Source organism: Varroa destructor, unplaced genomic scaffold (genome assembly GCF_002443255.2).
Source record: "Varroa destructor unplaced genomic scaffold, Vdes_3.0 BEIS01000005.1, whole genome shotgun sequence".
In the NCBI taxonomy this organism is placed as follows: domain Eukaryota; kingdom Metazoa; phylum Arthropoda; class Arachnida; order Mesostigmata; family Varroidae; genus Varroa; species Varroa destructor.
Genome location: NW_019211458.1, coordinates 3,720,129 through 3,781,632, shown reverse-complemented (window position 1 = coordinate 3,781,632; position 61,504 = coordinate 3,720,129). Strand labels below are relative to the sequence as shown.

The 61,504-nt window shown below is 37.0% G+C and overlaps 3 protein-coding genes and 1 long non-coding RNA gene across 21 annotated transcripts in view; 3 read left to right on the top strand and 1 right to left on the bottom strand.

Moving 5' to 3' along the window:
• Positions 1–1,144: 1,144 nt before the first annotated feature.
• On the bottom strand, positions 1,145–31,690 carry LOC111251501 (uncharacterized). 8 transcript variants are annotated; one of them, XR_015329264.1, is made up of 7 exons: positions 31,424–31,681; positions 30,457–30,681; positions 28,512–28,717; positions 26,047–28,307; positions 15,285–15,474; positions 7,601–7,822; positions 1,145–3,609 (listed from the first exon to the last, which is right to left on the bottom strand). It is a non-coding gene; the product is annotated as an uncharacterized LOC111251501 (long non-coding RNA). The 8 variants fall into 8 exon arrangements; XR_015329263.1 differs by lacking the exon at positions 1,145–3,609 and having other exon boundaries at positions 6,865–7,822; positions 31,424–31,680; XR_015329266.1 differs by lacking the exons at positions 1,145–3,609; positions 7,601–7,822 and adding an exon at positions 15,640–17,491 and having other exon boundaries at positions 12,510–15,474; positions 31,424–31,690.
• Positions 6,011–25,242, top strand: LOC111251500 (uncharacterized). Of its 3 annotated transcripts, none has more exons than XM_086991322.1 (6): positions 6,021–6,758; positions 10,442–10,558; positions 12,654–12,803; positions 15,851–16,002; positions 21,865–22,016; positions 22,648–23,981. In XM_086991322.1, the coding sequence occupies exons 1-6, from the start codon at positions 6,228–6,230 to the stop codon at positions 22,659–22,661; spliced, it is 1,116 nt and encodes a 371-aa protein (XP_086847448.1). In that variant the 5' UTR covers positions 6,021–6,227; the 3' UTR covers positions 22,662–23,981. The 3 variants fall into 3 exon arrangements, with proteins under 3 accessions (XP_022663869.1, XP_086847448.1, XP_022663870.1); XM_022808135.2 differs by lacking the exon at positions 22,648–23,981 and adding an exon at positions 24,693–25,242 and having other exon boundaries at positions 6,025–6,758; XM_022808134.2 differs by lacking the exons at positions 21,865–22,016; positions 22,648–23,981 and adding an exon at positions 17,136–20,130 and having other exon boundaries at positions 6,011–6,758.
• babo (TGF-beta receptor type-1 babo) lies at positions 30,714–54,274 on the top strand. 7 transcript variants are annotated; one of them, XM_086991314.1, is made up of 10 exons: positions 31,688–33,110; positions 35,920–35,970; positions 36,729–36,852; positions 40,247–40,497; positions 43,528–43,649; positions 44,279–44,447; positions 46,200–46,450; positions 46,597–46,841; positions 48,124–48,376; positions 48,516–54,274. In XM_086991314.1, the coding sequence occupies exons 1-10, from the start codon at positions 32,219–32,221 to the stop codon at positions 48,663–48,665; spliced, it is 2,508 nt and encodes an 835-aa protein (XP_086847440.1). In that variant the 5' UTR covers positions 31,688–32,218; the 3' UTR covers positions 48,666–54,274. The 7 variants fall into 7 exon arrangements, with proteins under 7 accessions (XP_022661951.1, XP_086847443.1, XP_086847440.1 ...); XM_086991315.1 differs by lacking the exon at positions 40,247–40,497 and adding an exon at positions 38,356–38,516 and having other exon boundaries at positions 31,689–33,110; XM_086991316.1 differs by lacking the exon at positions 40,247–40,497 and adding an exon at positions 38,356–38,495 and having other exon boundaries at positions 31,690–33,110.
• Positions 54,275–56,617: 2,343 nt separating this feature from the next.
• Positions 56,618–61,504, top strand: part of Polr1B (RNA polymerase I subunit Rpl135) — a 15,261-nt gene continuing 10,374 nt past the window's right edge. Inside the window, exons 1-3 of one of the 3 annotated variants that reach the window (XM_022807259.2) lie at positions 56,618–56,775; positions 58,670–58,923; positions 59,080–59,168. In XM_022807259.2, the coding sequence (XP_022662994.1) occupies positions 58,692–58,923; positions 59,080–59,168 (321 nt within the window). In that variant the 5' untranslated portion in view covers positions 56,618–56,775; positions 58,670–58,691. Of the gene's footprint in view, positions 56,776–57,642; positions 57,696–57,776; positions 57,907–58,669; positions 58,924–59,079; positions 59,169–61,504 lie in introns of those variants that run through there. The other 2 variants (XM_086991311.1, XM_086991312.1) reach the window with 2 other exon arrangements.

Here is a 61,504-nt window from a genome sequence, read left to right as displayed (position 1 = left end):
AAACCGGAGTGCAGGGTTCAAGAAAAGAAGAGGGTAAAACTTCAAGCAATAAAAGACCGTTATCCTTGAGTGATTTTGGAGTGTCTATGTCGGAGGGCTTTTGTAGCATTCAACAACGTTTCGTTAAAAACCATAAGCTTAAAAAAATAAAGAAGGAGAGCCATAACCACGAGAAGGATCCCAATGGTATTAGTGCTGACGCACTTGAGGATGCTCCGAAAGATGCTAGAATCGCCAAGTATTGGGGCCAACGTTATCGATTATTTCGTAAATTTGATGATGGCATCCAAATGGATTACGAGGGATGGTTTAGCGTTACGCCAGAGAAGATTGCGGAACACATAGCAAACAGATTGTGTCCTCGTGGCAGGAGGAAAAGTATGCTGACCATGGATGGATTTTGTGGCGTTGGAGGTAACACAATTCAGTTAGCCGTGCGCTCACCAATTGTACTTGCTGTTGATATTGACGTAAATAGGATCGCAATGGCTAAAAATAACGCAAAAGTGTATGGGGTCGATCGAAAGGTTGAGTTTGTTGTTGCAAATATGGAACACTTCGTACCGCGAGTAGCACCCGATGCAATTTTCATGAGTCCGCCTTGGGGAGGTCCGGAATATAAAAACAAGGGCACATTTAAACTTGACGATATGTGTGTTAAATTTAGAGAAATCTTTCGCGTTTATCAGGCTTTGTCACCAAATCTGGCATTTATAGTGCCCCGGAACACAAATCTAGAACAATTATGCGAATTAGGCAGAGTTGAAGTGGAGCAGAATTTGCTAAATAAAAAAATCAAAACAATAACGGCATATTATGGAAACCTTATTTGCAAATAAAGCTATCCATTAAAAAATAAATGAAGCACAAAGCAGAAGCTGATCCTTAAAGTCTCCGCGGTTTCTTGAGATTTGGTCCGCTCTTGCAAAAGCTTTCCCTAAACTTAACTAGGTTTACTCATGGTTTTGCTTTCGCCAATTTAGCGCTGTGAAGACAGACGCCAGTCTAATATTCCTGAGTTCTTTATTCATTTCTAACCAATAGTATAATATTGGATGTATTAAATAAAGGCTAACACGAATATTATTTTTTTACTAATTTGAAGCCACCATTGTTCGAACTAGAGAAGTGTCGAAGTGATGTATAAATCGGGATAGAAAAGGTACGATAGTGCAAATACGTAGATAATTACGCAGGGAAGTTGTGGGCTAAAGCGAAAGCTACTTTGGTGACCAGACAAAACCAAAAGGTCCGCCTGAATTATTTTACATAAGTTTTATGTGAATTAGAGTTTATTCATAGTAACTTTTCAAGGACCAGTTCTTTATTAATTGTGGTTATGTAATGTTATTTGAAGAGTGTTCCTCGTTGCTTTTTATGTACAAAATGTTAACGAACAGTTTCAACCTTGTATGCAGGAACAATTGTGATAGCACTTTAATGCTTGAATTTAAATCAGTTTAGTTGCGCTACCTATGGAACCCTATTGTACTATTGTGACAAATTGAAATGACGAATTTATGATGATGTGTTCCTCTCGTAGCCGTTCGTAACGGCACCATAGTTGGTAATATCAATAGCCCGGAGTAAACGTGCGTCTCAAGAGCGGTCAAGTGAGCCATATACAGGAAGTCCCGTTTTGGTGGTGAGTGGTCCTTCCGTCCCCGGGAGCCACCGACTTCCAAATGATTAAAAATGACTTTCCTTGCATTTTCCCTTATTTCTCAGCCCTGTGTTTAAGCTGCCGGATTACCAAAGCTGTTTGGGATTCTAAGGTATCTCCGGCGCAGTGGTTTTCAACGTAGATGCCCTCGGGCCATACGTAAAAGACAAACGAAGCTGTTTTGGACATCGCGATTTTATTGTATTGTTGTCGATAGGATGGAGGTAAGCATTTTAATAGTTATTAATTAGATATAGCAAATAGCTGTGCTGCATGTCCACTTTAATCACACAAAGATGTTTACTTGTCTATTAGAGAGGTTTCGAGCTTTATGATTTTACTTCATTGAAATATTTGCAAATAAAGGCAAATGCTTAACAACAGTACCACAGGAAGAAGTCGAAACATTCATTTTATTTGTATAATGGATAGCTATTATGAGCATTTCCCGTAATAGATTTAATTACCTTATTTACGACGGAACTATAATCATGTCACCGCAAATTATTACAGATTAGATTAATTCAATCCATTAGGTCGTTATATAAATTCTGGATGTAGTGTGCATTTTGTCATCTTGCCGTGTCAGTCCTTTACTAATTGTTCAGATATAATGTACCGATGTGTAAGTGTCCCACTATGATCTACAAATCTGTCGCTATTCTTTTATATGGATAACGCAGTTTCAACGTCGCAATGTCCAAAAAATTTGCTTTAAAAGAAATTTTTATTGGTCAGGTGACTTCCTATTGTGTTAAAAAAGGACACGTCCATATTTAAAGTTTTCAGACTTTTCATTGAAAAAAAATTGAACAGGTTATTCTCTTAATTGCTCTATTAAAACCAAAGTTGATACACTCAGACTTCATTTTCTTATTAACGTTAAAGATTTTATATTGAAGTATAGTGACTAGAACCTTTTGTTCATCCATAATAGCTGTTAATTTCTACTGGTGAGACCTTTTCTCAACTCAACTGAAACCTTAAACACTCTAAATTCTTACTCTGGTCGAAAGAATGAATTAACATAAAGCACAACCGTACTGATGGGACGTCTCTTTCGTAAATTACCTGAGAAATCCTGTCGATAGCGGCTCCTAATTTTTCAGGAAGTAACTCAGTACTTCCTATATGTTATTTTTGTAAAATTCAATCCAGAAGAGGGGTTGTAATTTTTTTGCTTACACTTTTATTTAGCATAATTATAACATTTATTATAATCATCTTCTAGTGTAATCTTGCGTGAAAGTCTGTCACAAGATTGTTAAAAATAATATCAGGTTTATATGCATCAATTCTGTCTATTTTTACTTAGTTTGGATAAATAAACAGATCAAATAAAAGTAGAAAAGATATGTGCGGGCGCTTGCTGACGTTGTTAAGACTTTCACCTTACTTTAAAAAACTAAATATTTGACCTAACAAGCTGATTTACTTATTGAACTTGGCTGATTGCCCAAAATAATACTGCAACTCGTTTTATAGTATTTACTAATATAAATATGTTTGCAGTATATGTTCCATCTGTAATCTAGCTTGCGGGATTCTTTTGTTTTGCAAGCCAGATGAGACTTCTTCTGGTTACTTCTGCTGACAACTATTTTTGTTTCTGAGTATCATTGTCTGTCGCTGCTAACTTAATGCTAGCCAAATATTAATTAACGAATGAATGAACGAGGTATGGATCAACAAATACACCAGGCGGTTTCGGGTAGAAATGGGAGGACGGAATATCCATTTTAGGAGTACAGGTCCAACTCCGTCTATCATTGTTAAATCTCGAGTGCTTAACTGTTCCCAGACAGCTTGAATACTGTAAATACCGTACCGGCAGTTGGCGTCATCCTCAAATTGAACAATTTGACTGCAGTCTTCACCGATATTTTTGGCGGGTTTTTAGTTACGATAGTAGCTGTTTCTTCTTGTTACGTTTTCTTTGATACGTGCTGTGAAAGAGTTCAATTATGTTGTTAACGTTAATATGAGGCACAGGAAAGAACTTTTAATTTTTAGGTTTTTTTTCTGCTCAAACGAAACGAATCAGTACTTGCAAACCTGTCTCTTCTCCTGAGCTTCATGGCTTTGGTCTTTGCCCCACTTATTCGGAGGCTGACTTCTCGGGCATGCTTCTACGACGTCACTGGTGCTTACTATAAGCATCTGCTTCAGCTGGAGTATCGTAGATGTAAATCAACTTCACGAAGCAATGTAGTTCTTTGAGTTATGAAAGTAAATTGCTGGTAGGGAACGAGAACAGCCGCGGATTGCATTGGATGTTTGAAGATGGCAGCAGACGGCCAGATCTTTTGATGGTCTCTGGTTATAGGCCCCTTTTTTCTTGTAGCTTTGCGTAACCATGCGGCCACAATCTGGGCCACAATGCCAACGTGATTAAATTAAAATGGAGATCACCTTTTTAAAAAGTTTTGATTATTTGTGTGCTCCCCGGTTTCTACTCTCGCTTCCACCTATACGATATCCTTCAGCAGCTTTTCAGTTTCTTGGCGCTACCCTTTACGCTTATCACAACAGGACTGACCATGATTGCTGTGCTCGCCGCCGCTCCTTGTATATGATAATCAAGGTTTGACCTCTTCTAGAATATTTAAATAAATGTCTCTCTTTTTCTGTCATTGTTTGTGTGCAGTAGGCCACTAAAACCGGCTTGAAGTAGGACCAGTGTCCATCTAAAATAGTTCACTATTCTGTCAGTGATTACCATACTCTCATGTCCTCCGTAGTAACTTATATATGCTTTTTTCTGTCATCTGAGACCTGCCGACTAAGAGTTCTTTTCTGTAACGTCGTAAATTCAAGCCATTTCTTGATACAATAATCTTTTAAATTTCGTTAAACGAAACTTCGTGGCGACCAAGGGATCCTGCAAGCTATTTTTTTATATGCAGTTAGTCTGAAGTAATCTCATATAGCAAGCTCACCTTATTCGCACTTTAATGCTTTTTTAATGGTTGTCATTTGTTTTTCAAATGCCTGTTAATTCTTTAAATTTTTCGTATGACTTTCTCTTAATTTCCTTTTTCTTAGTCATTGCTATGTCTTGTTTTTTTTGCTATGTGAAGCTTTTTGCACATCATTGCTGATTAATATATCTCTGTCTCGTTATTTTGAGTTCTTCACGTTTTTCTCTAGCTCCGTCTAGTTATGATTGCTTTTCTTATCGAATTTTTTTCAACGTTGCCGACTTATGATTACTGACTGTGTCCAAAGATTTCGGCTACGGCAGCTGTTAAGACGTATAGCTTCGGTTATTCGCCTGCATAAGGGAACAATCGACTAATCATATAGGTCTATAGGTCCATTCCCTGCTGCCCAACAGTATATCCTTTTTGAGTTTAATTCACTTTCTTCCGTGTGGGCTTTTACCTTGCTGTTTAGGACATTATATGCGCATTTCTGGTGTGCTGATCTGTTAATTCGGACGCGCAGATCAGTTATTTGTTCTAGCAATTGAGAGTGGTTGTACTCTCTGGATGAGACAATGATTGTCTATGAAGATATGTAGTGCAATGCCCGTGGTCTTTAAGCAAAAGTTTAGTGCTGACCGGTGTATGCACGGCCCAATCCTAGCCTGTGAGTTGCCCTTTGTCACGAAACCCAGTGTCATTTTGTAGTTGCAACTCTAAGTTTGTATCAAATTTGTCCCAGTTGCTGTAGGTTCGGCTGTTATATACTCGATACAATTAACTCGACATAGTAACTTCACATACATTTCATTAAGACCTCTTATATCGCAGTTGAGTGTATGGCGTGTTTGGTCTTCAAACGGCGCGTAAAACCTAGATAAAATTTTATAATTTTGCAGTCTAAATTCTATGCGACCAGTCGATAGCAACAGCTGAGGTTCAGCTGGTTACAAGAACTGAAAATAATGCTAGTAATATTTAATTGGTTAAATTTTTTTTATAAAACGGTAACCAGTTTGAGCTCTGAGGAGACCGTTACAATAGCAGTTCTTTAGTTGAATGTACGCCAGTAATATTAGGAAAAATTTGACTGTGCATGTTTTTTTTTTTATATAGTTTCTAGGGTTTTCTAAACAGTTTCTAAGGACCAAACATCGCACATGTTTTTTTTAGAGCATTCGATATTTCGCTTCTAGAACATATCAAAACTAACACCTTTGTTGTCTTGATGCAATACGTCGGAGGGCCAATTGGTTTACAATGTAAAGCCTTGGTCAAACCATAGGTACATTGGATTTTCCAAAGATTTAGAGTATATCACTTAGCAGCATTATCTTTTCATATATATGTAGATAGGCTAACTTAGTCAGGGATTTGGTGTTTGTAGATTCCTGGTGTCCTGTTGCAAAAAGAGGTGACACTTTACAGTACAATAGCAGGTGGCACGGCAATCGTGGAGTTATGAGAGATAAATAGGATTAAATTGTTGACTCGAACAGCTAGTCAGTTAAAAAGTCGGATAAGTGCTTGTTTTGATGGGCGCATCAAGTGTTGACTATAGATAGGACTTTTTCCTATCTGGAAGTGTCAACTAGATTGTGGGAGATACGTCTGCTCTCCTTTGTTTTTTAAGAAAAGCTATGCCCGCTCTGACCCTAAAAGGAAATAAAGGCCTTGTTAGGTTTACAATGTGTATAATGTGCACGAAATTTACTTCACGATCATCGTCCAGTTTGTGCGTGACCCTGTGGATGCTATCGACTTTATGTGTTTTACTCGTATATAGTGAACTCAGCGCTGGCATCGAAGATGATCGCTTAAAAATGCGGATCAGGCGCGAAGCAGATTTCTCTGGATTGCTTCTTACATCAATAAACAACACTCATTCAGAGTTATTTAGAAATCCGATACGCACCGTTACTACAGTTCCTGGACGAAAAAAACCAGTCATCTACAGCACTACAACCAGCAATGAAGAATATTCCAAAGAGCCAAGTTCAAAATGCCCTTTAGATAAAACCAGTATTGAGCCTTGCACCTGTCGAAGTCTTGCTAGAGGTATCGCTGTTGAGTGCGAAGGCCTCGTTGACAGCAATGGACTCTTTTCTGCCTTTAAGGATTTAAGATCTTACATAATGCACGACACGGTACTCATCGATATACATTTTGAGGTAAGACGGAAAAAACATTTCACGTGTTACCGAAACGTATTATGTTGCATGATTTCTTAAAGCATTCGTGCGTCTCCAATATTTTTTTCCTTTGTGAAGTAATATATTTTTATCCAAACATTTTCAATGTTTATTTGCATTAAAAATTAAAAGGTCATCGAGTAATGTTCTTATAAGGTGTAGTTATAATTATAGTCTAAACTAAGACTGAAATCAACGAATGTAGTTGAACAAGGTTGAACGAACTCCACAAGCGTAGTTATTGTGGTAAGATGAATGATGTCAAATTGGTCGATTGTGTAACAGAATACCTTTTGAACACCACCTTCTGAGATTCGTTTTAGGTTTCAGGGTAACAATAAACAATGAAAAAAGTCATAAGTGAAACTGCGAAAAGTAAGTTCCATGTGTGGGCTGAAATAGGAGTATTGTTCAAATTCAAGAAAATAACCATGATGATTGAGGATCGTAAAACTAAAGGTGCTGTTCGTTGTCAGCCTTAGCGCTGATCACGATACTACTTCACAACTAACTAAATATAAATAGTGAATAATAGCAGTTGATCACATGGTACAATCACGTTAGAATTTCAAAGTAGTTGTTTGTTGTCGAAAACTGTAAAAATTTTTGACCCTCGGAATTTTTTTTAATCCAATTACGCAATATTATTATCTAGGGTCTTCCGCCATTTTTATGTTTGCTTTTTTACTCCATTGCTGTAGGAGTCTGATTCTCGACGTGATTTTGAGGCTTGAACGATTTACTTACTAAATTGTAATTTGTGGGATCAATGTCTGGTGAGTATAGTGGATGAGAGAGAACCTCCAACTGTTTGCACCTACGTGATTCTTGCGCTGTGGAACCGAGCGTCTTGGCTGTCGGATGCATAGTCCGTTAATAATCCCCTCCAGTCGTTTAAAGCACACTTCAGTCGTAATTGACGAACCAAGGCTCACCAAGCTGACAAGCACACCCGTAGTAGACCACCAAACAGACACTATAGCTTTCGCAGCTGTATGCTTTAGGGCGATGGCCTGCCCGTTCAGTTGCATTCATATGATGGTCTGTAATTATCGTAAAGGATTACTTTTTCATGATCAGTTACAATTAAATCCCAAACGAAATCACTGTCTTAATGCGAAAGTAAAGGGAAGTAACGTCTTCTCGAGTCTCCATTTTCGATTCCCCGCTCAAACCGTGCGGCATTCACTTACCTTTTTCACCTTATTCATTCGACCGAGATAGATAAGTATGGTATTCGTATACATATTAAACCTGAGTGCTAACACCCGTGTAATGGTTTGATTTTTCTCACAGCTTACTAATGTCCGTAAGGGATCCTTCACGAAACTCATTTTCGAATTCAATATTTTTCGCCTGTATTTTTAAGTAAATGGCTTACGAAGCTTTTAGTAGGGTATGAGGCTTATACGGGGAGTCGTTTCTTCACTGTATTCATAAGATTAAACTTACGTTCGTAAACCAGTGAAATCTTCTGATCTTCTATTGCTTATTGCATCTCTCCTTACAAAAATCATGGAGACCACATCTGAGTGAACAATCTTGGAATCCGAAATGTACAAGCACATTTCGGAACTGAAAAATACCCCGGAATATCGCACCGTTATGAAATATCGCCACTCCATAGATAAAATTTCCTAGCATTTTATGTAATGTTTACCTCATTCTGTGCAACAAAAAAGTAACATGTGGAAGACCAATACATTGCAGGTTTGGATGAATTGTAGATGGACTGTAAGACATATTATTTACTCAGAAATCATACACTGATCAATATTCTGTAGAGGATACGCAGGGACATACGTAGTAGGTTTATGCACAAAACGGACAGTGATGACAATGATTAGACAATGACTTAAAATTTCAATAAGTAATACAATTCGTTGTTACTCTTGGTGAATTGGTACAGACCGTAGTAGATAGTAATCTCTGACTTTATAGATATATTTTTTTGTAGTATTTTTTTCCCTATGGTAACATTAAGTTCAAACTCGTTGTCCGAAATAAGCTCCTCCGATTAACGGACACATCTGTATTTGCGTTTTTGATAACTCTTACTTTATGCCAGAATGTACTGCGCATAACCTCTTGAGTACCTCTTGTTGAATTCTTAACCCTAAAAACGTAAGTTTTTTTTATCGACGAAACGTATAAAGTGCCAGTGCTCATTTTTCGGTGTTAATGCTGACATTTTCTTAGAGATCGCCACTTCTGTAAAATCTCTATTAATTTTTCAGTCAATTTTGTCATTTGAGAAAGAGTTTTACTTCACAACAGTACTTTATTGCTTGTCCATGCGTTTCCAATACTTCAAATATAAGAAGTAAGCCGCTAGCATTCTATGCAATTATGTCCAGGCAACCATGAAAAACTTTCTTTAGTTGGCCTCTAAAAGGTGATGCTAAATAATCATGTAACAATTTTTCTTAATTTCAGAATTTCTTTCTTCTAACAATAATTTTTTAATTTCTATCTTAGATTTCAATACATTTGTTTATAAAGATCCGTGGATTACTCTAATAATGCATTGGATGCTTGCTGTGTATCTAGTTTTTGATTTTATACTTTCAAATAGCTTGTGAAACATAGTTCTTAAATGTAACGATACTTAGTTACTACTTTAGTTATTTTATATTTTAATATCGATGAATTTGATTGAATTTCGGCCCTAACAGTAAATCTGTATGATATTTGGATTGAGCTAAATAATAATCAAATCATCCACCGAACCAAAAGTGTGCGGAATATATGCGTGCATCCCTCCTCGAATCTCATTCTTGATATAGGCAATTTTTTTTTTATTGTACACCTTTGGGCATCCCAATATTGTTTCACCCAAAGCATCGTTTAGAATTATGGGTAGTAATAACAACAAAGCAATCGGAGGCTGCGAGTGACCTATTGCAACCAGAAACCGAGTCAGCCCTACTTCAAAAATGGTAAATTTTTTACATGTATACCTCTGGACTTGTAGTCTCGGAATCTAGAAATAATTGAAAAATAAAGACTCAAAGAACCAATTTCCAGGCTTGGTGTTCATTCAACATTCTGCTTGAGCTGATTAGGACACTTTCTCAGGAAGGTATATTTTTAGTAAAAATAATAAAGCGGAAAACGGTTGGAAAATTTGTTTTTTCTGTTATCATTTTATAAAGGGTCCCGTTAGGAATATAATTATATTTCAACACTAAACCTACTAACATTTCTTGTACACCTGTGCTTGACCTGCTGAAAACGGTCAGACTAGTCGATGGTGGTAAGTTTAGTGCTACGCTTGAGAAAAATCGTGAAACTAAAATGTTTATTTGAAAAAAATGTTGCTAAAAAATCTGTGTGAAAAATGTTACATGCTCGCAGCGTTAAGAGAAACCATATATAAAAGGTGAAATATTTTGGAAGATTGAAATTATATGCAATAATACGAAAAAAATGAAATACGAAACCTTCAAGGAGGCACTGCCAATGTTACCGACCGATAAGTACGGTTGCCACGTAAACTATTAGAGCATAATATTTATTATTGTAAATAGATACCTAAAAAAACAAGTCGCACAATAATCGCTTTGCAAAGGTTACGATGCATTTTTTTTATACATTTTTGCTTTCTCTTCAATTATTGTTATGTTAATATACACCGATGGTCTTTCTTCGTTTGTTTCCAGATAGAAAACCGGGTTTTTGACTCTATGAAATTTATCATACTTACCTTCCGAAAAGGAAAAGTCACAATCCGTGGAAATAAGGATGAGTACAGCTTAGCAAAGTTGGTCAAGAAAAAGGTACGTTTTGTCACTTATGTCGATCTTTTTCTCGGACAATCTATAACTAGGTTTAAGCTAGTTCTATCCATTTACTGAAACAGATTATTACTTTTCCTCTGATGTAACACAAAAAAACTGCGCATAAGGCGACATGACGAGTGCAGATACTTCATGTAAAAGCGCAATCACTTACTACTAAATCAGAAATCAATTGAATCTTGTCACTATAAATTTTCACTAGACACTCAGTTTTTACTATTAGACTGTCGTAGCTCTTGCAGTCAAATTTTCAGTTTCTGCAAGGTATGAGACCCAGCAAAGTATAATATATTGCTTCATAACTTCGCTCTATGTTTCATCTGTATTTTGAATATTTATACGTCGGGAGTAGTTATATATTACTGCTTTTTACTGACTTAAAGCTTTGTTTGGAAAACTGTCATTTTGCCACTGACTTTTACGAGGTTTTACCGATGTTACACTATAGCGCACACAGAGCTATAATAAGAATCTCTAACTGTTCTATTATTCAAAACATTATGAGTTTTGAAAATACCAATATTAACAATGGAGGCTGTCTACCTGAAAATCTGTCTAAATGAATTAGTTTTGTTGTGTTACACTTATTAAGACAAATCTCTCAAAATAAGTTCCTTGTTTTAAAAACCCGTAACGAACTTTATATTTTTAGATAGCATACCGTCTGTTAACTCTCTTGATATTTCAAGATAAAAAGAGATGACAGGCAATGCTTCTCGACAAAGGATGACGAAACGATAATGAATTAAGTAACTGCAGGCATAAATCCAACATAAGAGTTTGGCAGACTTAGGCGTTAATAACATGCTGCTCTGTCTTCACACGCAGTCAGAGTGTATCCCGGATATATGTATCATTTAAAAGACGAAATTAATTTATGAGTTTCTTAGCTTATGAGCTCTGCAAAAAGCGATACATAACAATCTCCAGTTTGTGCTTAAGATGTCGCTTGTTTGCTGAATACGTGTAAATTTTCCTAAATTCACTTTAGCAGTATAAAGTATAATAAATTAATAAAATAAATGCGCTTGAAATTTGGTTAAATACAATAAGGAAGCCGTTAGCTTTCCGCATGAAAAGATGGTACAAAGTGTGCTAAATTGTACGATTCTATATTTTGTCGTTCCTCATTGAGCACCATTTAGAGTTTTAACACATGTGCACATCGTAAGAGATCGGACGAAATATGAAGTGGAGATCATTGAAACTATTATAAGCCTTTAATACATTTGAATTCTACTAATTATTTATTTATCTGTTTGTTAAAGATTTATCTGGTTGCCTTTTAATTATTTTTTATTGACAAGCACAGCAGCAAGGCCGGTAAAACGCAAAGTTTACGATCACAGCATCCCAGATTGGAGCTAAATGTTCGCGATCCTTTGATCAACTTTTTAGTATCTAGGACCTTATTTCACTCGATGAGTACCATAGTCGCTCTTCCTCCTCACAGTACGTATATTGTAACTGGTCTCTAGTAGATTATTAGTGGCGATGTTTCAGCCCTTCTAAGTAATCATCGTGACTGGATGGCTGAAGCACCGCTTGGAAGAGATCTTTGTGGTCTTAAGAAAGGATCGCTTAATTTAATTGTGGTATTGTAATGGCATATTCCAGCTACCATGTTCTTTAAATCCTGTTTAAAAGCTTCGTTGGTAGTCATATTCCCCTCTTAAACACAAAACGGTTAACTCAAATTTGTTCAAATGGTGGTCAGGACTTGTTACAAACATTGCTTTGATCTTAGGAGTACAATTCTTTTACAATACTTTCATTATGAAGGCCGCAAGACGCAACGGTCAAAGCTAATGAACCACAGACGCACTCGTCCAGTGGCCAACAACTTCGTCGACAGTTCCTTCAGATTTTACAAATAGTTATCATTTATGCTTAGATCATTACATATCATACAATGAAAAAACCGTCTCAATTTATATTCATTGATATTGTATTGATTTAGAAATAACTGAAAAATTAGAAAAATTAAGTTTTGTACTATGACATCCACATCTCAACGTTTAGGAGCCATCCTTCAAGGAAATACGTATGACAGTATTATTTTATGTTGTTACAGGTTGATTTACAACAAGTCAACTTCATGCAATGTCAAGTGGATCTAGGAAACACCACTCTCAGACATCAGCCGCTGAAAAATCTAGAGCTGTTGGAAACCTCGCTCGAGAATTATAACCCTATCTGGTTCGACGAGTTAAAAGTAGAGCGGGTAAGTTTATATATATATATATATATATATATATATAATCAAAATATACGGGAAAAGCAGGGATAATACGATTGTTCTATAATTTATAATGAGATTAATAACATAGTTAGCAACTTTACTTAGGTAAATGAGGGGTTATTTTTTTTGTTGTTCTTTTTTTAACGATATTTGGAAGCATGCTCGGCATTGTAATTTGAGGCAATGCATATTTTTATGATAAAATGCTTTGTCATTACTTTCTATTATGTACTCCTTACTATTATGAGTAAAAAACGTACTACTGCCACCATACTTTGCGAAAATTTTGAGTCGTACATGTGCATAAAGTACCCCGTTTTAATTTTTAGGGAACGTAACCAAAAAGATAGTTCTTATATGAATATTGAAAACTTAAAGCCATTTGATTGATCTTCAATGTTAAGTTTTCACGTATCAAAGGCAGTAATGAAATGCCTATGATACCTTTGTACTATAAAGAAAATATGGTATACGCTGAAAAGAACGTAAACGTAGACCTAGAAGGGGGATGAGTTTGCACATAGTAAGAAATAGGTTTGCAGTAGAAATCATTTGAGTTTAAATAAAACACCTGTTTTTTTTTACAATTAGGAGCATACTTACTTTCTAACCCTAAAGCTATGCCTTTACCAAACATAAGTTGAAATCCTTGATAACTGTAGAGCTATTTCTGATATATCCTCTATATATGCGCTACTTTAAGCTAAATCGACGGATAAGTCGCTAATTTTTGACAGGCAGTATTTGCTCATCGTAAACAGCACCTTGTCTCGGTTTAAAAGGCTGCAATTTATGGGCTGCAACCGATATTTTGATACGAAATGGACCGATGAAATTAAGAAAATTACTGTTCTGGGGTAATCGAACACTCTTCTTAAAAATCTATATTTGGACATCGTTTTGTAACGAAATACCTTGTAAAGTGCCTTAAGTTATGACCGTCTAATAATCTATTTGCCACATTCTATTTGTTTAAAAACACAAAAGAATCGTGAGTTAATCTTGTTACCCTATAAAAGAAAGACCGGGCGTTTCCAGGGCGTACACAGCTTCTCGCGAATTGCGTAATATAACAAGCTTGGCCTCAAATATAAACAATATTCGTTTTTTAATTTCTTCTCACATAATTTCACTATCGTACAACTACCGTATATGTTATTAAAAACCTTCAAGCTCTAGTCTTAAGCCGTTTGAAAATCCGTCGTCCCCATTCAGAAAACGTAGAGGTAAAAGTAACAGTAAGTAGAATTTCCATTTTCGAAATTTGGCTCGAGTAGTTTCGATATATTGTTTTCACACAGATATTACTTGAATCTACATAAACAATATGATTTTCCAAGGTGATTACAATGGACCACCAGGTGTGCTTTCAGTCTTATATACGGTATCACCGTTAGGCATATCAACAGACGGCTGAGTACCAGCATGATACGAAGTCTATCTATGTCCGGGTTTGAACCTAGACCACAACATGTCCCTAAGACTAGCACGCAAATACGTTACCCACTAGGCTATCACAGAGACAGTATTATCGATACTAGCCTACAGATAACTTGTACAGAGCAAAATGATAAACGTCGGACTAGTTGTGTGGCTTCTAGCATGTTTGCAATCACCTGATCTCGATAGAACTTTACAGGCATAAGAAAACTTTGCCTAACCTGCACGCCTTCGTTATCAAACAGGCCTTCACATTGTTTTCCAATGTCGTAAATCGAGAACTCTATTTCTGCTTCCATCCTATGTTTCTCATAAATATGAATAGCTACATGTCAAGCAATATGACAATGTTTACCTGTAATTCAAGGGCTTTCAGAAACGTAAATATAATTCGTGTACGACTGAATTTAAGATAATGCAAGCATGCCATATGCAATTAAACGTCAAATATCGTTAGAATTGGCGAATCGATTGGTTTGACGGCATTATGCAAGTAGACAAAAAGAATTAAATGCATAATGAGAAGTTTAGATCTTTCCCATAAGGGAAAACAAAACTAGGCGTATGACTGTTTTGTCTTTTTTGAGGTAAGCAGGCAATCAAAATAGTGATTTCCCACAACTCTTGAGCTAACTCTCCTTCTCCCTCTTCCTAACTTTGAGCTGTTATTGTCGGAACGCTTGTCGAGGGTTCTCCAAAGGCGAATCGTGGGTATTTACATGGAATGTCGCTGCCGTATGATGGTTAAAAAGACGTAAGGAGGACATCTAAATGTCTCCCAACGGTCATTTTTCCGACTCTGCCCACCAAATGTTTGTCAAAATATAAACTTCTTTTATAATAAAAAGACGTCTAAAAAGTAGCGGTTTATCCGTCAATTTGCGCCTTTAATCGCCTAATTTAAGATTCCGAAATGCTTACGTTAAATGCTTCCCTGTTCTGATTTTTCATTTGCTAGTGGTAAAGTGCGATATACCATTCGATAGCTATTGTGATCGTATTGTCCAGAACACAAAATTTTACCTGAAGTTCGTACTGGTAAACAGGGATGCATTGGATAAAGCAGATGTGAATTTGCGATACTGCCTTTTTGCTGATGTGAAAAAGCTGCGAGAGCAGACTAGAAAGTTTGTTCCATGTGCGGTGAAGGGTCTACAATTAGGGGACACCTAACAATTATCCTCCGCCCAGCTTGGGGCGACCCTCGTCGAATCTGTAAAGCCAAGTGAAATGCGTTCTTTAGGTAAAAAAATACCATCACTTGAAGAATCACTTTTGAATAGTAGCCTGAATTACTTAGTTATTGTCATACACGCCACAGTTATTATAGCAATTTTCTGAATTTTCTAGGGTGATAAATAGAAGGTATTGTAAATACTATTGTTTGCTCCACGACACTGCCATCACTGAAATCCAATGTTAGTGCTCAAAGCTGCGATCATGGTCTTCCAACACTTCATTTCGACGGCACCTCTCTGTCAGCAAACGAATAATTAGGAAAAGAAAGCACTTAACAAAAACGTCCATTATCTATTTATGATGATATTAATTGGTATAAATATATTAAATCGTTGTTAAACATTTATTAGGTAAGGATTAGCTCAGCCAACCTTCAACAATACAATCTCACCAAAGGAATGAAGTATGTGCAACAATTCATCTATTCGAATTCGGCCCTTAGTGTTGTAACCAGGGGCACATTTCCAACTGACGTTACAGAGCTTCGCCACATTGATCTAAGGTAGGTGTTGTTTTTCATTAAAGAATACTTCTACGCTTGATCTGACATCGATTACGGAGCAATTAAAAGGTTGCTCATGTAGATGTTCAATACTAGAATGTAACGATTGGTCAATTTAGGGCTACGGAACATTATATTTCGAAGAGGAAATGTTGGTTTAAATAAGCGAGATGTTTTAGTATGGCATTTTTATTATTTTCAGGCCTAAATGGTAATATTAAGTGAAACCTCTGTTGTAGATGATGGGTAATTATAGAAGCTGTTACTCATACGTTAAAATTTTTTTTCAATTTATCGATATAATCGCGGAAAAATCGCCAAAATGCAATATGTTTGTTAGTAGCCGGAAATAGAAAAGTCCTCTGAGTGCGCTCGTATAAACATATGAGAAGAAGGCAAAGCACAATAGCTCATACACTACGTGCCGAATGTGTCGTAAAAACATTGACAAGGTAAAACAAACGTTAACGAAATGCTCCATGTACCGTAAATGCATATTCCTAAGGTGTTCAGGGCAGAAACATAGAATGCTCTATTTATATTGCTATCGAAACAGATACGTCTGAGAACAATGAGACTTAATCAGCCAGTCAAGACAATTCGAATGGGCAATCCTTATTGTTACGAAGAAAAATGCACAACTAAACACTGATTATTAAGCCAAGCACGATTCCGAAGTTCGACTGGCGAGAGAGACAACAATAATCCGTTTACGAGACGCGCTTGTTGTCTCCGCCATCGGTTACACCGTCGAACATATTAGCATAGTCGACTGTGGAAAACGGTGACAGTTGGGAGAGCGAGTAGGGATTCTTCAAGTCTCTGACAAAAGCGAAAATGGGGAGAACGATAATAAGAATACACAAGAAGACGCTGCTAAGAAAATTCTGGAATTACTAAAATGAACCAAGTTATAGTAGGTTATTCCTATCAACAATAATTGTTGTCTCATCAAAATTCATTGGAACGCAAGCTACAGCTAGATAGATATGTGCAGTCCAAACGCGGAAAAGAATTACATTAAACTGTGCGGTATTAAACGTTAGTTCAACAGCGAAATCCCATGCAATAAGCTCAGCAAATGAGAGCTCAAAAAATCGTATATGAATATAGCTTTTTCTTACATATTGCAGACAACCCCACAAGAATGACGTGAGAGAGATTATGGCGTCGCAGCACTGTGAAAAAAGAAATCTTCTGCACGCAAATAGATACAACAAACAACAATTCAAAATTGATCATTATGGATTTATTTTTGGCGGATTTGACACTTCGGAACACCCTGTGTCTGTCCTTCTCTCATCGGCAGTCCAAGAACGACATGAATCAGTGAATTCACAATTGTGTGCGGCTAAAGCAACGCGACTCGATGAAAGAACATCCATGACAGCAGCGCTTTTCTGTCTTCCCATGAGCCGAACGCAGTCCGCAAGAAAGTATTGCAGCGCTTCAAAGAGCCGCTATGCAAGTTAGACGAGACTCAGGCAACCTAAGAAAGGCACGAAAAAGTACGATATACCAAAGATTTGTCTGTCAAACGTTCAGCCCGTACAATAGAGAACTACGTCGGCGTGAAATAAGGGAAGCCAATACCTATGCTATCCGTGTGCAACAACCTTGCGATTCTATATGAAGTGGACACCATAATTGTATACGCAGTAAATGTAGCGAGACGTATAAGGAACTTTTGCCTTATATGTATGCGTCTTACTGTCGCTGATATTTTGTTGCATACTCAAGCTAGACGAACTATTTATGCTGTGCAGAATCATGGAAGGCAACATCAGTGCGGACATCTACAAGAACGGGAATCAGCGGTCTCATCTACGAGAAACCATTTGGATTGTCCCCCACCTTCCAGCCTCTTGCATGCCAAAATGGCACGCGCTATTCACCAGTTATTCGATACTTTTCGATATTTTTATTTTGATTTCAAATATGCGTTACAGAGACAGTCACAATTGAGAAATTGTTGGACATCTTACTGCATTGCGGAGTGGGACTCCGTGTTGATAACTAGAATGCAGTCCTTTGACGCTGTCGCACCTTTCGTCTCAGGACTAAAGAGGACCTATCATCAGATAGAGAAATAAAATACGCTTGCTGGTACTGTCTTGGGTTAATCTACCTACATCCTATTATCTACAAATTCTCTCAATTATTTAGATCCCGATGTAAACACCATGCTATATGCTGATGATATAAACATATATGGTTCTTCGCTCACAATCATCAAGAAATGCAAATTGCGCTGAAGCAGTGTTTTAAATGGACAATCGGAGCAAATGTAAAACGTTTCATTGATAAGTGTAGAGTAATGCACTTTGGATAGAATAACTGCACGAATAGAACAATAAATAACAACAAGCCATATGAAGTTACAAAATCAATTAATCTTAAACATAATGATAATGAATCGTATTTCCCTGTTTCCGCAAAAAATGAACTCCATTTTATGTTAATTTAACTTCATTTATGTATGCGTTTTTTCGATAGCTTGCCAATCCAGTTTCAATCTTACAGAATAGCCAACACAGGATATGCTCCAATATGCACTCAAATAACTTTGTGCATCGAATCACCTATAAATGCAAGGTAGTTTTTCGATAATGATATCACAATGAAGTTGAAGAATAATTATCGACTCTCTCTCTATTTTTCAGTTTAATTTCTATGGTGACAAGAAGCGAACCTAACTACACAACCCAAATAAACTTAGATTAAAACCCGTGTAAATCATGTTTTCGCATAATAGGCCCCACATTTGACTTGTACGAATATATTAATGTCGCTTTTGTTTTCTCATATCAACTAAATATATCGTATTGTAAATGTCGAGAACGTGCCTACGCAAAAACAAATATCCATAGAAATTAAATAATTTCTTATGACTTGTACGTTTTCTTAAAGTTTAATTTTACTATTTTAAAAGCAGTTTCAGTAACTCTTATAAGAAGCTAATACTGTGCGGCCTTTCTTAAATTTACAAATTGAGTCGTTGATACTGTTTTATTAGAATGGCGTAATATTTGATTCAGGTGTGTATTAAAAAATGTGATGTGACTCCTGATGATACATTCATTGATTAAGATTGAAGTGGCGGCAACGTTGCAGATCAAAAATAGTTTGTGTTAGTTATGACAAATTTCAATACTAACATTTCTTACAGAGGAGAACACCCATGATGATGGTCTTTAAAAAGTTATTAATAACTTGTATGTATGGATACTATCAGGACAAAGCGTATTTTGAATCCAACCCAGACGGGTGGAACTAACCCGGCCGAGACCGCGACCCATTAGTCCTAAATATCTTTCTTGTACTTCAATCTGAATCAACATTAACTTTGATTTAATCGAATTACTGGTTGGTTCCGGATCAATTGGCCGGAGCCTCTCTGGTCATTTTTCCCATCTTTTTAAAGGAGCTTGAGGATATTTCATCTTCGCAGTTTGTGTGAGCCCTGCAGTATTTCCCTTAACGCGCTCACTTCTCGATATTCTCGCACGCTGCGTCTTTTTGACCGTACCCTTTTCTTTTCGGTCAAAATTTTATCTTCCAGTATTTTTCCTGCATCTCACTATTCCCTTGATTCACAGGTGTACTAAGCAACGTTTCTAAAATACCTACCAAGCGCCCTTCTAGCCATTATCAAATCAGTAATTTAACAACTGGTTAAGTCAGAAGCCTAGCAGGCTATTTAAAAGTGTGTTGAGAATTATCCCGCTTTTTGCCTATGCAAAGAATGTAGGAGGCGGAAGGCGCCTTCCCAATTTTTTCTAGATAAGGGCGGAGGTGACCCGTCAGAGATTGAGTCAGAAAATAGGAGAACTAATCGATGCTACGTACTGTAGCCCCAGGTTTGTTTTGTGGGATCTTATACAGCCTGTCAAGCCTGCAGGGTTGCTTCTGATGTATCTATGGTAGCCTTTTTCCAAGCTGTTTTTTGTTCTTCTACTCTTAACTTTAGCAACCAGTGCTACCTAAAACCGGGGTCACCTGAACGGATCGTGCTGTAGGCATAGCAACGCTATGATAAGTCATGCTCTTTGTAGTAGGGCTTTAACTATCGATGTTTCCATAATAATGTGTCAAAAGCGTAATAAACTCTGCTATAAACAGCAACAATACCATTTTGTCCTCTTTCGGCCTATGAATATTAGGTATTATTCTACTAAACTCTGTAGATGCCTTCGATGTTTTGCCCATATTTATAGCTATTCCGCGCACTGCTTGGTCTAAGAAAATTTCTAGGCAACTTACCGTTTTAACGATCTTTGTCCTTCCCAGCGTCTTTGATTGAGATATACTATCGTTCTTAAGCTATTCCGTTTTTTGCTGGCAAGACGTTCGTTGTGTTCTAGAAGTAGCGAATTAGGCTCTATCTTGTTATTTATCATTTTCTCTACAAAAGTTATGTACGTTTAGCTGTGATACCTTAACATTGTCAAGTGATATCGTTGTTAACTCCGCGGGGCAGTGTGCCGGTTACCGGCAAACCCTCCATCTAGACTTCCTTCTGCGATCTACTCTATTTATGATCTCTTTTTTGGAACCTCTTTGTGATTCGAGTTTGAAATCCATATTATTTGCACAAACGTCGTGTGTACCACCATAGCAGATCGCTGTGCTTCCCGCGGCACGTGTCGCCTGACGCACTCTGCGTTACTTTTCTATTTCCCTGCTCAACTCTGCTTCGGACGTTATATTTAGAATATGCAATAGAATTTGTAGCATAGCTTTTTTAGTCGAAATTATGATAATACGCTACAGCGTTACCGTACGTTTTTCAAAACATGACCCAGAGTGCCAAAATTGTGACATTTTATTTCAACCATCTATGAATTCTTGGCAATCTGTCCTTTTATGGTTTGGTTGAGTTTCATTCTAGCGGACTGAACGCAAACCTTTGGCCGATAGACACTTTTAAGCGGCTGTCTCCGGCTAGTTGGAGATAAGTTCGATCTTTGGTTGGTTGGTTTGTTTCTGGAATTTCTGAGAGCTTTATATTGAAAGGTTTGTTGTTTTTTACGATCTACAAAATAAGCACAAAATTGAAATTTTGAATTATGGCGCGCTAGATTTGTTCCAACGTAAGGTCTTCTGTGGATCAAGGTCAAAGACGTAATCGTGAGCCTTGCAAATTCCTACGGGCGCTGTTGCAAGATCATACTTGCTTCATCGATTAGAATACACTGTTCTAAAGTATTACGGTGTGCTAGAGGATAGCTTGCGAGCGCACTGGCCGCCATGGCAGCTTGGAGGCGACGACAAACGTCCTTATATTAAATATAATAGTATCTTCTTGGCATAGCAGTAATTACTGTTAGTAATTTTTTTAAAAATAGTTACATAGAAAATTATGGATATATCCAGGTTTTTGTACAGTGTTTTAGGAGCATTTTTTACCCATTTGCCCAGCACCCTTTTGAACAAGATGGCAGTATTTTGCATACTGCTGTGTTGCCAGGGCCGCGTGCTAAACTTACCTAGTAAGCTTGCTCTCGGATGCTGCAGCTTTTTCGCCTGGCTAAACGAATATATTTAGATTGAATCTTATGCAGTTTACATTTCCGCACTCATATTCGACGTTCGATGGTTTGAAAAACCCGTAAATTTTTGCGAAACAGCATTCTTCACGTTTCGTGATCTTTCAATAGAACATAGCAAACTGTGTATCTGCTTGGATTACAACGCATTCCCATAATTCTCTAGTTCCTTGCAACGTAGTTCTATTGTTCAACCAGATAAAAAATAGACTTGCCGTTACTTGGTGAACCGGAATTACATATTTAATTAACATTGATTATTATTAATTAATTATAAATACCTACTTTTCATATGATTGGATTTTGTTTTCAGTTCGAATAATCTGGCTAATCTTCCGTCTGGTTTATTCGACCATATGACCGCTCTGGTAGAGGTCGTTTTAAAAGGCAACCGTTTCACAACACTCGAAGCTAATCTGATGAATCATAAAGCTTGGCTTAACATGACACTTCTTAATCTTGAAGGTATGGTGATTTGTTGGTCATATTTTCATAAGCATGCAATTTAATTCCATTGTAAAAACGATGGGTTAGTCAAAATGCGTGTATATATATATATATATATATATATATATATTTGGAGTTCAATCAAATAGACGCAAATAAACTTAATTAAATAGTTTTAAGGCCAATCGCGCAGATCTAAAGGCAGATATTTTGAAACAATTTTTAACTTAGAAAAGCGGTTTTATTTCACTTTACAATGGTACCCTATATATGGACAAAACCGTCAACAGGTACCCTCGGATATCTGGTAAACGATGTCATATGTAAAACTAAGTTCAACGATCGCAAGCATGATAGTGTATTGTATTCCAGCAAATCCGGCATTCACATTTCGTTCGAATATCTCGTGTTATGTACAGCCGACGCGTTCTACCTCAGCGTCTAACTACCCGCGGCTACTGTTGGTATTGAAGATTTAAGTGAGATTGACTGGTTTGAATGATTTTCGATGATTTAACGTGTTCCCATACGTAAAATATCAAAATGGGAAGAGAAACATATGACATTGAGGAGCAAAAAACGCTGATTAATAGATTGCTTCTAAGTGTACGCAATGCCAAACTGTCGAAATGTTTTATGTTTCCCACAGTACAAATCTGCTAGGAAGTTGAGGGCAAATCTCCTACTCGCGTCACGCAGAATCGCTTATAAGAATCGAAAAGGTTACACTACGAAACGGGAGGACCGTGTAACTATCTACAAACTCAAAAAAGATAAGATCTTGTATATTGTCCTCCAGAGCAGATTAAAAGACGTGGGTGGACTCGCTTTGTCGAACATTACGCATTGTCGCCGATTCAAACAGACTTAGTTCAAGGGTAGTAGGCTTATCAAGAAATTTCGATTGAATGTTCGAGTAAAACAGACACGTCTTCATTCGCAAATCAGACAAAAAAACTACCCCGTTGAGAGTTGGGAAAGTTTATTGTTCAGGCGAATCCCATTGAAAGTTTTTGGAAAAACGCCCATCATGTCCTTAGATGTGTTGATGAACGATTTTAGAAAACTGAGTTGTGTCGAACACCAACATCCAACATAATCCATGATGTAATCTCTAAATTCGGGCAAAGGTGCTATAATAATACATTTTACAGAGAAGGTACTACAAAGATAGTATGTAAAGCAGCAGGAATGTACTGAGATCGACCTGATGCTAACTGTGTCCTCGTGCACTATGACTTACCTTGTCACAGAACATGGAATATCTTAAGCTGCTCGTTCAGCACGATGTTTAAGTACTGCTGTAGCTCGCTAATTCAGCAAATTTTAATCCCATAAAAAACGTCTGAAAAATCGGAAACAACAAATCTTTGTTCCGGATCCTCAACAAATATTACTGGCGTACGGCAACGAGATTCACTTATAATATCAGTTAGTGAAAAGCTGCACCAGAAGCATCCGAAGAGCAGCAACATTTAATTAAGTTTGTCTATTTGGTTGAGCACCATATGTATATGTGTATATATACCCGCGTGAAAAAATCTGAGGCTACCCTGTTGTTTGAAATAAAGCAACCTTGATGCTGAAGCAAAAAATAGTTGATTAACAAATAACTAGAGTGTTGGGAAGAAATTAAACCGACAAAGTGGTTTATTTACGACTGACAGCAAGAATCCAAAGTTTTGTTTTTCACATTATTAATTATAACACGTACGAAAGATTTCAAAGAAGAACATATAAACCAGCTGTTTGTCCCACTTGTATCTTATTTCCCAGCTTTCTATGAGTGTGCGTAAATATGAACATTCGGATCTGACGGATTAATAATTAAAGATAATTGACGTCTTTAGGATAACAGAATTAGCTTATGCACACAGACATGCGTTTCTCAAGTTTTGGAAAAAGATCGTTCTTATCCAGATCTTTTGAATTAGTCAATCTTACCCGCATGTGCTTTATATGAAAAAAGATAACATCTTTCATTCAAGTGCTATATATATATATATATATATATACATATCATTCCGAGGAAAAAGATGAGATACTGTCAATGCTTCTGAGGGGTTGTCATTAATATTAGGATACCACAGGGTTCCATTGAAAAACTAAATTTTCAGTTTAGGTGTTATCTTTCTGTTAGTGCTATATGAAACGGACATAATTACATCCCGACATAATTCCTATGGAAACAAACCTTGAAATAGATTTCTTCGTAAACTAAAAACAGCCCGGTTAACCGTTTTTTTAGTAAAAAAAAAAAAACTCTGTGTGAAAAAAGTTAAAAGGAAAAAGGCTGGGTATCACCCAGAGCGGAAAAAATCGCACGACTACGGACTTAATAACCACAAACACTCTCCATCTTGTCGTGCATAAATGCACATACTGTATTCGAATCGTTTTAATGCCGACTACAACTCGAGGCACTCGTAGGCACTTTGCGTAACGTTCAGTCCACTTTATGTCGATTCCTGTGCGCAGAGTGACTTCGCAGCTTTCCCACGGTAATATTGTAACATATAATTTTAAAGCTATAATACAGTTAGTGATATTTCGTAGCATTCTAAAAGAGGCATACCCCTTTATGATCTTGCTTGTCTAATAAAAATGTTTAACAACGTCTTAGGACGTTGTTAAACATTTTCAACTGACGTGCTCTGGGGTTTATTTGTCAATCTGTTTTGCTTATTTATACAGGAAATACGGGGTTGAGGTGTGAAGGTGTACAATGGCTGAGGAGTGTCGCCACCGACAAACTTAAAGTTAAAGGAGATTGCCTAGATAAGGACGATATCGTGCAGAAAATCAAGTAATACCAATCTGGTGACTATAAATGAGCAGACACCTGAACTCAGGAAATCTCGGAATAGAATTCTGCTTGCACACAACTTAGCGACATGAAGACCAACTGAACTGGCGGATCGAAAGCTGTTTTTGTACTTCTTAGCTCCCACGCTAAGTGACCTCGAGGCTTAGTATTTTGATGGTAAACGTACAGTAACCAAAATCGTACGTTTTCCTCTGTATCACATTAGCTCTTTCTTGCTTTCCATATATATATATGCATGTACCATTTCCATATATATATATATATATATATATATATATATATATATATATATATATATATATGCTATCAACCAAATTGCTCATGAATTATTTGGTTGTCTTTATAGGAAGGAGGTGGTTTGTTGCTTCCACAGCCCAAAAAGACGCCAAATAAAACAGGTTCCTTTCTATGTTGACACATCTTGTTGTATTTAAATTAGCTAATATATTGGAAGCTATGCCTTCCAAGTTCAATGTTAATATTTAGCACTACAATATTTAGTCCAGCGATAAAATATAACTCTATTAGTACCTTTGGTAACGAATTGAAAGGATCCCAATTGGAAACGCTACGCTCACCAATTATGAAACCTTCCAAAGGTACAGACTTACTCCGACTCGTTCACAGTCTTTGTTCGACTGACTTGTCAGAGTTGATTCTTTCTAAGATACATTTCTACTTTATATTTCTTCTCTGGAAAACGATGCCTTTACCTTCACTGATGCCGTCTTGTTATACTGATTGTTTTATTTAGTACAAATTTTGATCGAAAATGTCCTAAGGTTCACTAACTACTCGTTTTTATCTACGAATCTTAGCACGAACAGCAAAGAGCAAACGCGTTCAATCCATTTCGGCACTTGTTCACTATTTCACTTATTGCTTAGTTTCAGTGATCTGTGAACAACCTAAAGAATTCGCTTTTCGTTGTTTTCTTTATAGTCGTTTTCCATTGCAATGCTTAGTTTCAGTTAAGAAGCCGACACTCTTAACGAGACGTTCGAGAAGGCGAAATCGCTAGGGTTCGAACACTCAGACTTGCTTTTATTTGACATTACTGAGTAAATGGTTAGAGCTTTGCGTCTAGCACTGGTGTTGAGTAAATATTGTTTCGGACGGCTGGCTCCCATTAAGAATCTACGTGTACTCATGCTTTTTAGACCATCTTGCATATGCTATTTGCTACCGTGTAATTTCAATCGCCCCTTAAATCGCACTTACCTTGTTGGGGGAGCTCCTTTACGCATCGACAGAAAACACGACCCATGTTTATCTCCGCAATTTTGCAACGGCCGGGAAACAATCCAATTGCTTGCAGATAGGTGAAAAAACGCAAGAATTGCGCTTTCCCGTAGAAATCGATTTAGAATATATGAGATAAAGATAGGCTCCCCGGATGCTGGTCCTTATGTTGATCGTAGTGGTATATTCAACCCTAAAATCAATCGCAGCTTGTTTCAGTGAATACTGTGAACACGTCGGGTCTGTGGCATTAAGAGTCCACTGTTAAGAGATGAAGTGCATTTGGCGAATCGCTTACCTATTTAGCTAGTTTGCACAAATAACTAGATTGTTTGAAGAAATTTCCCCTAGCAGAAGCGACTGATCCTCTTGGTTTATTACAGACGGATGAACCTTGGTTGCCTAAGGTTGGCAATTACGGCGGGTAATCCCGCTCTTCTGAGTGGAGCGTAATTACTTACAATAGACAAAGTAAATTAGCACCTCGTAATACGCAGCGTAAAACACAGAAAGTATTGTAAGTCGATTACACTCATCATTTTTATAGTAACACATGATCCGGTTCTGAACCGATCTATGCTCAACTGGGAGACAGAGTGAGATTAACAGCAGCAAATAAAAGCTCTATTTTCATCAATGCACAAACTATATTTTTATTTAATATTATAATAATAAAAATCCAAATATCCCTTTGCTTTCTACCATATTTGTGAAGGAATGACAATGAAAGAAAGATTGAGTTTTTTTCATAACGTCATTGTTCTTGCTAGTCCTGCCACAAAATACGCACACACACATATATATATATATATATACATATAACAGCAATGTTATCAACACTATGACAAAAGAAGGACAACTTTGCTTTTTCTATATATATATACGTATATCAAAACACTCGGCTGTAATGTTATTAGCAAAGTCAATGCGAACTTTGATTAAGGTGCAGGTTGATAATAGTTATTTAATTAATAGGAATGAGACATATAATAGGAATAAGATAGCGTAACACTTGAATCAGAATAACTAGACAACAGAAAAAAGATCGCGCCAACACTTTTAAAGATGATAATGACATGTCTACGTGATGCGCATTCAATTAATCGGATAAATGCTATGTTTATGGCAAGCAGTAATTGTGTGCGATAAAATGATGCACTGATGGCTTCAATCCGGTTTGTGATCGAAATCAGTGTACGTTCAAAATCAAATGGTTGTAAGTGATAAATGGTGACATAAAAAAAAAAGTGAGTCGATGTATTTTAGCTACTTTCTTACGTATAGTAGAGAAACTCTATAAAATAACTCGAACAAAAAATGTTTCTTCGTAATCAATAATTTTGGAAACAAAAGACGGTATAAAAGTGCTGCCATTTGCTTGAGTTATCTCGTACAAAAGGTTAAAGCGCTGACTAACAAATCTGACTAATCTGCGAGATTCGCAAAGAGGGTTTTTGGTAAAGACTCCCATTATGATTACCCATCAGCCTTAGACGATTTTCAAGAAGCAGGCAACAGCAACGCATTGCACTTAGATTGTGGGTCTTCAAGCCTTATATTACTGCGAACATTTCGCATAATTGCTTTGTATGCAACAATGACTAATTATAGAACCTACCTAAATTGATACCAAACCTACAAATAAGGACTGCCAAGTTCTCTTTGTGAATTGAAGGCAAGCAACTGCAAACCCAGTTATATACATACATGTATATTTTTCCCTCTATATACTATTTCTAACTAGGAAAGATATCGCCGTCGGATAATAAAAAAAAATTGCTAATCATCGTTACGTTGTCATCGCTTTCATATTTAGTGTGCATTGCACACTGGATGCATACCATCGTACATAAGTCGTATGATTTCTGCATCAGCATATGAAACAAGGTTTGTATTGCTACATATTGAAAATCTTCGATACATTCGATAAATTCTAAGGCGTTAATCTGATGCTGCTCAACTGCAAACTTCCTAACTAAAACAACTTCGTGAAGAAGCACTTTTTTTTTAAAAGCTATAACTGGTTCTTGCAAAAAATATCTTAACAGTTACCAAAACATTCTTCATACGGGTATCCTTTACAAATGGGCTTAATGGTCCTTCTAGTTCTGGCGAATCTTCTGCAAAGGCCATTATTGTGTTTTTGGCTTGACTGTTATGTTCTTCAAGTTGGCCAAAATATGACAAACTTCTTCGAGGTTGAGCAATTGTGATACAGATATGGTGATGGCCTGGTTGTCCTGCAGTCATAAAGGGTTCATTCCTTGATTGTAAAATAGCCACTGTTTTTTGAGATGTCAGAAAAAATAAGGCTTATAACAATGCGATGAAAAAGCAAAGTGAATAAACAAAACACAACGCACGTTTAGTCGCCATGATGATTACGGTTAACATTATCAACAAGTCATCGGAAGCGTCTCTTTGGTAAGTTATTAAGGACTTACCCATACTAGGAGATCTGGTCGGGGTATGTCTTGTTAGACTTAATTAGGATTTTTGCAACAGACCTATGGAACAGCATGGTATTCAGTCGGTTGCAGGCACTGAAATTTGCTCAACACGTAAGTAAATGTGCTCCAAAGCAATAGCAAAGTGTCTGTTGACACTGTTACTGGCTGCATCCTTTTTCGTCTATTCGGTACGTACTCACCTGAAAATGAAGGCAGCGAAAGTAACACTTACAGGTGTATTTGATGTAATGTATCACAGAGGTAATCGTAGGTGTATTTAACTGTCCTTATTTACATTTATGAGGTATTATGGTCGGGCATATTTGCTCCACGAAGGAAACGATTTTTTGATCTTTTATTTTTGCATAGCATCTCTCAAGGTATACGCAATCCTACTTGTCTTGGCAGCGGCTGTGTTCTGCCTGGTTATGTGCTCTGACACTTTTGTTTAAGGCATGGGTCTCCGGGTTATGCTTAAACCCGTAGGATTTGATACATAACGCGTTATGAGGCTTACTCTTATAGCGCCGCACCTCAGAAAAGGGTGCCTGGAATCAACCGGAGCGACGCAGATTATAATGGCTCTAGTAGAAACTAACTTGGTGTAACTACTTAATTATTTAAGGTCTACTAATACCACCTACGTAATCTTTTATTCTACAGTAGTGCGTAATTTAAATGCTGCCGCATTTTAGGACGAGACAACTGATAAACACGTTTCCTGACTTTTTACGAAGAATTTGCAAAAAGGAATTCTGTCATAACAACGATGTAGCCTGATAATAAGTATTTTGCAATCTGAAACTCTACATCTTTTTTTTCAATGCGCGGCATCGAGGCTAGCGATGAAGATTGACCTTGTGTTCTGTTACGTCATGCCAAAGCCTTCAATCCTATTCAGAAGACCGATATGCTATGAGACCACTTCGGAATTACTAGTCAAAACCCACAGAAAGCTCGGTGACTTTTGATTTTTATCATGACTATCCCCTATCCATTAAATGATTTCTGCGAGGAGTACGTCAATCTACCTGAAACATCAGTGTACATGCTATAATGTAAAGGGGTCCCAAAAAAAGCCCTACCATAGGATGGTTGCCCGCGTAACTCAAGAAAGACGCCTTTGGTCTTGCTAAGGTTCCAAGTTATATTTCAACGTTTATTGAAATTAGATCAACGTCATATTGGCCGGTTCTTATACAACAGATCTGTTATGCGAAAAGTGGCAAGCATGATAATCCGCCTAAAAAACGGCCGATCCCACTTAAGAAGAAACTGTAACATTGGGGAAACAGTGGCATGCAAAGCTGTTATTTCGAATGCATAAAAACAGAAACTCATCTCGTCACGACAATACAAAGACAGAAAGGATGAGTTTACTTTGGGTTACCTTTTTGAATTTCTGAATGTGAGTGCTCTGGCCGTAAACGAGAAATTTCGCGTCGATATAACATATATGAATCTAAGAAATGCGTCCAAGGGCATGGAAATTAGCAAATTTCCTGAGATATTAGGCAGCCTAGAATTCGTACTTTAATCTTAAAGCCAATGACTGGTCTGAAAATATTAATTAGTAATAATTTATACAATATTTTAGAAATAAAAATGCTACATAACATAAAAGCAGTGCAGATATCAATAGAATAATACATAATGAATAATTGTAATCTATATATGTATATTAACCTCATTATAACAAAATAAAAAAGACAGTTTACATTGTAAGGTTGTACTGTGACCGTTTTCTACTTCTGCTGGCTAGATGTTTTTACAGCGACATTCCATTAACATTAAGCCATTTCTACTCTGATACCTACACATTTTAACTTCAACAAAGTCTAGGACATTTCCACATAGAAATTTCATACCACGTTTCAATGCCAAAAATAAAAGAGAAAACAGTTTCATCGAAAATCCGATTTTATACTGCCACACTTACTGCTGCTGTACTGATGAAAATTTTTCGGAAATCATTGGCAGGTAGAGAGGAAGTAGCTCAAAGATTTCCCACGTACATGTGTTGCATATCGGCACGCTACGATCACCCAACTGTGCTATAGTTGCAACGAAAGCAGCTGCGACTACACAACATATATCGTGTTCTCCATTAGCTCGAAGTTCAAATTTTGCCGCGTTGACTCTATCTGTCGGAGCGCCCGCCGGCCTAGGAATATAGAGATCAGCCAAGAAATGATTTTTACTAAGCACGATTCTGGGCTACCTCAGCGCGACGAAAAATAAAAACAACAATTATCTAGTGGCGAGCAGTTGTAGTGGTGATGGTGAGTGTTGTGTTATTACAACAGCACATTGGCGGTGTTCTTATCTCTGAGCCAGTGGTTAGTGTTATGAGTGGTGAACGGCCGATTTATTCGTGCAGATTTTCTATAATAAGGTCAAACTAATGTAGCTAAAGTGGACTTCGGCTAAGCTATCGCCGCCTGCGAAGTAATGTATGCTTACAATCTTTGACGTCAACCTCCTTCGTGCTGCCAATCTGTCGCCACTCGACGACGACCTATGCTTAGCGCACCCCCCTGCCAGGATGAATACTACTACAGGTAAACTGAGCATTTAATGGCGTTGTTCCACTTTGTAAGACGGACTCAGTGATGCGATCCGGCAGTTTACGTTGACAGTGTTGCTAAACATAATTTTATCAGTGAAAAATAGGCTGAATAGGCTTAGAAATAACGAACTTTATGCATTGTTATCATTTAACGTTATCGCATGTTTTCGGTACACTGATATACAGATGCCTTTCACACGAGCATACTGTAGTAAACATTCTATAATGCACCAAAACGTCTTGTAACCAGTGTTTCGAGGTATCCAATAGCCTGCTGCCAAACGGTAGTACTCAGTGCTCTGCAGTATTTCATTTCAATAAAGAAGAACTAACTGACCTGTCTCTCGTATTTGTTTGGTGAAAACAAAGGCGCTACCTTCTCTCTACTATCATCATCATTATCGACATCAATCACGATTTGCTGCTGTGGCTGTCTCAAAGAGAGCGCGTTATGATCAAGTGCGGTGCGATGCGCCGCGCCGCTGCTCAACCTTGACGAGATCTCAACGACATCTTGTTTCCAGCATCACGGGATACTTGATTCCGTTCGGCTCTTGTTAATCCAAATGCCGTGTTATATGTATGTCATGTCTTACACCTGGTTAACTTAATGGAAGTGTGGAGCAACCACAATCTAAAAGTTTGCGTCTTTACTGGTATTGCGGTTGCGTTACATCGAATAAACCACTTCCCTTTCCGATAGTATACCATCTCTCAGGCGTGTCGAAAACTACTGTTAGACATAGTATTCCATGCTTTAGGAACAATAGCAATCTGCCTAGTATCGGTAGAGTACACGGCACTATTGCATTGGCTCGCTTGTGTTAGGTAATGCAAATTGCATGTCGCGATTGACTCTCCAAACCCTAACAAATCCGGCTTCTTATTGTGACGTTGGCTTGAAAGGTATCAATATAAGATACGAACAGTAGCTGAGCTTCATCTCTGATTGTTGAAGTCGCCATCAGCTTGTAGTATTGAAGACAAGTGTGTAAACTCGCCTTATTTCGCATGCGGGCATTATCCCGCCGCTTCAATGGCACTTTAAATGACATCGTCAGGACGGAGAGCATTGCTTAATGTTAAAAGGCGACTCTTCAAGTGTGCTCAGGTTTGAAAAATTTTCTACAAAATGTTGTCTCGAAGGGTCGGCCATCTTCTTGAACCTCATGAAGTTAACGATACAACCCGGACTGCTACTGCACTCCGGTTAGCGAATGAGGAGATCGCCGATATACTGAAGCTTTTAGTTGTATCAGACTACGATGGAGCGGCTGAATTAGTTGAACGACAACTTCCAGGGACAGCTCACAAAACTAACCTAGACGTCCCCATGGGAAATCAATTCATGAGAAATAAGCATACTGATTCTACGTACTCTTTGAGAGCGCCTAACATAATTAAGGGGTCCGTCAAAGAAGACTCTGCTAGAAAAAAGTTAAACTCTTCTCCTAAGGGAAGCGAAAACTACGAAAAGAGAGTAGGATGCCAAGTCCCAGGACAGGGAAACGGGAAAATGTCATGTCACCCACAGGTTAAGTCTGCTAATTATAAAAAGCTGGAGATCCATCAGATTATCCATTCCAATAGCACTACGGATAATACACGAGCAAGTAAAAAAAAAATCAGGAGATTGAAAAAACATCGACGGGATCCCAAGACAACCTTTAAAGGTATATCTAAGTTGGAAAAAGGGGCGCGTTTTATAACGAGAAGCCATTTCAAAGAAAAGATGTTCTGTTGTACCAACGTATTAGCTTTTACGAAAAACGTACCCGATGCTACAAACGGAAGCATGCATGAAAAGACAGGGAAAAATTGTACGCCCACTGTCAGACTCCGTGGTGGAATACTATATCAAGACCGAAATTTAGTTCAAGCTCCAAGATGTGATGAGCGTATGACAAAAATTTATCACAAACACGGCGGTGTTGGTGCTAGTGGTGACAGGTTCTCAATGTCGTCATCGCCATTGCCATCTGGACGGCCTAACTTATTAGAACTGTGTAACAGCCCCGGTAGTGGTAAGATAAGCTTAAGTTCCTCACGTGTTAGTAGAGTCACCTCCAGGTTAACCTCAATTTTATATTTTGGTATACAATTTGATATGAATATCTTGAATATCTTTCGTTTGGTGGTTTTGAGCGATCTAAAAGGCCACTAAGTTTCCGATTATTATAATGCAATTGAAGTAACGGATTTGTCGACCAAGCTGGCAACGGAATTTGTATATTAGTTCATAGGGTTTTTAAAAAAGTTGCTGCCCTTTTTTAATTACTTCAATTTTTATTTAAAGATTTTTCTGGATAGCCAGATTGATTACATGTAATCTTGGAAACCTTTGTCTACACGTGCCTCCTGTAATTGCTTTGTACACCAAACGGAGTTTCATGTTGAGTTCAAGCTCTAAAAACGGTGATTCGAAATGGCGAAAAGCGATTGTTAACGCTTCTATATTTTGCTTTTTACCAAAGTTAAAAATTATAAGACTAAATCAAATATTTGTATAGATATCTCCAGAAATCCATTCGAAATTGGCTTGCTTAGTACAGCACTTTGTTTACTCAGTCCATGCCGCGCAATTTTTAATCTTCGAAATAACGCTTTTCCATCATTGATGCACCTGCATTAAATGATCAAAAGGTTAAAAAATTCTCCATGTCATTAAAAAAACCACACATTTTCAACTGCAAGTTGCGTAGAACAAATACCGCTATACAGATTGAATAACGTGCTGTTACAGTTTTTCGTGCGCGCCGCTGTTAGATCGTGCCAGTTCACCGCGGCAATAAACATTAAACTCAATGTTAAATGATAAGTGTTAGATTCAAACTAATCCTTTTTGTAGTGTAGTAAAAAACGAGAAACGGTATGCTTTTAATATAGAACGATGATTTGCGAGAGCTGTGTAGGAAAAGGTGGAACTATATGGGCTAAAATTTGCTCACCACTATCGTTGAAAACGAACGATACTACGGGAAAGAGAAACATTGTACCAGTATATTCCTCAGAAACGCTTTTATCAAGGGGCATAAATAACAATAAATACAATTCATAGATTTTCACGAAAATGTCAGTTGAGGCTAAATATGTTGACTCCACATGATGGGGTTATATGAGCCAAAAATAAGGCTATATGAGCTACTGATGTTTTTATGCGAGGAAATTAGTCATTCAAAGAATCTAAAAGGAAAATGCGTTTCATTATCAAAAAAGCTGCGATTATTGGTTACAGAACACTATGTCTTATAATAATTTCAAACTGAAAACTCAAAATTCATAATTTTTCTACCACAAGTTTACATGAAGATCTTCTTCGCAGTATAAAACCGACTTTCGACCCGCGCATCTACGAATTGCATTTTACTCTAGAAGAGAGGGTCCATAGCAATGTGCACGCCGTTTTTTAAAGCCAACTTAATGGGACTGAAGCCCGTACAACTATCGTGGTTATCTACAATTTTGGTATAAGTAATTGCCTATGTTAATATCTAATTTATGATGTGAAGTACGTGTCAATAAAAAGTGCAAATCCATAGTGCTTTAATTTAGCTTAACATATGTACACGTATATACGCATTTTTACTAAGCTTCAATAAGGTTAGCGTCCAGCTTCATGTATTGTCGAAATTCAGTGATATGTGTAGTTCATAGGGTTTTCATGTAACTCAGATAACTTTCATATAGATTGCCTCCAGATATTTGGGTGAACGAAACTGGTAACAAAAAAGTGACTAATTTATTTCTTTATCGTTCAATAGAATATTGAAAGCTCCATAAAATAAACTGAAGATTTGGAATCAAAGAAAGAATAGTAACGCGAATGATACTTCGACCAACGTATACTTAAAGAATTATGGAAGTTAAAAAACTTTAAATAGATGATCTGTTGCTACAAGAAACGGAGTGGTCCATACAAGTTTTGCAACTTCTCAAATTTCCACTTTCCGTAACGGAGGTGCGTTCTAAGTAAATTAAATAGTATATACATTTATAACCAACTAACTGCAATCGCTATTCCGATAATGAGTCTTTTCAATATTTGAACTGTTGGATTAGTACTCTGCAGAGTTATCTTACAAAGTCTGAATCTGGTCAAAACAATGTACGCTGAAAGCGACGATGTCGCCTACAAACGTACAACTGTATATTCTTGTGGTCAGTATGAGGCAAAGTAAGGAGTGAGACAACACGCTGTCTCTTTAAAAACCAGGGATATACGTGACCGTCTGCAAGTCCATGCATGCCAATAGTGTAAGGCTGCTTGGAGTTTCAAAGATTTATAAAGAACAGCGGAAGAACCACTCATTATATTTGACATAAAATACCGGAAATGTGTGGTTCCTTGAAAACTAAATAGATCTGATAAGTGCAAAAAACATAATTGTGCGCCAAAGGCTACAAACTAATTCAACCTACATTGAAATATGCTTATCATTGCATTACCACGAGATTTCTCAGACTTCTTAAACGTTGTGGTAACTGTTATAAACACACTTCCAATGGGCAATTAAGAATAAATGAACCAACTGCAAAAATTCACGAATTTCTAAAGATCTACAAGAAAGTGGATATCGTTTGTTTCAATAGAGACAAAGTAATCGGAACGACTGAATCCATTGAATTGAAGTTCAAGTAGTACTGCATTATCAATATGAATAACTGGTTAGGATTGAGACTGAGAATAAAAATATAGCATCGTTCCCATTACAAAAATTACCTATTGCGCGATCTGAGACAAGTAACATTACATTTTCTACCAAAAACATATACGGAGTTCCTCTTTATCGTACATAAACATGTGCTAACTAAATATTTTTGCTGCCATTTCAGCATACTCAGGATCCATTGCATATCTGATCATTGAGGGCGACCATTACAATTGTATGCTTTCTGATGATTTTGTGTGGCCATTTTTTATCTTTCGCAATTTAAGTATGCTCGTTGTTAATTCTTCAAGTAAGCCACTTTTGAACGTATTCATGCATAAGCTTTGCACATAAATTTTAAAGAAAGAGGAGATAGCAGTACACTATTCTGCAGTTTCAAAATAGTGCGGCGCTTTACATTAGAACTAAATTTATAGTTTTCGTAGACCTTTGATTTTAGCTAGCAGATTTGAGCGTCGAAAACTAAAATTTATGATAGATGCAAAATTGTTGATGTAAGTCGGAAACTGAGGCATGTTAAACAACGCTGACGCTGACAAGTGTTTTATAAGAATTGTCCAAATACACTTGGTCCAACACTATTGGATATATGCCGTTTAAAAAATGTTTATTCCTTTCGCTTATGCTCTAGGGGAGTGCCTTTTATGTAATTTATACAATACAGTACATTTTTTTAATTCATTCGACTTCAGTTTAGCCGAATGGCGCTTATTCAAACCGAATAATTTACAATGTGCATCTTAGATAATGTTTCGCAAAGCACGAAATGCTTGATGAATAGTGAAGGTCACAAACTGCACTGGTATTAAACCTGAGAATAGTGTAATGGACATTTAGCATAATACGAGTTGTAGAAATAAATGTTTGCTCGTTTTTGACGAAATTTAACCCGAGTTTTTTTCCTCCTCAATAAAGTCATCGGTACGTGAACATCAGCCTCCGATATTAAAGTTCTTCATACTATGTTTTCAGATCTACCCAAGCTTCGTTGCTATTGCAACGACTGCACAACATCTAACTACACGTGTGAAACAAATGGCGTTTGTTTCGCAGGGACGAAAAGGGTAGACGGTGATAAATACGAGTTCTACTACAGGTAGGAGACTATAACCTGAAAAAAAAAGATAAATAATAGTTATCACCCTTCAAAACGTTGGTGTCGCAATTAAAACTTTGTGCAATTTTTAATAGATTGAATAAATTATATATGGTTTAAGCTTTAATTACTTTACGGTGCCGAGACTTCTTAATTAAGGAGCCTTACGTTAAAGCATGCCTCGTTCTTGAGAATCTTCGTCTGCAAAGCTGGAGCTCACTTGTTCGAAGCTAAGTCGAACCCATTCATCCATTCCGCCTTACACTTTTATTACATGGCAATGCGTGTTGATCTACATTTTTCTCAGTCTTGTAAAGGGGTAAATTCCCATTTGGTTATGAGTGGAGCTTGATATAGTACACAATATAAGTCGGTTACTCTTATGGATATAACGTGTAGATAACTGGGCATAACGATTTCATAGATGCTTTCATATGCTAAAAGTGATTCTCAAATACAATTAACCGATTCCGTGTGACCTTGTACTTGGTCTGTTTTCTATGCGATATACACACAGATACCGATAGCTCGCAGATGTGACCTGTTTAGCAATTCTTTAGCGATTCAAATAATATGTACATTTATTTTATAGAACTACCAGATCAATTGAAAACCTTAACCCATTTTGTGTGAGTAGAAAAATGGTGAATGACATAGGAGATCGCTAATTTATATATTTAGTAGGCACTTTTGAAAAAGGTATCTGTATTCATATAATAGTCTATTACTGGTCTTTGTTCATCGGTTGCATTTGTTCTAAATAGAATCTTATTTTTCATTTGAGACACACTTCGCGTGTTTCAAGACCGATATCAACCAGCGACACCCGAGGCCATGTCCGTGAAGCTTTGAGGGAGAGCGGGAGTCCCTTCTCTCTGCCATCGTGATGACCATAACGTTCCCAACATAAAAAGCCAACTTGGGTCAACATTAGTTTATTTGTCAACAACAAACTTACATTTACGAAAAATTATTCATTTTTGTAGATAAATTATAATGCAAGAAAATTATTGCTATCTTCTCGGAAATTTCTCATCGTACAGGTGTCCTCCGTCAATAGTGTAAATTACCCGAAGTACATTTATCGAATATCTTGGTTCTTTAGATTCATAAGGATTCTCGTTTCCTTTAAGATAAGAAAAGGCGTATGAGAAGTCAATTGCACATTAAAATAGTTACCCTTTTTTACATATTCTGTGCTACACACACATAATTGTATGCGTAATATTTGGTGCGACGATGATGTTGGACTAAAATCATCCTTCTGTCTAACGACTGACTTATCTGAAACCAACACCTGCGACCGCCTATGGGGACTGATTTTGTTACCCACCACAACAACATTGGCGATGACGACGTGGGCGACGGCAACAACACCTAAACAAAATGTGACCGATTGTAAAATGTGGTGACGGCCCTGCTTATCCGTTTGTCACTACATGTATATATACATGCACGATCCATCCTTGTGGCTGCTGGTGCTACTGCCTTGTGGCTGCGCAGTTGTGTGGGCCAAGAAGAACTACAACCACCACGCAAACCGCTTATATGTGAAACAGCCGAAACTCCCAACAAACAATTCGTTAAGGTGGAGTGCTGCACTACTGACATGTGCAATCAGAACCTACCTGGTATTCGTAATGGTACGTCAACAGAGAAACAAGGTAAATGGTGTGGTCCTTTCTATGACTTGATCATGACGATGATGATCGAACTCTTCTTTCAATTAAATCATTTATTGGTTACTCTCGGCTTCTGTACCGGCACTTCAAAGGGTAGCTGCATGCATGGCTGTTTGTTGGTTAATCAATCAACAGAAAGCCAATTCAAGCAACCTCAGCTCAAAATTCATTCATTTGCATTTTTATTCCTAAATATTTGTCAAGGCTCGCGTACCTTTGGAAGCAAAGAAATGCTGAGCTAGAACCCGGACTGCTCCTCTGTTCTACATGCCGTTCTATTCTGCATCTTTTCATTTTCATAAAACTCCTAATTTCCATGCCAGTCTCGTACCTTACCCATCATTGACAAATCAGTATAACTGAGGGAACCTTGTATTCACGAGGCTTCAACACGACACTTCAAAGGACGGTGACATAAATTAACACGCAATTATTGAGGAAAGGCTTTTCAAGATTTCGTTTTTGTTATGGTCTACCAGAGAGAAAGCAGGATGGGCTTGCTGCATATGTTTTGTGGGTTCCACTAGCGTTTTTCGTCAGAGGGAGTGTCAAGGTGGTTGGGTGTCATGATGTACATCGGTGTACTAAAAATACTATTACTAATAAATGATAACCGTGGAAATAATCATTGGACATTTTAACGGAATGGACATTGGACAAACATATGAACGAGAACTGCTATAAAACAAAGATACTAGCTGCTATTTATTGACGAATGCTGACTGATTCCTAACAGTCATTCAAGACATCCATATACGGTTTACTAATATACTAATTATCTCTAGCTAAAACACAAAATAGGTAACGATAACGGTAATGGGTCGCCAAAAAGCCTGTGCTAATTAATCGCATTTTTCTTATAAAATACACGTTTTTTTCTGGAGCATTTGTAATGTGTTGTTTATTATTTTGAAGTATTATTTTTGAAGATTCTGGCGAGTTATGTATTTCTGGACGATAGGGTTCGTGACTTAATCAGTTTGTTGCCCTGATTACCTGTTTAGACTATCGAATAAAAGTAATACAAAAAAAAGGGGGTTTATTCAACTTGTTCGTAAAATGTCTTTTTATGAACAAGTTGAATAAACCCAGTTCGTTGAGCTTTTGACTATACGATTATGATAATACTCACCTCATAGTTTTTTCCTAGAGTATTACCACTGAAGAAGAGCTTGATTTAAATTGCCGCTATGAAACAAAAATTTAGCTTAGCATAGAATTTAATTCTAGTCGTTTGAAGATGCTCTGCATTACTTCTGCTGTGCAACGACAATGGGCTTGGTAAAACCGCAACGATTTGACGCAATGAGCCAACATTTCGTATTGGAGAATGGTAAATTATAATTCGTATACATTTTAGCAAATGTACTTTGTCGTAGGCATTAGTATGAACGCATACTATATTAGATGTGGTTGCACTTGAACCAAATTTTTCTACAGAGTGCTATTTTGAGTGAATCGTTAGAGGTACGTAACCACCTAGTAAAGCTTATAGCAGAATCACTGATCTGATAAGTAATAAGTATTCTTTGGCGCTAAATTCAATGCAGTATATGAAAAGCGGTAAGAAATAAAAAAAATAAAAAAAATTTGTGATCTGTATAAAATTAGCTTGCGGTGCTTTACTAGAATTCATGCGGTAAGTGCCTACACTCCAAAAACCCAATATCGCCATAATAATTATATTATTTTTCGCGGGCCTGTTTGGATAGATGTCTCGACAAGCCGAGAATGTTTCCCGGAGAAGATTACATTAGTCAGTGTAATAGGACGAGTACGGCCAACCAGTTCGATACGCGTTTATCATCGACCCCAGCACATTCTATACGGGGACAACTCAAGCTTGGGCACAAACATGACTTCGTTCCAGAGGAATCGAACTGGTGCTGCGACTCAGAAGAGATGTGTAACCGCAAGCTCTCTCCTGAAAAGGCGCTTCAACCCATTGGCATGAAAGGCCCAGGTAGCAATAGTGAAAGAAAAGTGAAAGTCGAAAATCTTCTGAATCCGATACACTTGTGGGGTTTTGAGACATGAGACACTATTCGTATTGCAATATAATCAGTTGGCCTGTGTACACAATATATCCAGTGATAATGTCATAAATTTAAGTCGCGCTGCTGTTAATCTGAGTGGTGTCTCTTGTTTCAATCTCAGCAACCTTCCACCTCATCTAAGGTTGCTGCTCTTAACGCTACATTGTCATTAAGCCCAGTCTGCTATACTGCGGATGGTATTCCTTGTCAGTCCTTGTCTAGCCTGCAGCAACAAAGAGCGCTAACAGGACAAACCGTTTTGCTCCTCGCGTTGTTGTCGTTGTCGCTTTTGTGTCCTTTGAATGCTCACCAAAGCACCAAAATACAAACCTACCTGCTGTTGCCCAATTACTTTTTTCTAGTACTTGCACACGAATTCAGCGTTGTTCTTCAATGTGGACATCATTCCGCAACCGCTGTTTTCGTCTTAGCTGCCGCAGCGTGAGTTTCCGCTGTAGCTCGGTTTGCTTCGGGATATATATAAAACTAGCTATACTATATATAGCACAAATGTATACAGTGTGTAAAGTTTCAATCCAGGACAAGAACGCGGTAATTAGATAACACAGATAAACGTTGTGGAGGTGAGCCGTCTACGGGGCTCTGAGAAAGGCTTTTACCATACTTTCAATGTGATGACTCATAAGCAATGGGAAAGGTTTGATTTTTTGGAAGTAATTAACTGCCTCATGTTCGGCACAATAGATTATTTATTCACAATAAATGATGACGTTGAAGGTTGGCGGAGTTAGAAACTTAAAAAATATCGGAAATTGGTTAGTCTTCACCCACTATTGTGTCTTTCGGTATTACAGCTTATCGAAATTCCGAATTCTAAACTAATGGAGCTGCAAATTTCTCTACAGAGGTCCTAGATTGTTACCCTGGTCTGCATATTTGTCAGTATTTGATAACGCCAGTAGATTCGCAGCTCATTATTGATGTTGGGACTTCGTCATACAATTTTGTAATCCAAAGTGTCATACTCTCCGATCTAAAGGTTATCAGTACGATTTCAACGCAAAAGTAGTCTATCCATTGTAAGTCATTTGCAGAAATTTACTCATTTATCGACTCGGGATTATATTATAACTAGGTCACCAATACGGCCAATAACGTTCTCATATTCAATAATTATTTAAAAAGTACTGATTTTTTTACTAGGAGGTCAATGTTAATATGGTTAGTGTAGTGTCCAGTTTGTCACTATAATGCCAGGAGCGCATTTTCAATACAATTGAGGTTTCATTAATCAGAACGAAAGGAAAGGTTGCAAATGCTTAAGTAGAGAATAGAGTAAGCTACGAGCATGTGTACTAGTAAGTAGTACGGGTACTGGTTACGATATATTTATATATATAGCAGGAGTTTAAGTTGCAGACTAGATGTTGAATCTATACAATCTACTTGTAATGCATCCTGCGGGTGGAGAAAGTAATTAAGAGTTTTTTATCCATAACATAAACACACTAATCCTATTTAAAGACTCCTTATTCTATTACTAATCCACTTTACCCAAATGAGCATGTACTGCTAGGTCCTAGTCAGCTCATTAGCTAGTAGTTTTTTTAGTTTACTAATTTATTTACCAATATTAGCATGTGGTAAATGAATAATACATGAGTAAACGATTGACTGTATCGATTATGATTGCACCGATGTATTATTATTATTATTATCATTCGCATTCGTCAGCGATATACCAGTGGTGTCCACAAGTCTTTGCGTTCGTGTTTGTCTTCGTCCATGTCCCTGTCCTTATCCGTGATACGTCCGCGTCAAACAATGCCAAAAATGTACTGTGCAAGTCAATTGGGAGGTCGTAAAGCACCTGCTTGCGTGAAGGTTTATATATTGTTGTCATAGAAAGGATAAAATCGATCGCTAAAGAAAAAAAAACCTGTTTACTTGATTATCTTCCTTCACTCGCTGTTTTATTAGAAGTTTATTGTTTTTTTTTTGGGTTTTATTTATAGCAATACTTTAGCTATCATTTAAAAGATTATATTTAGAGCCCACCTATTGACATACACAGAAAAATACGATATAAATTCAGTAGTTGCTTTTCATCAAACTCCATCAATCGTTTGAACTTTTTTACATCTACTTTTGTTTTTAAACATTTCAGTTCAATTGATTCTGAGATAACAAACTGGTGTAACAAAAATGCTATCCCTAAATTCAATTAAATTTGTCAATACAAATCTTAATTATTCAATGGCTTCTCTTTAATTTTCCCTGCATGGCTGTGTTAAACGTATTTAAAGCGTGTAGCTCTATCCTGAGCTTTCATCTGGAGCGTAAGATCTTCATAGATTCTATTATGCATCCTGCACGATCTGGAAAGACACATGCCATTGAGTAATAACATATACCATATAGCTTTTTCATCTGCTTTATTGATTATATCGGTAAGAATTAAATCAGGATTCACCCCCTTTTTTCATCATCAAGGTCTGTCACTTTTCGTAGTCATTAAATCAACCATTTTACCATTGCTTATCTACATTATCTTCTAACTGGTCAAATTTCAGATAAATTATTCTCGTGGAGATGAATAAAAAATGTCTTTTCTCCTTGTTGTTGTTTCCCAACCGTCTTTTATTATTTACAAGCAATAGCACTGATTTATGCTCTGTGAACGATAACAAAGGTGCAGTTAAATTTTACGTGTGTTGGGTATCGGTGTAACATGTGCTATTAAAAGCCTACAATAAGCATATTTACTCGATTTTCATACATTTTAGCCTTTTTATGCACTTCTATTACCCTATGCACGTTATCGTAGCGTTTTTTCTCTAGTGGTTATTGCCTCTTCAAATTGTTTTACGTTAATTATAATTTAACCATCCCTTCATAATAATCTCACACCGCATTGTGTGCTCTCCACTAACATAACTTTTGTTTCATCGGCCGCACCTATAACGGTGGATTGTACGGGCATCATGCTTCTGTAGTACCGACTAGCCCATCATATTCGGCCAACGCGACTCTATGGCTGGCAGGGGGAATACTGTCTGTGGCCCTGGCGGTCCTTGTGGTTCTTAGCCTCACTGTTTATTACTCCAGACGTCGGAAGGTAAGAGCAAAGAATTAGAATACGTAGTAATTTAGACCAAAGAGAGTTTTTTTGTGAATGGAAGCTGACAAAACGGAAAGCGTCTAACTTCATCGTAAAACAGTGTTGAGCTCTAAGACAATTATAGATAATCATGAAGTCGTACATAATGGAGCGACAATAATTTACTGCAGTAAAGTAAATATACTGAATTCATTATCTCTGAACGAATGCGAATTATTAAATTATCAGTTTTGTTTGATTTTTTGTTGTTTCACTGTTTATCCATACAAACACTTCTCGTCTTTTTTCTGTGTTTGTAGTTATTGCTTAACGCTTGTTTATGAAGTGATATATAAGTCGTTTGTTTTACTGTTATACGATATTTTATTTAGAAAAGCAGTGTTCAGTAATCGTTTCTCTTGCTTGCTACAATTAGAAAACTTTGGCTATCGCACGAGAGGTTCGATTAAATAATTAATAATAAAGAATAAATAACAGTTCAAATAAATTTAGAGTGGTTTTACATGTTCGCGACTTGCAATTGTATTTATCGAAACGCTTAATTTATTATTGTCTTAAATTCCCAGTTAGCAGCAGAGTCTATGAAAAAATCTTTCGGTTTCAGTAGTGATGGATTATGCTTACAGGATCGTGATATGCTTGAGCGGGCGGAAGGTGGTGAGAGCGAGCCAATGATTTTACCACCAGGTAGCATTCGAGACCTATTGGATATGACTACCTCCGGATCGGGGTCGGGTCTGCCGCTGCTCGTTCAGAGATCTATTGCCCGACAGATCACCCTCTTAGAGACCATCGGTAGTTACGTTCATTCAAACTTCACCGCATACATGCGATAAAAAGCTTCGATCATAATCTAATCACTAAAAAATTAGACAGAACTAATTTACGGATTCATGCTTTTGCTAGTGCAAGGCAAGTTGTGTTATAATGCATGCATCCATCTTTTAGGATTAATCGCTATATTTTATGCAAGTTACGAGTATATAGCTGGTTCATTAGTGGAGGGGTAAAAAGCAGACGAAGGGCATTGATAAGTTGAATGCGTCTTTTTGACTCTCTACGCCATTGACCTTTGGCTTTTAGACGATTATCTTGGTTCGGACGACGATTGAAAGAATTGCTTCTGTGGCTCCCCAAGACTGAATCTTCTCTACTATGTTATGATTGCCCGTATTTCACATGAAACGAGTGCTATCATTAATGCACCACATCTAGCTTTTTTTTTTCTTTTACGTTTTTTCTTACTTCAGTTACATTGACGTTCCAATCAAGGGCAGCATAAAGTACAGAAAATATTGACAATATTGATGTCGGCAGGTTCATATCGAGCATTCTTGATACAGCTGTTTGAGAGCCAAGATAATGAAACAGTCATCGACGATGTTTTACGCCGTATTAGACAGTGTACCTTATAAAATCATAGTCTAGTTACGCTACATGTTGGAATGAATAAAGTGCAAGAAGGCATAGCTCTATTGAGAGAAAGTAGGTGGAATACGATGAAAAATGTATTGCTAATGAACTCGTTCTTTATATTTTTGATAACGCACTGCGGATCAATCGCCAGAAGGACGACTTACAGCCTAGAATCGATTAATAATTTCTAAATTCCTTGAACAAAGACACAAGTAACCCTTGAATCGCTACTAATGGCACTATACATTTACTTCACTTTATGTAATACGAGCGCACTCTTTTCATAGATATCGGATGATGGGTGCAGTGCAAGCGGCCATCGACAGTTGGTACATCCAAATAACTTAATTATATCATTTACGCGATATTCTTCTTGTGAAAGATTTCTATGTGTGTTCTTTATAATCAATTAGCTCGACACCTTGCTAAAGCGTTTCACAGAAGTACAAAGTAATTCAGTGTTTCGCTACTTTATTATTAAAATGCAGGAATTTTGCACAATCCCTAGGAGGTGCAGTCATGCGATTATTTGTCAACTGCTGCGAAGTTTAGAATCCTATCTCAAGAAGCACACGAAAGCGACTCGACACATACAAGTCACCTTTATCTATTAGGTAGATATATCAGTCAGGTGCCAGGTTGAACGAAGCATTATAGATTCGGTGCTAATTGTACATACATGCGCACAGGTGGCGATACTTACCAATCCATAGCTGGCAGATTTGGTAGAAGCTGAAACCCTAAATATTTTAATATCAAACTCAACTATCCGCAAAATAGTCGGATTGTATCATCCATAGAGAGATTGTTAGGATCGAAAGCCTAATGTCTATGATTGGTTTTTCTGCGGACTATTCAAATAACGTCAAGGCAGTTCGGCCAGTTCTCAAAACTGGAAATACCTTTTTGTGTGATAGCACAGCATGCTCTAGATAGCAAAATGTAAATGATCTCATAAATATACTGTCGTAGTTATGATTCATACTCGGTAACTCATAACGTTAGAAGTGACCCTTCAATTAGTTCTGAGTCCATTAATAGTCGAGTGCTCGGCTTGACTTTAAGGAATAGGCAAGAAAATTGGCATAAAAGTAATAATCTCAATTTTCTTCTTCCACTGCGTGTTCCTAGGGAAGGGAAGATTCGGTGAAGTTTGGCGAGGTCGATGGCGTAGTGAGAACGTGGCAGTTAAAATTTTTTCGACGCGTGATGAGCGGTCCTGGTTCCGTGAAGTAGAAATTTATCAAACAGTGATGCTGCGGCACGACAACATTCTTGGCTTCATCGCTGCTGATAACAAGGACAATGGGACATGGACGCAACTATGGTTGGTCACCGATTTCCATGAAAAGGGCTCTCTTTTCGACTACCTCATGGAACATGTACGTAACACAGACAGTGGGTATTGTTTTTTGAACTATGCATATAAACTGCACTCTGTTTTGCTATCGAAATAGACACCAAACTTATTATAAATGCCATTATTCTATTTGTAATTAATACGTGATTTTTCATTTGATCTTGGCAGACTGTGGATCCATATACGCTTTCAAAAATGGCATTAACCATTGCGAACGGTATTTCGCATCTACATATGGAAATCGTCGGGACCCAAGGCAAGCCAGCTATCGCGCATAGAGACATCAAGTCGCGCAATGTTCTTGTCAAAAGCGATTTAACCTGTGCTATTGCTGATCTTGGCTTGGCTGTGCGTTACGATTCGGCTACACGTTCCATCGACATCCCGCCCAATAGCCACGTGGGCACAAAGAGGTATACTTAATTGTAGGGAGCTACTGCCTGTCCCCGTGATAGCTTAGTGGATGACCTATTTGCGTGCTAACTATAAGGACGCGTTGCGTTCTAGCTTCGAACTCGAGCATAGATAGACTTCATTTCGTGTTGGGTGCCAATCATCTGATGGCATGCCTAATAGCATGCCGTTACCGGACGTAAAACTCGAAACATGAGGGGTATTACTGCCTAGGCAGAAATGCAGTAAGTAGTGCACTTTTAATAAAGATATCTTACTTCAAATAGACATTATTACTTCACGCGGAAGATAATTAGAATTAGAGCAGAGTGAAGGTCAAAGCTGAAAAACCCACCTGAAGAATAATTGAACCTGCCAAAACCAATTTATCAATGATTGTGCAAATATAATATGTACAGCTCAAAAAGAGTTTTATTTTAAGTGTTCTTTGTCGCCTTTAGCGCTTTATATATTCCAATATGCTTAGTGGACGGGATGTTTATTTTAGTTTTAAAGTCATATTAGCATAGTCATATGTTACAGCGGTCTTTCCCGTTTTACATACACATACATGATTTTAAGAATTCGAATGGCTAATACAACTTTGGTTCCTAAAAACAATTAGAATTCCTCTTTCTTTAGATAGAAATTTTGATTGTGAATAGAAGACCACTATTCAGAAGGAACACAACGATACTTCGATAAAAGTTAATAAACGATGAATTTTGAGTGGCAATGCCCTGATGATGTCGTACGGAGTATAAATAACGTTAATATCTGAGATGAAACGAAAATAGGCAAAACCGTTTTAGCTAGTTATATTTTTGTAATTAAATATGCCACTAAACTCAGCTTTGTTTGTAAATTTGGCCACGTCACCAATTGCCATGATAACTTTAGTTGTCGCTGTTAGTGAAAGCGCGAATTTTTAAACTCTACTTAGATTCTGCATCAACGATAAAATGCCGACTATCATTCTAGACTCACAAACGTTTTATATCAAACAGACAATTCTCTATTTTAAAGACTTAGAAGGAAGGCGAGTTAGTTATTTCTTAGATCTCTGACATAGATAGGCTTCCTAATCTCGTCAAGAAAAGCTATTTCTCGCGTAGTCGAGATGTGTAATAGATAGTTGCATAATCTTTTCCTGTGGATGGTACACTATGCGTTTACAGTGCAGCTTGTTATTACCAATTATATAAGCCAATTTAATATTAAAATTTAAGTTTGGTGCATATTTCGAGTTGTCTACGTGTGTATCTAACGTTGACTCAATACTTTTACTGCTACTTGAGCTAGGTATCTGTCTCCAGAGATCTTGGATGGAACAATGGCCGTGCACCAATTTGACTCGTTCAAACGGGCAGATATGTACGCTCTTGGTCTCGTGTTGTGGGAACTTTGTCGGCGATGCTCCCTTATAGCAGACGAGTATCAACTCCCGTACTTCGATGTCGTAGCGCCAGATCCGTCTATAGAGGAAATGAAGCATATCGTCTGCGACAAAAAGTTACGTCCTACGATTCCCGAGTCATGGCACACAGCTTGCCCGGTAAGAACGATAAACCTACACAGTTATATATAAAGCGGTAGTAAAATATATCATACGGAAGGACAGGCAGGGTGTTTGTAGATGCGGGTTAATATCTGTATACACAAGTTGCTTTATCATCATGGTGATTGTATTTCAGGAATTGGTCGCGCTAAGTCGAATCATGGCTGAATGCTGGTATGAGAACCCAGCGGCAAGGTTAACGGCACTTCGGGTGAAGAAAACCGTGTCAGCCGTTGGCATCGAGCGATCGAGTCAATCGGATTCGTCGAGTGATGTTAAGGCATGAGGCATTAGTGACGCGCAAATTGCTATATATGGCGTTTAGGAACGATTGTGAAAGATCACCACTCATTTAAAAAAACATTTTCTGGGAACGCAGTTCTAGTGGCATTGTACAGAACGGTAAGAAAAATTAGCGTGGGGCACAAACATTTGTCTTGCACTCAAGCATTCAAAAAGAGTAGGGAGACCAGGGTCTTTAATAGGCGATAAGCACAATTTAATACTACTACTGTTACAGTAAGGAATCACAGATAAGAAAATGATGTAGGTAACGTTACCGGCCAAAGAACTTCACTACGAAGCGAGGTAAGGCCTAATGATGCCGTTCAATGAACGTTGCTTTTAATGATAAAATCGATTTCGATGATGTAGATGAAGCGTGCGTGTGTGTGTGTATGTGCGCGAATGATAGACGTTATGAAGTGCAAATTCATTTTAAAAAAGGCCATATTAAAAAGTACTTAACTCTGTCCATATGTAGGTCTACTCTGTGTAAGTTTATTAGTGAGTGTATTATATTGAGTATTTTTTTATAATAAAGTGTACCAAAAAAGATACCAGAAATCATTAGATTCTAAAAGTTCATCTATTTCCTCTTTCTGCTACATGTCGCTCTTAAAGGAATCACCATTTGCTTCCCTTAAAAAATATCCTTCCCACCTTGTTCATTACCTGTTCGGGAGCTTGGAATGTTTTGCTTTACAACTGTGACGAGACCAACTGCTAAAATACCTTTGTGGGCAATTTTTCGATAATCTCTAACGTGAACATTTTCACAGACATTCACCGCGCAATTTACGGTTATTAATAAGCTAAATATTAAAATGCAAACAGATTGTATGAGCGATATGTTTAGCTTATGAACTCTAAAAGGGGCGGTCATTTATAGGATTAGCTTAATAGACATATATATAGGCGGAGATTTAAGTACATCCAAAACGTCTGATGTGGAAAAGTCTTATTTTGAATGAATTTGCCCATAGATATTACTATATCAAATACAAAAAAGTCACCAAAGAAGACTATTAAACCATACAGAGTGTATAATTTATAACTATAAATCCGATTAGTCTGCGAGACGGATAATTTAGACTCCTGCAGTGGTGCAGTCTCCAACCCGCGGCGAGCACATGACAGAAATTTTGGTTTCGCTTCCCACGCATGTTAATATTATTCTTATATATTGTTTAATAAGTGAGTATGGATGAGCGTTTGAAAAACTAAGTCGACCTACGGTATTTAGTCGAGCTAAAGATTGTTATAGCTTCGTTTGCAACCATCCAACTATTAAATTTTAAGGTCGGGAGATATTTTATCGAAGAAGCTACACTCCAATTAAAAATAGATAAAAGTGATTACAGAAAATACTCAACTCTTTGAAACGAAGCATTTATCATGACGTTGTCTTTTGGTGGAGACATTTATTACCAACATACTACGGTACCGTACAGCAGCGGCTGTTACTACATAATAGCGAAATCCTTCTCCTATAGATTTTCTTTGCGACTCGCCCGCTTAACAAGTGCACATTTTGGCTGTTTGTGAATATTTTCGTCAGTCAGTCATTTTGCAGTTTAGTATTTCTTTATTAAGTGTTGTCGTGCGGCGGTAACTCTTCTGCAGCTAATTTCTATTTTGACTTTGTACAAAGTTAGAAGCTGTGTATCAGCACAAAAGAATGAAAACAGGGCGCGATGTTGTTAGGGTTCTAAGGAAATATTGGGCCTTTATTGATAGTGACGCGAAGTTTCGTACGACAAAAAGATTCCTTCTGAGTGCCTATCCTTTTCAAGCTTCAGCGTCAGCATACAAAGGTTGCTTTCATTACTAAATGGCAGTTCGTAACACTGAATCAACTGTACCAAGTATTGTACATACTCATGTTCTGCAACGGTAATATTATTATTCATAATAATAGGTATGACAAAATGACACCGACGCTACTCAGTTGTCGGAGAACCCTCTTATCTTGTATCTCACATCTATCTGCGTAAGTGTATGTCCTGTTAAGTAATGCATCTTCTACACATACCTGACTGGCTGTAGCCATTTTTGTTCGTCTGAAGGGCAAATTATACAGTGGGTTACTTCATCATTCATCGAATGCCTATTTCACCATGTTGTGGTTTTAAAAATTGTCTAAATTGTACCTTTTTGTACTAAATGAATGATTGCTTTTACTCTAGATTATTTGTAGATAATCTGTTAAAAACGGAAGTAATGTTAACATATAGGACAAATTTCCTACATATTTCACCTTGGATCTTTAGCAGATGCTGAAGTTCTAAATGCAAACTATATCTGCAAATGTGGCAAAAAGGCCTTAATTTTTTTACGAGTTTATAATAATACCACCATTAATGGCTGCCAAAATAAGGAGTATTAAGAAGGAAATTGGTCGATTTGACAGTTTGTGCATACATTTGTCAAGACAGTCTTCTAATTTCCATTTTTATACAGACAGTACTAAATTGCTAGAAATGCATATGCAACATATTTACCAAAGTTTTTTTAGTTATGTTAATATACATTCAAGTAAGTTGAAAGTTTTTGAAGGAAAGTAAGACCACATGTCTTTAGATTGGTTTGTCAATAGACGTGCTCTCGAAGTTTTTTGTATTACTCAGGTTAGGAGAAAAAATCAGATTCAGCGAAGAAAAATAAAATAAAAGAAATAATTAGCTGTACGTTAAGGATGCTAAAGATTATAGAGTCGGCTTCTGCTCATTTCTTAGCATATCTGTTTGTTTTTAACTTAATTATTTGTCATTTTACACTAAAGATACATTAGCGTGAGGGAATCAAATTTCATATTTTTTTTATCTGGATAGTGCTACAAACTCACCGAGGTTCAATATCAATTACATGAAAATATGCTGACAAAATAATCCAACTCAGTTTTCCGATTTGATATTAAGTTAACATCTTACCTGCAAAATCTTTTCTATATAAAGCATTTAGCACTTTCTCGTGCGCCTAGATAACAGGTGAGGAGAGAAATGCTTTATCAATAGACGGAATTCGAAGTTTCAAAATATAGGTAAACCGTTTTTATAAACATATATACCTATATACTGACATCATCTGTATTAGCCACAGCGCTAACAAAAAACCTTGTTACTTCGCCTATATCGTGTGGACCTGTAAATATAATCCAAATTCGTATATGAAACTAGGTACATACAATAGTGAGGGGTAAGCAGCTCAGTAAACCATCAGTCCATCCTCGAAACTTATTCGTACAAAAAAGGTTAAGTTATTGTTATCTTGATCGTACTGCTTGTGATTGCGATGATGACGCGTCTGAATGTTGAGAACACAGAGGATTTTTGGAAAAAAAATAAGAACGTCGGCGCGAGGACTTCGGATGGCAATTTTCGCGTCCAGTTGCCTTTATCCAATACCAGAAACTGCTACACGTGACTTCTTTAGCGTTCTGGAATATGTAAGCTTATATGGTCATAATTTGTTAATGAAGTATTGCCTGCCAGAAATATATCTTACATGTATCGTTCGACGTAAAGTTACTTGATAAATTGGTGAAGGCGTATATGGCGGTCATCTAGGAGGCGTTGTAGACGGATCGGTTGTCAATCTAGACATCGGCTTGGAACCAAACTAATTAACTGACCGACGTTACAGGAAATACTACAGTTCAGCAGCTGCGAGCTCCTTTCGGTAAAATGCTGATTTTTGTATGTAAAGCAAATTGTCCTTGATGTCACCTAAAATGTCTGTTTTATCAAATGTGCACCAGGAAAATTAGTTTCATTATTTAAACAAGTGCTCAACGGACTGGATATGACAATGGTGATCATGACAACGACACTTTTTTCATGAAAAAAGTTTAGCTTCGTTCCTTTTCTATAGAGTGATAATTTACACACAAAGAAGAGTAAGCAGTTTGGATTTTATTAGAAAAGGGTCTATTGGATATTCTGCTAACGATAATGTTCATTATGATTTCAGTTGTCTTTACACTCGAGCATGGTGGTCAACTTTTTATATTTTTTGATGCTATAATGAGACCGAATCAGGTGACTATAAACCTCGCTAAGTTGAATCGTCATGATAAGAAGTTATATTTAGCGTTAATGAGATTTAAAAAGTCATTTGACTAAATGCTCGCAGTACCCAATTGATAATAAAAAAATGTACTCTGGTTTATCCTTCGGTATATTCATATCAAAAGCCTTCACTAACAGGGTCTTCAGTTAGAGATATCCCAAAAGTTAAGTATTCTTGGTTTTGTATGCCTCATTGAAGAGTTTCTTGTAGCAAAGATGTTAATTTCTTCCGTTAATGTAACCGGTTTTCATCTCACGCAATATTATGGAGTCAACCTTATTACTTAGATTGAATCCTTCATTACGTCGCATCTATCACTTCTAACAATTGCAAGGAACCTTGGTTTTTTCTTTTGAATTTCTTTATTACAATATGGCGTATGATTCACGTACAATAGTACAGCTTGCCTGACGTTAGTACTGTGAGTTTTTAACTTCTTTTTTTAACACTTATAAGTGTATCACGTTCAAAATATCTGAGCCCGAATCATTATTATTTCTTCTGATCCGTTTACGTTTGGTTATCTTTCTCGGTAAAGGTTCTTTTGAAACGTTAATACTTATGATGTTCACTAATATTATCGGAAAAGTAGAGGCTAAGGTATGATTTGTTATAAAATGGTCTTCATCCGTCGAAGTTTAGCCGTCATTTAACATTTTGATTCTGAAGTTTGAACATTAAATCAAGGAATACCACACCTTTGTTCTGACAGAGCTGTAGGGTGATATATATAAAATTCCGGGTTGTAGGAATGATAATAATGATATTATCATTCTTAAATATTTATCCTATTTTTAGCGGTCGTATTATGGTCGCTGCTATAAATATTCTATCGATTACAACAGCAGTTGTCGGTTGCAGCTTCCCGAATTGAAAAAATATTGGCTTATCTACTTGTGTATCTAGACTTGTATTGGTTTCAAAGCAAAGAAGCGAACGACGCGCTGCAGCGTAACCTGAATGTAATGAAGAATGAGAACAACGAGAATTCGAATATGTACACTGCATCTGAGTATATGTGCTCAATCTGTGTGAACTCGATAAATGTGGTGTCCTCGTTATGTTATAATAATAAAATGTAGCAATGATAATAATGAAGTATGATACCTATGATTAAGAACATCGTATTACGTAATTATAACTATACTCGGACGCTGTTGTTATATATAAAATATTATCATCGAAAGACTAGCCTGATGGAACTTAAAAATGAATAATCTGGATTGACTGAAATAGCAAATCGACAAACAAAAACTATTGAAGACTTGTCCAAGCTTTGTTAAACGTCTGAAAACGTTGATTTCTGCCGTGTTAGTATAATAAACGCTAATGAGGTACGCGTATCCCAAAATAATAAAGAAAAAATAAAAACCATTACTTCCAAAGTCTGATGGGAAGACATAATGTAACAGTAATTGCGACACCGTACTGTATTTCATTTAAATCACAGTTATAGAAACCAGATTGTGGAACTTGCTCACTTAGAGAATGTATATATTATAATTACCTAATAAAGAGGCAACCAAACAATATTCATAATATGACCGTGCATGTGTTCTTGTTGATTTTGTTACTAGTACCAATTGATAATTTTATCTATAATCTATTGGAACATAATTAGATACTTATAAATTGGGAAATCGATATTGTTTAGCATCTGAGTTTTATTTAGGTTCAATTTCGCTCAGTCGTAAGAAATAGTCAGCCACTTTTAGTGCTACTGCGGCCCATGGCAAGAAAATATAAATAGAAGACGCGCACCAAGTTCGTAGGTGTTGTACATGCGCTTGCATTATCAAAATTACTTGAGTTTTGAAAACTGCAAATAAACTACATTGTTTAGAAGGGATTCGAGGGGTTGAATTCCTGCACGTTCGTGGTATGTGCTAAAATTGTTAGTAGATATTGGGGTTTAATAATATTTATGTCCCAAAATCTTTGCAAGACATTGGGCTGTTTCATAAACATCAGCAAAACAAATTTTAAAAAATCATCAAAAAACTTTAACTATCTCATATTTCTTTACCATTGATTTTCTTAAGGTATTCATTAATAAATTTATAGAGAAGATAAGGTAGTAGTTTAGTTTACGAGACTGTTGGTGGACAGGACTTCAGGGCAGCTTATTGCAGGTTATCTTACGCGGTAAGCTTCCCATCGTCAACAAACACGAGATGACTAAGAAATGCCAAAGGGTGGTAATATAAAATGCGACATGATGAAATTTATGAATCGAAAAACGAGCGACATCACAGGGATTTCAAGTTTCTTCATGCGGTTTAGGGTTCTTCAGGGAGCTGTTTGTTATTGGATTAATTTCATGGAGGGCAAAATCTCCATCTACAGCTATCTTGTTGCTTACCTCCGAAGGCACTCATCACATAATTAAGTGGCTAGACACCTAAATCCCTCTTTGAATTTTGTTATGAATAGTGGTGCATTGGCTAAAAGATGTGCTAAATATTTGTGACATGTGTGTAGGTAGAGATTTGGAGTACATAGATGTATAAGGAAAGATCCGGTAACGAAAGTGTTAGTGTCAATAAATTACAAACCAGTGGAATTATTATTATATAATTAAATTAAAAAAAAAGATAACTAAAACCAACATCAGTTATTTCAAGCGACCAGAATTGGACGGCTGAAGGGCGTAACAACTAGCAATAAGTCCTCATTTCCGATATTACAAATCTTACTTGTCCAAGGCAATGTGGCGAAGAAATATGCGCTCCATAGATTTTCACTTGAGCAAAGGTTGCTACAATCTGCAGTCACTATTAGTCCCCCCTATTATTACTAGTATGTCTTGTATCTCGTTGTGTATGGCCTCCCTCTCTCTCTCTTTTTCCTCGTTATATATACCTTACGTTCATGAATCAAAAGTAAATAATGGATTCGCTAAGTGCACTGACTTAACGATGGTTTTTTTGATTCAGCACTACAATAGCCAATAAATACAAAAGCAAAACATTCATGTAAAACCAATGAAAATGATCTTTGACTATCATTAACATTAAATGCAAATGGAACTACAGACACTACTTTCTCTTGCCAAAACGATGTTTAGAAGGCGGCATCTTCTAGCATACCAACAACAACCCAGTACGAAGGGGTCCGTATATGGTAAGAGCTATCATTACAGACTGTAGACAGAACTGTATGACGTTTAACATATATTAAGCTACTAACAAAATTTCGAACAAAAGAAGCTACTTCTCTTTGTTTTTATCCAAAAGCAGCTCTTGCAATCGTATTTGAGGTTATTCTCTATGCACTGAACTTGCTTTTAATACGTTCATATTCACTACTTGGGTTCATCATGCTATTTTTCTGGCTGAATCTTCGTATTTATGGCATCCCATGGCTGCGTACCGTATTTAATTCCAAAAGTAGACTTAAATCTACTTTTATATATCTTCTTTATATATTATATATCTTCTTTATATATAAACGAACACTAGAATAGCATGAATGCCCACGACCTAATTCATTACCTTTGCGCATAATTTTACACGATGCGATCTTGAAGAAACTTTACATGTACTTCAATAATGGACTATTACACTATCGTTTCGATTTTTCTTTTTCGAAACATGATACTTTTTACAGACTGCAGTAAGTGGTTTAATAGACATAAACCAAAAAAAAAAATGTTATACTTTGTCTTTAATTAAATTATAGCTCTCAGGGTAAGGGGGTCTTAGAAGCATATCCGTATATTTACTTTTCCTGAGCTATAAAATTATTTTGAGCTTCAATACTTTAGTATATTTAAGTTGAGAAATGTCAGGATGATTTTCAGATGGTGATGAATACCACGAACACACAAGGAGCTGCCCATTGTCACATAGGTGGCGCTTGTTTCGAGCTAAACTCTGTGTGATGCATTCATTCATTTTAGCACCGATACTGTTGTCCGCCGATAGCGCGTGCTGTACGCTGCGCTCAGGATATGCTTGTTCTTTAGTGGCGTTTTGAGCAAGGCGGTAATCGCAAACATATTTAACAGTTCTTTTACGTCGACCGTTCGTTGTGCAGCAAATAAGGTGTGTTAAAAACACGATTCAACGAGCAAAGAACACATAATTTCTTTGTTCTTTTGTAATACATAAATATACCTTGATTACTTACTGTGCTTGTCTTCGTTAGTCGTTGATATGTTTTTACTTTCTTAAATACCAATTTTTTCTAGAACTGTGCACATGTTAGGTGCTTATATATTTATTTATAAGAAGTGGCGGCAATTTTCTATAGAGGATTAAAGTTGATATGGCGGTCAACATTTAAAAGCAATTCGTTGCTTCCGTCATATCGAACGGTTATTTCATCTGTAGAGTTATTTATTACCTTTTATTCAAATTTTATTGCCTGTATATATAAGGCATTATAATTTTATCTACATTTCTCAGTTATCAAAGGATTTCTTGTAAAAGAAATTCTTTCACGTCATTATGAAACAGAGGCAACGCCTCAGATATCATCAGTATTATATACCTACAGTGCGTTTTAAAATTAAAAGCCAATACTTAGTCTTTAGGTATTGATTAAACAATCTTTGTTTCATAGAAAAAAATTTTTCACAGTGAGACCTTAGAGCGTTGAAATTAGAAAAACGTTTGCCTCATATCCTTTTGAACATACATCGCTTTGTTTTAGATGGTCGAAACACACTGACACTATTTTTTGCCACTATTCGATAAATAGAACACCTCTGAACTCGGCAATACCGAACTTCGACGCAAATGTTTGATAGTGACAGAAAAGTAATTTCTGTTTTAGGAAAACTAATTTAGTGACAGAAAAGTAATTTCTGTTTTAGGAAAACTAATTTCGTGCTGCGACTTGGTGCTTGAAATAAAGCTCACATACATCCTTTCGGTGGGAATCAACTGATTCTACAGACTATTTCGGACATCTCGAAGCTGTTTATGAGCTTACTTTTGCACTTGTTTGAGGAGACTGTGACGTATATATATGATCATTTGAAATATTTTTGTTATTGTTTTCTTTTAATGTTGCAGTAGATTCATATGGTCGTGGTGACCATGTGTTCGTGAAAAACCACAATCCTTGGCGTGTCGCCCTTAAATGCACTAAAAGAACGACTGAGCTTTGACAGCGGTGGAGTGGGCCATCCAGGGATGTTTTATAGGATTTGTCGACTCTTAGTTCTAGTAGTCAGTGCTCTACTTTTCATATTTATTTTTCAAGCAGTTAGGAATTTGGTAGCTTTGTTGCTTTTGGTTAATAAGTTAGTGGAGCTACCACTAAGTTATCGTCTTCCACACTGACACTCAGTAAAAGTGGTATAAATGTTATTACTGCGAATAGAGTCTGAGGTCTAAAAGTTTGTTCTGGGCTAACGTTCAGATAAAAAAAGCCGCCTTCAGGCAATGAATATTGGAATTATTTCTCCAACGAAAGATTTTTTAATTAAGAGAACAGCTCTAGTTAAAATACTACCTTCACAGTGAGTTAGCACCTGTTTTATCGCGTAACACGTTGCAAATTCCGCACAAGGCATTACCCTCAGAGTGACAAAAACTTGTGTGAAAAACATTTGTGCTGATAGTCTGTAGGCAAGAAAAAACACTTTACGTATACTTCGCGGAAAGTACACAAGTGATATGGTTGGGTACCCCGTATACTTTAATCAAGAATAAAATAATAGTTTATCCCAAAAATTTTGCCGAGATGTTATAGGTCTATCTTTGAAAAACTAATTGGCGCCATAATAATACGATGCTGGTATTAGTTATGCCTAAACAACTTACATATGAATTGTTAGTTCATCTTTAAATGCATTTTACATTAGTGATACAACCAATTCAAGGACAAGCAAAAGTATGTCAAATTCGAAATAGAATGTTAAACTATTATTAGGGCACTTCATGTAATAATTAAAAAGGAATTACAAAATGCTTTAACTCTATCTTCTAGGTATTTACAGTTATTCATCAAAATGCCAGCTCTACTGGCAGAACACCCTGGCTGCACACGTGCACAAATTGAAGATTTTCCATCTCAACCGTCCCTCAAGAACATACAAAATTCTTTCTACGGCCGTTTGCCAAAACAACAACATGCCTCTCTACAAGAAATCGCAAAGGCGCACATCGAAAGCTTTAATTGGGCAATGGAAGAAGGTTTACAGCTTGCACTAAATGAAATCAATCCTTTGGAGTTTATGATAGGTTTGTTCTGTTCCTTCTACCCGCTCTGTATGCTTTCCCGACCGGTAATAGTTAGTCAGAATAATAATTCATTAGTTAGAGTAATATGTAATTAAAAGTGTTGCTAGAACATATTATTTTGTCCAGTTTTTAACAGTGATCTTCGGCGTTCTTTAGGAAAATCTCGGGTAAAGATGATTATATCGAAAGCTGAAGTTTACCATCCCGCTGTTAGTCGTCTCGCTGGCAACTGTCGGATACTACAGGTAACACTTAAAACTCGTGACTTATTCATCACTGATACTGAAGATGTATTTTTTTCTAAATTCTACTTGCAGTAGCCAACATCGTGTGCTCAAAAGATTTTGTAAGCTTTGACTGCACCGATCTCGGTGCATATTGCTTATGTGTACGAAAAATTAGATCCTTACTTCAATCGGTTGCAAAGTTATGTTTGGTAAGCTCCCGGTGAATTCGTGGAGACTAAACATTTGTGTGATCCAAGCCTTCAAGATTTTCCAATAGATTTTACAATAGCCGATCCATACTCCCTATCTGAGTTCAACCGCCTCAAATAAAATTTAACTGTTACTGATATCACTTAGTAAGCGTGGTTTTCAGATACTCGACTTTGATTCTAAAAATATCAAACAGGAGAAAGAGCCATCAGAATTTTAACTATAGTCATTCCTCTCGTTACTCAGAACAAACTTCCAATGTCCGTTGTTGTGTTGTGTAGAATTTGCTAATTCCTTTTCCGTGTGCCACTTTCTTGAGCGTCTTTTAATGACTCGAATTCTACACATAAACATTATTGTATAATTATTTATGAAATAAACCCGTACTGTTATAAAATAACAGTACGGATTAACCATTAAGTTCACTAAGTGTGAATGCACGTTAAATTCCTATAAGTCCGCCCAAATGTTGAACATATAAATGAGCTCTGTTACACACTAAATTAGCTCCCGAGAGTTCAATATGTTAGTCTATTGAGCATTTACGAAGCTACGGCCTCTAAACTATATTTTATTTAAAATATCCAGTGGATCACATTTTACCTTTTTCTTGTATGTATAACCTTTTGCCGCCATGAAGGTAGGATCCCATTCTTAATATTAATACAGGTACAAGTTGTTTAATTAAACGCCTGTTTAGTTAGGCGTGAACGTCTATAATATATTTAAAAACTGTTTTTAACACCACCGACCCGGGCGCCCTCTTTTTTCGACGATTTCCAAACTAAAAACGCGTACTCAAATTCCTGACTTACCATATTTATGTGCCATATATTATTAGGCTGACATATAATAATGATGACTTTTCTTTCTACATTCTCTGTTTCCTTTTCCATCTCACTGCTGGCTTACTTTATACTCCGATTAAAATACTGTACAATGCGTAGAATTGTATCTCGAGTTCACACTTCAGTGATGGATGTTAGCTGGGAAATGAATGCATTTTTACGCCTATCCTATTTTGCTCTTCCTGATGCTAAAAAGGGGCTGCGATATTTGTCCCATTAGAACCATATGTGTATCTTGGTTAGAAAATAGAAGCCTGTGTGCTCCAACTGAGACTAAATAGAACGTTCAAGAAAACAGAGGTTTTCGTCGGCCCAGTATTGCACGACATGAGTCACCGTATAGCCTCGACAGACATGCTTCCATAAAGATCCATTCCGTAAAAATCGTTACAGTTGAAAAGAAGTTATCTCTTCGCCGGCATATAGTAGTGAAATTATTGGATATCTTCGGAAAGTACCCCTAAGCTTAAAGTTAAACTAGATCTCTATCTGAAGAAGACCACACTTAGGGTTTCCTAGGGCCAGAAGAGTTTTATTCACTAAGAAACACGTGAAAAAGTAAGACGGTAGACAAGAACTGTCTATACTCCAGTGGTTTCGGGCGAACCAAATTATCCAGTGGTGTTGACTGTTTGATATTTCGGTTCGGTGATGCATGACTCGGTAAGCAATACAAAGTTATTCTTTCCAACCACAATGCCACGCTACACATGACTTGAATAAAGGTTCTTTGCATTTACCTTATCTTCCAATGCCCGCGCCGATGGGTTACCACCTTTTCTGATCGCTATGAAATTCCTGATAATTAATTTGACAGTGAAGAGACTTGCAAAAACTGACTGGACGAGCTCTTTAACAGCAGACCTAAAAATGTATATCACGAAGGAATAACTAAATTGGTTGATAAATGGGATCAGGTCATGGAGTGACGGCAAATACATAATTAATCAATTTTTATTATTAATTATTAATTAAAGCAAATATCTTTATACTTGAAAGTAAAATACTCAACTATATACGCGCTATCTTAATCGATAACCTTCTGCCATTTTCTGGAAACACCGCAATTCCATTACTGTAGAACTTGAGCGGTGCTTAGACGAAAAATTTTGACAAGTGATTCTTGTATCCCCTCATGAAATTAATTAACACCATCAGAGAAGTTCGGCAGAGACCGCAACAGATGATAACCTGTTGGTGCAAGATCCAAGCTATACAGCAATTCATCTAAATTGTCCATACGAGTACCCTTAATGTTTACTAAGTAGCTAAATATACACCTGGTCTGGCATTATC

Coding starts and splice junctions, on each gene's coding strand:
- LOC111251500 (XM_022808134.2), top strand. CDS start 6,228: ATGCCCGCTCTGACCCTAAAAGGAAATAAAGGCCTTGTTAGGTTTACA. Junction 12,804..15,850: donor ACGAGTTAAAAGTAGAGCGG/GTAAGTTTATAT, acceptor AACATTTATTAG/GTAAGGATTAGCTCAGCCAA. Junction 16,003..17,135: donor CTTCGCCACATTGATCTAAG/GTAGGTGTTGTT, acceptor TACATATTGCAG/ACAACCCCACAAGAATGACG.
- babo (XM_086991314.1), top strand. CDS start 32,219: ATGTTGTCTCGAAGGGTCGGCCATCTTCTTGAACCTCATGAAGTTAAC. Junction 35,971..36,728: donor TGAGGGCGACCATTACAATT/GTATGCTTTCTG, acceptor CTATGTTTTCAG/ATCTACCCAAGCTTCGTTGC. Junction 43,650..44,278: donor ATTACTCCAGACGTCGGAAG/GTAAGAGCAAAG, acceptor TTATGCTTACAG/GATCGTGATATGCTTGAGCG.